The sequence below is a fragment of the Quercus lobata genome, chromosome 1, assembly GCF_001633185.2.
Source record: "Quercus lobata isolate SW786 chromosome 1, ValleyOak3.0 Primary Assembly, whole genome shotgun sequence".
In the NCBI taxonomy this organism is placed as follows: domain Eukaryota; kingdom Viridiplantae; phylum Streptophyta; class Magnoliopsida; order Fagales; family Fagaceae; genus Quercus; species Quercus lobata.
The window spans coordinates 16,689,922-16,762,010 of record NC_044904.1 but is presented as its reverse complement, the minus strand read 5'-3'; the positions used below and the strand labels follow the sequence as shown (position 1 = coordinate 16,762,010).

The window sequence follows — 72,089 nt, the reverse complement described above, 5'->3', positions numbered from 1 at the left end:
TGAAAATATTTTTGAAGTAGTCCACAAAAGTCTCACCGATAAGCTTTGGTTCTTCCACCACCGACCCATCATCCAAAATTAGCTTGGATATAAAATTCCTCTTGTTTCATTGGGTTGCTCGGCCATGGAAATAGCTTGTGTTCAAATCCCCACTCTTCAACCATTCTACCCGTGACCTTTGCTGCCCCAAGCACTCCTCCTTTACCAAGAGCTCGTACACCTCACCATTCAGAACCTGTACATGCTCATGATTGGTCCCTGCCATGGATAGCTGTTCGGCTTTTGCTAGCTCCTTCTTTTTTTGCGTTAACATTCTACGTATATTACCAAAAGACAACCTGCTCCATGACTTTAAACTTAATCTGCAAGCTTCCACCTTACCCATTAATCTACCCACCGAATCATCTGAATTTCCCCCTTGCCATGCACTTCTGATGATGCCCTCACATCTTTCATCTCTCAACCATACAGCCTCAAAGCGGAATGATCTGGATTTGTTGTAGAATCTAACATTTTCATCATCCGAACAAACCCATAATGGACAGTGATCTAATAGCGTACCTTGTACATGGTGCACTTGCATTGTGGGAAACATTTGTATCCAAGAAGGTGTGGCCACCCCTCGGTCTAAACGAATCCAAGTCACCTCTTCATCAAATTGGTTGTTACACCATGTGAAAGGGGTACCCACAAAACCCAAATCTCAAAAACCACAAAAGTTCAAGGCTTCTCTGAACTCCCTCATCTGTCTCTCCCTTCTGATTGCACCACCCTTCTTCTCTTCAGCTTTGATTATTTCATTGAAATCCCCCGTACACAACCAAGGTATATCCATTTTCAGGCAAAAGTATTTTAGTAGCGCCCAAGAATGTTCCCAGTTGGTTGTTATTGGGTTTCCATAGAAACCCGTTAACCGCCAAGCGTCATCCATTCCAGGGTTAACTACTGCGTCGATAAATGTTGGTGAGGAATCTAGTACTTTGGGATCAATCCCGTTCTTCCAATAGAGTACTAATCCACCACCTGTATTCACCCGAGGCTCAATGTGTACATTTTCTAACTTAAGCTTCGAACAAAGTTTCTTCAAATACTGCTCCTTTGATTTTGTCTCATAAGGAAGATGATTGAGGGCAACTTTTTTTTCACCAGCTTGGTGAGTTCTAAAACTGCACGTGGTTGCCCCAAACCACAACAGTTCCAACTTATGCAATTCATTGCGTCTGGTGGGGCTGATCCACAGCCTCCACCACTTCAAGAAAATCATCATTATCACCATGGGAAACTTGTTGGCGTTTGGAAGGTAGATGTGACTATCTGCCCTCTGCCTCGGCTTCTCTTTTCTTCCCTACAATCTATTCACAGTGTGTTACTGTATTGTTTGTTGCCTCTCTTACTTTCCTGGTCCAGGTTGGTAGCACACAACGTTGTGGTGTTGGAGTTGAAACCCTAGGGATGTTTTGGAGGTCACGTGCTTCATTAACTTGGGCACTGTTTGTGGGACTTAAAGAAACACGTGCGCTGGGCTTAATACCGAGTAAGCTGGACTCTTCATGACTTTCCCGACTTGCTACCTCAGCATTTATTTGGTTTAAATGCGTGACTACCTTCTGGTGAATTGTATTCATCGTACCTTTATGGGAATCAAATGCATTTGAAGGCCCATGATTTGCATCATTGACCGTTTGGGGATTTGAAACCGTAATCTTATCATTGGGGCTGTCCTTCATTAACTCTGTCTACACTACCTTAATTTCATTAATTACAGATTTTCCGTTACACCCCTTGTCATTATTGCCCCCTGTTTCATCAACGGTTCCCTGTTTGCTACTCAGACCGCCTTGTTCTGCCGTATCCCGGAGGTTCACCGTCGTTTGGCCAGCAGTCTCTGTTTCCATGGCCACATGAGAGGAGCTTGAAGCTGATTTTTTCCTAGCCTCATAATAGCTTGGCACTGTCAACCCCAACTTCCATGTCATAATGAAAGCTGGAGCTCGCAATCTCGATCCGAATTGCCTGTCCTCAATCTTCAGAGTTCCCTTACTTTCAATCCACATTTTACAGTCCCTATCGTCATAAGTGAGGCGCCCACACCAATAACACATATTCGGCAATCTTTCGTACTTGAAGCCTACCCAAACTTGCTTCCCACTTTATAATGAAATTAACCGTCCACGGCACAATGGGAGAGATAAGTCCAGCTTCACCTTGAGTTGCAAAAAATTGCCTCCATCAATTTCATTAAAATCCTTGGGACGTTCTACTTCTCCAACCACATTAGATATTTTCAAAGCTACTTCCAAAGTCATGTATCGTGGCGGGATTCCATGGAGTTGGACCCAAAAACTTGTCCTATCAAACTTCACTTCGCTAACCAGTGTTTCTTTATCATACTGCTGCATCACCACCAGATGCTTATCAAAACTCCAAGGTTCACTTGAGAGGATTCTGTCAACCTCTCTCTGGTTGTCAAAATTAAAGAGAAGAATATGGTCACCAAGATTTTGAATCTTGAAACCATTGCGCGCCCTCCACAAAGGGTTGAAAGTTCTTGCTATTACCTCCATATTGAGCGCTCTTTTAGTAAGAAACTTTGCTATGATGGCGTAGTCCGAGTTCTGATCCTCGTTGGTAAGATTGCAACCAGGTCCCTCCCTCTCAGATAGTGAGAGATGGCTCCAACTCTGGGTGATATCGTCCATGTATTCTACAAAAAAATGCCTTCCAGCTCTCTTTCCTGTTTCCCTTAACCCTTGAAAAAAAACCCCACTAGCCTAGGAGTAATCTTGTTACCCCAAGGAACACAATTACCACCTTCTGTAAGAAGGGACAAACAAATTTTATTGTGCAATAGATGTTGGAAGTCAACCTCAGATGCAATAGAGAAACCTCATATTCCGGTTTTGAGACTTAAATATATATAATGGAGCACTTTTTCTATTTTATATTATCCAATGCCAATGCTCTTGTGGAAAGAATGAATGTAATGTTATAATTCATGGCAATCTTTGGCTGAAGCTTGTGGCTATTAAATGATTAGTTGTTGTTGTTATTTATTATTAAAAAAATATATATTTCTTATTTAAAATTTATAATACTTTTCCTAAAATAAAATTATTTTAATAATAGTTACATACTCATATTAAGAATAACATTTTATTCACAAATAGAAGGACCACATTGACAATAAACACAAATTTTGAAGATGAAATTAACAAAATTTTTAAAATTTAATCACGAAAATTACAATTAACCCAAATTTAAAAGCAAAATTTAACTTTTCAAAAAGATTTTCATTTTTCATAAAAAAAGAGAGAGAGAAAAAAAGAAAAAAAAGAAAAAAAAAAAAAAAAGAAGCACTTTTAAAATTGCTCTTTGTTTTGAAAGATAAGTAAACCAAACAAGCCCTAGGGTTTAATAACGTTAAACCCTGAATAGCTCAACGAAACTTTGAAGCTCTCAGATATTGTTGCAATGGAATCCTCGTCAGGGTTCGGAGAAGAAGAAGAAGGAGAACCGAGATTCAATGATTTTCATCAAGAGGCACCATCATCACCATCTTCTTCATCTTCATCTTACAGTCACAAATTGGTGCCCTGGTTGAGCTGGGACGAATGGCTCTTCGTCAAGGACTGTCTCTTCTCAAATTCCCCAGACTCCGTAGCCACCGCTTTCCAAAGAGTATGAACCTTCTAATTCCGTCTCTAGTTAATTTGAATTTCCAGCTGAAATCACAGTTTCTCAGGGAAAATATTTACCATGGAAAATAATAGAATTTGAGGAATATATAGGAAAAGTAGGAGTGTATATACCTAATTTAATGGAGAGGATAGTTCTCAATGCTATGATTTTGTTATCATTGTTTTAAAGGGTGTTTCTGAGCTATTTATTTATATGGTAGTGTGTGTGTATTTTAGTATTTAGTTAAACGACAAAAGTTGGAGGTAAGAGATGTTATCAATGGAGTCATTCCCGGTGCCGAGGTTTGTCCTATACTGAAATGATTTTAGAGGTTTTCTACTTTGTTTGTTTCAACTGTCACCAAACAAAGAAACAGTTCGAAATTGTAAATGCACGACTTTGATGTATTAAAAGATGAAATGAACTAGTTTCATGTCTGCTTAGCCCGTCAGGGATGAATTCCTCTGGATTACTTGGTAATTGGTTCTGGTGGGTGGGGATAGTTGCCCGTAGGTTTAACTCGCTAGAGGCGAGTCCAAAGGGATCTTCTGTAGAAAGGTTCCCTATGTTCATTGGAAATACTCATAATAATGACTCTGTTTATCTCTTAATGATAAAGAGATTCATGAAGTCTCTATTCCATAGTAATTTAAGCACAAAGATCTATGAACTAGCTGACATCCCGTTTTGAGAAATAATAACACTTCATAGCATTGGAGCTAAGATTTGAATGATTTAAGCTGGCGGGATTTCCATGTTTTTTTTTTTTTTTTTTTTTTTTAATTTTAATTCTCTTGCAAATCAAAGAAAGGATCTGTGTTTATATGTTTGATTTTTTTTTTTTTTTTTTTGGGAGTTTCAGATATCAGCATGGCGTAGTAGAGGATGTCTTCCAGTGGCAATTGAAGTCACAGCTTCAATTATTGAAATTCAGCAAAAGGACCCTCACTTTAGGTAACCTTTTTACATCACAGTTTTAAAATCTTAGGTCTTGTCCGAATTTTACTTTAATATCTGTTGTGCTTCATTTGGAAGTGTTCCTTTTTTATTTAATTACTTATTTCAAAGGAAACTCAAATGCTCTGGAATCTTGGCTTTTCAACACTTGATGAAAATTTTAATGGGCCAGAAATCTGAAAGAAAAGTTAGAGAAGTTTGTAGATAGAAAATAGGGACACTTCAATGCAGAATAGTTGATAAGTGAGCGAGCAAACCAGTGCTGTTTTGGTTGTACATTAAATATCTTTGTGCTTCTTTTTCACAGTTTTGCTTTTCTAAGATATTATGTTTCATATATGTCAGTATGTAATGGCCACAAATTAGTTAATTTGATATATATTTTCTATGGTTTTGGTTGATTGTAGAGAGAACCAATCAAATGGTACTTTTGATAACTTTAGAGCAGACCAAACTAGTTATGTGCCACTTTCAGAGGACATGTTGGCCATGTTGTATTGCATGGCAATCATAAGGTAACATTCCTTTTATTATTTCATGTATTCTTTCTTTCCTTTTCTGGGTGATGGGGTAGAAGATGGTTATTTGTGGGGGTGACAATCGATGATAGCCACTGGCATCTATCTTTAATTTAATGTTATTTGTGCTATTCTTTGCACCCCTTTGGAACATTTTAACAAATTTTTATTACTTGGTAAATTTTTTTTTATATTCTATATACGTTGTAGCCAGTATGATATACCTTTTGCATTGAATTTAATTGTCCTCGGAAAAGAACATACTATTTGTGTTTTAATGGTCAATGCAACTAGGTGTTTGAATACAATTGTGGAACCTAATGTACTGTACCTAAGTTTTACTTGTTTTAAAACATTACAAATAGAACTTGTACCAGTCCAAAAGCACATACCTTGGGTGAAACAAGTGAAATCGATCGAAATGATCAGTATAGGCTAAAACATTACAGTATTTAAACTGGTATGTTTCAAAAGGCTAAAGTACACCAGTTTGGTAACCAGTATGAAATTTTCCAGCTGTACCTACCAGTACAGTACAATTTTTATAACTTTGTTCACAAGTCACTGCCTCAATCCATTTGGCTACATCTGCCCTATACACTATGCAGCACAACTTAAGATTTCAGTTTCTACTTTTCATTGATTGATTGAATTATTGTTTGAGTGGAAGCTTACATGCTTGTTTTGTGTGGGGACAATCTGAACAATATGTTCACATTTTAGTCTTGTTTTTGAAGGCTTGTGAATGGTGTTGTGGAGAAGACACGAAAGAAAACAGAGGTCTCTCTTGCTGTGGCTGCTGATGCAATTGGTATTCCACGTATGCTGATTGATATTCGTCATGGTAAGCAACTTCAACTATTTAAAAATTTTCTTTTTTATTTTATTTTTTGTGATGGTTAAGCCCTCAGATTAGTCCACTGTGTATGCTACCCACCCATCCCCACCCTAATTATATGGGACAGAACACTCAAAGCTAGGGACACAATGTGATGCACCAGACTGTGAGGCCTATGAGGCTATAAATTTCCATGTCAATTTTTTTTTTTCTAATAATTCTTGGTTTGACTTGTATTGAGATTTTTTTTTTTTTTTTAATTGCTATAATTGTAGAGGGATCTCACCGTGAACTTCCTGCTCTTCAGATAGTACGTAGTGCCTCACTTAAGGTGTGTTTCATTCTTGATGTTTCTGTTCATTTGTTTGAGCCATCTCTTTCTTCTGAATCTTCTTATTATTTCTCTAGTAATTAGCATTTGTACTTGAGAGAGCTACCGTCTTCCCAGGATTTGCTTGGTTTTTTGACAAGGCTATAACTTTAAATGTAGGTAACACAATGATTGATTGGATTTTGTGCAGGAAAAGGTATTTTAGTTTAGATGTCTGCAATCCAATAAAATTTTAAAAGTGGCTTCTTTTTGCATTATTAGGAAGGCTTGTTCTAAAAAATGGAAGTGAGGCAAAGCATTACTCAATTTCTGTTGTGCAAGTTTCCCATTATGTAACTTTCTACTGATACTAATATCATGAAAGTTTTCATCACTAACAAGTAATAACATGAAAATATTCCTGGTTCTATCTCCTATTGTAACAAGGTTAGTGAAAACTTATACTGGTTTTGGAAGCTGCCAGTTTTACATAACATTTTGAGACTTGCGACTAGAACTTCATTTACTTTATGCCAGATTAAAGTCTGAAACTGGTTAGAATAGAAAATCATGCTATATGGTTTTTTTAATTTAAAATTTGTAAAAGAAAGATTTTATCAATAAAGAAAATGCTGAAATGGGCAAGTCCCAAATACACAGGAAGTATACTATGGGACACTCTAATGGTGTGTTTGGATGGCTGGATTTGGGCACATGGATTTGGATTTGGGTGATTAAAATCCAAATACCTTGTTTGGATAGTTTACAATGGGTCAAGGATTTGGATTTGACAAATCTGCCAAGGATTTTAAACCTTTAAATCCTTGAATTTGAAATAACTTTTAAACCCATAGAATTTTAGAAATCCTTATGACATACTTAAATATTTATGAATTTGGGATTAAAGCATTTCAAATCCATCACTTTGAAATTCAAATACAAATTCAAATTCAAGTATCCAAACGCAACCTAAAGGAAAAATAAAGAAAAAAGAATCCAGGAAATTCAACCAAGATACAAGCTGTCCAAAAAAGACAGAAGATCCAAATTAAAGGCAAAAAAAGTTGAAGTAGCTTGTTCCCACTTGGGTAAAGTTCTCACCATCTCCGACTTAAGATGGACTGCTGAACTTTCTTTGTCTTTGACATCAAACAAGAGGGAATAGTTCCTCAGATTTTCAACTGCCCAGCTGGATAGTAGATCTAACACTCTCCTACGCATCACCCAACTCATTCCTACGAGGCACAATATAAAATCTCACAACTCTATAGCTACACTACAATGTTGGAATAGGTGGTCTATATTTTCCAATCAGACTTGCACGTGCAACTTCAATCTGGAATAATAATATATCTTTTTCTCAAATTGTCTGTTGTTAAGATTTTTCCCTTCACTGTAGTCCACATTAAAAAAATGACATGAGGATCTTTGATGCGCCAAACAGTTCTTCAAGGAAAATGCTGATCCCCCATTCTAAAAAAAAATCTCAAAGCTTTATAATAGGTACTGACTTTGAAGCCCTGAACCTTGCAAAGAGTCCAAATCATCATGTCCTCCTGAAATTGATGTACCTTAAAAGCATACAAATCCTTCAAGAAAGTGTCCACGGATTCTAATTTCTAACCCTCAATCACCTAAATGAATTGGGGCTTCCAATTCCAGTGAATACACCCAATTGACACATCCAAATAATCAGCCACCTTTACCTCTCTATTCCTTTAGTTCCTTGCAATCAGTAAAAGTTCCACGTTTCAATTCTTGAAAGCCTTGTCTCCCCACCAATGGTCATACCAATATATGATGCAGAACAGATAGGAAATAGGAAATAAAAGAGGAACAAAAGGAACAACAGAACAAATCCTAGGCTTCACCACCTAGAACTTGCCTGCAAACCCTAGGCATCACCACCTAAGGGTGTTTGGCATCACCACCAAACAAAGGGGACAAAGGAGGAGACATTTCTCAACTCATAATAATCATATTCTTATTCAAATTCCTCTCTCTTTCACCATTACAGGAGTACTAGTTAAGTAGGGTTTAGGAGATTACACCAATATGGAAAACATCTAATTTAACTCCCTAAAAAGCCTCAACATTAATAACCAAATTCAAAATTCAAATTCAAAAACAATATTAATTGCAAATTAAAACATAAAATCTTGGTTCCCTGCATCAGTAAAGATTCCCAAAGATATTTGCAATCTGATTAAATGAAATCATTGAGGCTGTTCTGCAACAGAGATAATATTCCCCCAAAGAAACTGAATAAGGAAAAGAAACAGAGGCCTTCTCCATTTACAAGGTCAGGCACAATAAAGAAATGGAAGCCTCTGTTTGTTACACCTGCTTGCTAATTCACCCATACACAAATATATACATGTATCTACTAAGTTTTCATTTGAGATTGATCATCTTTAAAATTCTTGTTGTTGTCCACTTAGAAGCTGAAGTATGGGATATCAGTGAAATCTCAACCCAGCCTTGTTGTGGACTTTATGCCAATAACAAAAAGAAAGACAGAAATGAAGATAATGAAAAAGAAGATTATGAAGGTTCCGTTGATTAATTGTAGAAAAATATTTGATTTTGCCTTTATATAACTTGTTTTAAACAGTGTATGACCTAGATCCTGATCTTATGTGTCAGTTTTGTTATATTTAGAAATTATAGTTTTCTGCTGCAAGCCATATGCTAAAAACAATGACAAAGATTCATTTTACGTCATGGGAATCTAAACAATATTATGTTGGTGATTTTAGGCACTTGACTGGTTGATATCCTATTATTGGGAGCCTCAGAAGAAGGCGATTCCATTTCAAGGTGGCAGTACTGCTAGCATCAGAAAAGAAATTAAATTTAAAATCCGTGAATTGGCTTCCTGTCTGCAAGTTGATCCCCTACCAGATCCTTCAGTAGTCAAGGGAAAACGTGAGTGTTGAACTCCCTTTTCTTCTTTTCCTTTTGTTATGCTGTGATTAGAAGCCTGTCACTAAACCTTTTTGATATATGTTTGATATATTAGTAGATGTTACCCCAAGGATTTTGCATAAAGGATTGTAATATGCTGATGCATCTATGGCATTTGGAACTTTGCATGGCTTGTGTGATCTCACATTCTTATGAATTTATTTTTTTGGTAGTCAAATAACTTTTTTTTTTGTGTCTTTGTCAAATAACTAAAATATGATGGTTGAAAAACTCTGGTTCCATTTAAAAGATAATGCCTGCACACGCACACACACACACATATGTGTACATATTTATTTATTTATTTATAAGCAAGTGATGCCTTATCCATGCCCCATATATAAATAGCCTTAGCACTCTGTCTGTAGACAAATATGTTCTTGCATAACCAAATCCCTTTGAAAATTTCGTGTGATGTCGTTGCTTATTGAGTGTTTGAGCTCATCAACTCCCTTCACCTTTTTAGATTACCATTTTGGACTTTTTTAAGGGATTTAGTTGGTGATTATGAGTTATACAAGTGGAGACTAAATTATGTTAGAGAAACTAAAATTGAATGTTCTATTATGATTTTGGGATTGTAAACTTGATAATTTTGAGATTATTTCACAATGTAGTTGTGAGGTTTATTTCATTATATATATTTTTAAGTTTGATGAAATGTTGATGCATTTGGATGCAACTTATATTTTTAAGTTAGATGAAATGTTGATGCGTTTGGATGCAACTTTTTTTTTTTAATAAGTTTTTAAGCTTATTTGTTTATGTACAACTTTTTTAAAGCCTCATTTTCGGTATAACTATACTTAACCAACTTTTAACAAATAAGCAAATCAACTAAAGGTCATCCAAATGCATGCTTAATGTTGAAATATTGGAATGAAAATTTTGGTTATTTATGATTTGGAAATTTAGTTATGCTCTATTCCATAAGCACTGGTTACAATTTGTTGTCATATTAACATTCCAATAATTGATCAGAGTGTGACTAAATGCCCAAAATATAAGTAACCCAAACTGTCATTACAATATAAGTAACCTCACAAAAGTGGGAGTTTCCCATAAGCAATGTTTACAATTTGTTGTCATATTAACATTCCAATATTGATCAAAGAGTAACTAAATGCCCAAAATGTAAGTAACCCTAACTATCATTACAGTATAAGTAACCTCACAAAAGTGGGAGTTTTGTGCATTGGATACAACATTTTTATAGTGTTTTATAATTGCATGGGAAAGTGAGTATCTCTGAGCATTAAATTAAGGAGGAAACCATGGATTCAGTGCTTTTTTGGGGGTGCTAAAATATCACTTATGTATTGCTAAGCCATTGCTAAAGAGGCCATGGCCTTGTGGATTGATATTACATGTGTATTGAACACATTTTGCTTATATAACTTACAACACTTTCTATTGCTCCAGAATAAGTTGATTCCATTGGCTTTCACTCTTTCATAGGTAGCAGACATTCTGAATTGCCCTGTGGGCGTAATAAGTTTTTCCTGCTTGTGGCTGGCAAGCACCAATCATCAAAATCTGGAGGTAATGTCAATTAGATGATAGTTTTTATTTCCGAGAACGTTGAATATGGTGGAAATTTTCATTGTACCCTGTTTGCAATGCATCGTCTAAAATTTAGTTTTGGCGGTGAGTTCTTGTCCTTATTAGATAGGTATGGAACATGTGATGTTAGAGAGAATGGTGATTTAGGAAATTTGTATGTGGGAGCCAATGAGGGCTAGGCACATGAGAGATTAGCAATGGCACAGAGAAGAGGAGAGTAAATGGGAAATCAGATGAGTGCTTGAGTAGGTGATAATGAGGGTTGGCTGGTTGGTTTTGGGAGAGAATTGAAAAGAGAGAAAAATGAGAGACAAAGAGACTGAGAGTGTTTTCAAGGGATTTGCCAATTAGTTGGTTTTGGGTGTGTTCATGTAAAACCCACCATGACAACCACCACTAAGAGTAAGCCATCTGATATTATCCTTCTGATCAGGTAATGTTGGTGTTACTTATTATAACTGGACACCAAAAACCTATACTGTTGGGTTATTAGATCTTAAGTCTGATTCCAACCAATTTAATTACAAGAGCTACCAGAAACCTCAGTTCAGATGTATTGGTTTTTTTTTTTGTTATTCAGTGGGCACAAATGGTTCCACAAAGGGAAACATATACAAATCTAAATATGATCATTTCAAACTGTACAATTTACAAATATAATAAGTAGAGTTGCAAGCTGTCCATATGAGCGTGGATGCAATGACATTTAAAGAATAAGGATGTGCCATTTGGCAATCAAACTTTGCAAATATGCATTGCTAACCGTTTCAAACGACAGATACTCCCTGTGTCCCTAATTGTTAGTCCTCTATTCCATTTTGGACATAGTCATCTTTGAAAAGTTAATAAATACAATTCCTAACTTGCCCTTTGCTTTATTTAAAAAGCCAATACACTCTTTCTCTAGACTTTGGAGTTAAATTAATGAGGGTAGTTTTGGAAATTTATACCTTATCATGTAAAATACAAAGCACTAAATGATTTCCCTTAAAAAGTTGGATTTTTTTTAATAGGACTAACATTCAGAATCGAGGGAGTATTACGATTTGAAAGAAGTTTAAATTCTGTAAGAGTTTTTATATGTATGATAATAATGCATTAGTTTTAACTTGATATAGATCTAAGTTAAAAATCCTTTTTTTTCCTTTGGCCCAAGGGGAGGGAGAAAGGGAGATTTGAACCAGAACTCCACTTTATGAGGCATGGCCTCCAGTTGATTGTGCTACCCCTTGAGGTTAGATGATCTAAGTTGAATGATAGAGTGAAGCTATTGCTTTAATCCTAAATTGTGGTTATTGATTTATTTAGGGGATCAGGAACAAGTTGGTTGTATTAAGTTATACATATAAAAAGTTGATTCTATTGAGTTGAACTTGAATATTTTAAAGCCCTCTAAGTATTTGGAAATTCAACTATTCAAGCCTTGTTGAAATGAGGTTAATTCATGGATTTGACCATATTCTATAATATATATATATATATATATATATTCGAATTGAATTACATATATACATCCTCTGTGGAAATTGGCTTCATAGCTTAGGCATGGTTTTCTTGTTGATCTAGGGTATTGTTATTGTTCATGCAACATCAAGTTTAGATGTGCCACTTTGGGAACTTTTAGAATACTAAATGTTCTGTTCAAAACTTTTGATTTTGCAGTCCCTTTTTACTTCTGGTGCTTTAACTTGGTATTGAATTGGGTCCTGAATTCTTAATGAAATATTTGAAGTGCTTTCTCATGGCTAGTGGCTCGTGCCACTTCTTGCATATATAAAATTGAACATATATTCATATTTGCTAATGGATATACTTTTTGGTTCAGGTTCTAAGAAACAGGTTTCCAAGAACTTGAAAGTTCTCGTTCGGCTATATTCTTCTTTCTCCTCAGAATTTGCATCTATGTTACTGGATTTCTTGCTGAAAGCTAAAATCTCCTCAGACATGGTGGAGCTTCCAGAAGATTCTCAACTTGGCCCTAGTATACACACTATGTTGGATGATTGGAAGCTTGTAATAACGAAACTCTCAAACAAGGAACCAGAATTACTACTGACCCTTCTTAAAGCAGTTCTTGATAGGATTGAAACTCAGGAAGCCACGAAATATGAAACAGGTAACCACCAATTTTGCTTTTATGTTACATCTTTTCCTTGTATTTATTCTTGTGGGCCATATTAAGATATCTGCTGGTAAATTTGTGATGAGGTTTTGTGCGTTATATTACTACATTTAATTGCTTACAGTTAAGAGGAAGTATTTTGTACTGGATTCAAGTCATAAAATATACAGTGTAATCATGAGCAACTTATTCCATCGTTTATTATGTTATTTTTAACAGAAATTACTGTACTCATAGATTAATTAAAGTCACTACATCAGATCTTAAAACAATTTCTAAAAACTTATGAGCTCCTTTCCACATACCATACTGATTTGAGCTACTTGTCATCAGCCTGATGTGGGCATAGGTGCATACCTACTTTCTATTTACTTTTTTTTATATTACTCATCGTTATATATATAGCCAAATGAAAAGAAAAACAGATTCATATATTTAACTTTTCTTTTGGAACGTGTGGTCCATCTTCCTGCTTTAGATCAGAATTTTTATTTTTAATTTCACAAGCGTCATGGAACATGGTCAACCATAAAATTTACTAGTAGATCCATACAATAAATGCACAAACCATGTGTTCTAGCTCTAAACATGGAACTTACCTTCTTCTATTGAAAAATGGCTCCTCACATGTAATAATCTCCAAAGCTCAGATAGCTATAGATATTTATTTATCCTAGTTGTCTTTTCTCTTTGGCTCATCCTTTGTCTACACCCCGTAAACTTGGGTTGCACCTCTTTTTGCGCTTTAATGAATTTATTACTTATCAAACAGTATTATTTCAAGGTATATTTGTTGACCCTTTTGTGAATCTTCAAGTAGGTGGAAAGAATCTCACATCATCAGACTATAGGTCAGTGATCTGCCAAATTGAACACCTTTCTTCTTTGTTTGAATGGCTTGTTGAAAGGCTTAAGGAACTAAAGCCTCGTCTCCACAAAGATTCAACAGCTGAAATAAAAACTTATTCGAGAGAAGCAAAAATATCAAAAACAATTCTGTTAGAACTCCTGCATAAATGCCTTTTGGTATCAGCTTCTGGCAACAAGCATCTCATGGATTCAGCCGTGTTTCTTGCCCAGTTGATGGGAGACCGCTCTCTGATGGAGAAACTCAACAAACTCTCACTTAATTTATCAAATATGGATTTTACTGAAGAAGAAATCCCTTCTATGACAAACCTTCTTACCCGGCAAGAGCAATCCATCAGTCAAGCAGCTAAGAAGCTAGAATTGGTCAAACTCCGCCGAATGAAGAGCAAAGTTGTGGAGGCAACTGGTGGTGATATGGGAAATTCAAAGAGATGGGTTGTGTCAAGGTCATGGAACCCTTGTCCAATTGGTATGTTGCCCCATACTCTTGGTACGTCTGGTCTTCTTCCTGTTCTTGAACGCAAAGATGACCATGTAAAGGTTCCAGAGGTATCAGAACAGAAAGAAGAGAACTGGGAATTGAACCGGTGTAGTGGCAAGAGAGAAGCTAGTAGTGACATTCAGCAAATAGACAACTCAAGTGTTAAGAAGAGGAGGGAGAAAATGGAGGTTTGTGAGTCAGAGACAGTAGATGCACTTCCATTTGAAGGTGTCAAAGGCCATCTGATGATTGGTGGGATTTGGAAGGAAGTTAGAGAAGATGAGCTACTTGCCATAATGTCTGATGTAAAGATTTTAGTTTGATCACTATTTTATTTAATCCTTGCAGTTAAATATGGACATCAAATCTGATTTTTGCTATTGGTAAAATTGCTTAGCAAGAATTTTTGTTACTGAGTTGCTATGAATTAATTGCTTTCTAATCGATGTTCAAAAATGTTTTGTCAATTGACATTGGTGACAGCGAACCAAACGATTAATCAGTTTGAGGGTGTTTATCAGTTGGTTGGGGTGGGTTAAGCATTTTCTTAATATCTAAAAGGGGTAAAAAGAGAAAATTTAGGAGTGAAAATTTACTCAAGACTAAATCAGTAAGTCTAGGAATACACCATTTTTCTATAACTTCTTGTGATTAGTACATGATAAAAATGGTGTTAGCAATGAATGATGGATCTTGGTGAAATATGATGCTTTTATCCTAACATGCCATGTTATATATATAGCCTAGCAGCACACTTTAAAATTCCAGTACTTCGCTACAATGTACAACACCTCAGTACTTGCAATAGATTTTTGATAGTATTTAACAGTTCGTACAACTTTGTACTCCCATTTATGCAAACTCTAGTACTCACTGCGTAGTTAACATTGTTGTTATTTTTTTTCTTTTCTCTTTTCAATATGTATTTTCTTTTAAGAACTAAAATCCAGCCAGACTCTATACACCTCTCCTAGCCAGATTGAGTCTTTCTCATGGAAGTCCTCTGCATTTTTGGTCGAGCAAGCCACGCTTTATACGTGCCCTCCAAACCTTTCCTGAGAAGACGATAGCCAACAGCAGGCACAGTAATGCTCCCATCACAACTTTCAACTCCAGCTATTATTTTGCTCTTTCTTATCTCAAAGCTGTTACCCTCAGACTTTGAAAATGTGTACCTTTGCACCAAAAAAAAAAAAAAAACTCATTCACACAGTTCAATATAATATCAACTTTTAAGAACTAATGAACTTACTATGCCATTGCCCATATCAATGGCAAGAGTGACACCAGTAGTGCTCCCTAGAACAAAGATGTGCTCCATCACAAATTCATCCATTCCAGTGATCAACTTGCAAAGCATCTCTGGACGGATGAACATCACGGATATGTCGCCACTCACAAGATGAAGTTCGTTGATTCGAGCAGTTAAGTTTTTGTACACCAAATGGTACTACAGATCTGTAAAGTACACAATACGCTCTACCTCGAGGTGAATACATTGGTGCACACCTAAACAAACAAACAAAAAAAAAAAAAACACGCATAATTTGTAAAAAGAATTTACAAAAAATTTACATGGAAATTACTCAAGAAAGAGTTATTGCATGCATGTAATAAATGAGTATCCTTTATTAGTAAATTATCTCACACACACATTCTCTTCCAAAGACTCCCAAATTCCAAAAGTGACACAAAGATCCACAAAGGGAAATTACATAGAAGCAACTTCCAATATCTCATTCAAATTTTTACTCATTCATCATGAATAGACTCATATGTGGATGGTTTTATCAACAATAAAGACCAAGAAAGAATGAGTGCCATCAGATGGTCAACTACAAGCAAGCAGTGGTTAGTTTTAGCTTTTAGCCTTTTCACATATGAAGTCATAAAATAGAATTTCTTTGTGGAATGGACTTGCATCGCTAATAACATAGTATTCAAATGAAGATATTTATTAATCTTTTTACAGCTATATATACAAAAGAATTCACACAAAATAACAATAATAATAATAATAGCATTTTGATTCTAATAAAAAAACAAATAATTACATAATATTATTATATAGTAATTACTTCAAATGGACATCTTTAAATGGTAATAATTATCAATCTATCCAGACTAAGGTGCATTTTTATCAATCTATTATTATTTATTATATGTAATTACCATATAATTATACTATATACTAATTACATTATATATATGTTTATAATTACATATTATATTATATAGTAATTATACTAGGAATATATATTAACCTAATTAACTTCTTCTTCTTCTTTTTTTTTTTTTTTTTTTTTTTGAGAAAGTACAAACCTAATTAATCTAATATATTTTCCTCAAAAAAAAAAAAAAAAAAAAAAAAAAAAAAAAAAAAAAAAAAACCTAATATATACTAATATATACATTGTTGACGTTGAGAACCCAAACACTTTGAGGCTCAAAAATAAATAGTGGGCCGAGCCCAAAATAAAAATAACTTGTCTTTTTACCCAATATTTGAGACAACGAAATTGTATCCACATGGACACACACACACACACACACACACACACACACACACAAAAAACCCTAATTTATATCAAAATTAACCTAATTTTAGACTAATAATTAGATTAATAAAAAAAATTACTTAATGAAATTCGGATAATAATTCAGATTTCAGAGTATATATTATAAAAATTACCAATTGAATCCTTATCAAAAATAATAATAATAACAACAACAACAACAACAACAACAACAACAACAACAACATATTATTATATAATAATTATACTAGGAATATATACTAACCTAATTTATATCAAAATTAACCTAATTTTAGAATAAGATTTTTAGACTAATAATTAGATTCATAAAAAAAAAAAAAATACTTAATGAAATTCAGATAATGTGATTCAGATTTTAGAGCATATATCATAAAAATTACTAATTGAATCCTTAATAATAATAATCTTCGTCAAAAAAAAAAATTACATAATATTATATAGTAATTATACTATATATTAATTACGTACTATATTTTTTATAATTACATATTATTATATAGTAATTATACTAGGAATATATTCTAACCTAATTTATATCAAAATTAACTTAATTTTAGAATAAGATTATTACACTAATAATTAGATTCAAAAAAAACAAAAACAAAATTAATTAATGAAATTTAGAAAATGATTCAGATTTCAGAGTTTATATTATAAAAATTACCAATTGAATCCTTATAAAAAAAATGACATATTATTATATAGTAATTATACTAGGAATATATATAACTAACCTAATTTATATAAAAATTAATCTAATATTAACAAAAGATTAGACTATCACCAATTCAATCCCCAAAAAAAAAAAAAAAACAATAATAATTATTACAAAAAAAACAAAAAATTGTACCTGTTCATTTATTTCTTAGTCTCTCTTCAGTCTCTTCAATCTTTGCTTGCTCTGTTTCTCTTTCTCTCGCTCTCGCTCTCGCAATTGCATGCTCTCTCTCTTTCTGCTCTCTCTCTAAAATTTCCTTTCTAACATGCATTAGAAGTGGGAACATTTGAATGTATTTATAATCTGGCGGGCCAATAGAATAGTGTGAAGTTGTGAAGATTTGATGACTAGGATTATTTAGTTTATGTTTATTTAGTTTTTCAATTGACAGTACGTAGTTCATTTTATGATTAATTAGGGGGGAAATGTTTGGAGAGTTTGTTATATAATGTTTTAGTGGGGAGAAATGTTAGAGATTGTCATATGATATATTGTTTGCAAAGTTTGCTATTCTAGTTAGGTAAAGTAATCAACCTGCAAAGCATTCTTGGATGGATGAACATCACAGATCTGTCATTCACAGGGTGAGATTTCTTGATTTCAAGAGTCATGTTCTTATACACCATATGGTAATGCAGAAGTCAGATCCATAAAGTATACACTATGGTCTATATCGATTCTTTTGGTGACTACATTGTTGCACATCTAAACAAACAAACAAACAAAACACGCATAGTTTGTAAAAAGAATTTACAGAAAATTTACATGGAAATTAATTAAGAAAGAGTATAGTATGCGTGCACACCTATACTTTTTTTTTATAATTACATACTATAATTACACCTATACTTTTGTACCTGTTCATTGATTTCTCAGTCTCTTCAATCTTTGCTTGCTCTGTTTCTTTTTCTCTCACTCTCGCAATCGCGCGCTCTCTCTCTCTCTCTAAAATTTTCTTTCTAACATGTATGAGAAGCGGGAACATTTGAATGTATTTATAGACTGGCAAGCCAATAGGGTAGCGTGGAGTTGTGAAGGTTTGATGACTAAGATTATTTAGTTTATGTTTATTTAGTCTTTCAATTGATAGTACGTAGTTCATTTTATGATTAATTAGGGGGAAAATGTTTGGAGAGTTTGTTATATAATGTTTTAGTGGGGGGAAATGTTAGAGATTGTTATATGATATATTATTTGCAAAGTTCGTTATTCTACTTAGGTAAAGTAATCAACCTGCAAAGCATTCTTGGATGGATGAACATCACAGATCAACCATTCACAGGGTGAGATTCCTTGATTCGAAGAGTCATGTTTTTGTACACCATATGGTACTGCAGAAGTGCAGATACATAAAGTATACACTATGGTCTATATCAATTCTTTTGGTAAATACATTGGTGCACACCTAAACAAGCAAACAAAACACGCATAGTTTGTAAAAAGAATTTACAGAAAATTTACATGGAAATTAATCAAGAAAGAGTATAATATGTGTGCACACCTATACTTTTTTTATAATTACATACTATACTTTTTTTTTATATAATTACATATTATTATATAATAATTATACTAGGAATATATCCTGAAAAGACGATAGCCCATAGCAAGCACAATAATGCTCCCATCACAGTATTGAACTCTAGCTATCACTACACCAAAATAAGTTTATTACATCAAGTGTTAATACAACAAAATTATTATAATGGTATTAGACATAATATCACATCTAATACTTAAAAGTCGTTGCAATTGTAACTAGTAAATTATTACATTAATCATAATTATTTGCAATAATTTATAATTTTCAATTACAATAGAGGCTTTAATACTAAATTGAAAAGAGAAATTTTTTTGCAATAACTTAAATTGAAGAAATCAAAAATTTTTATTCAATAACTTAGATTGAAGAAACCGTTGTAATAACTTAATACCAATTATTTTGCGATATATTACAATAGAAATTTCAAGGAGACAACTTATTGTAACAAATATAACTTTGCAATAACAAAATATCAATTATTTTATAATCTATAGCAATGACAAACGTGAAGCTGCAATAAATATATTATTATAATGATCTAATTTCAATTATTTTACAATCTATTGTAATAAAAAGTGTAGGGACACGATTTTTAGCCTAGGCCCAAAATGTATGGGATATTGGCCGAGTGAACCCAGTACAATAAATTTGTAGAGAGTGGGTAGAAGAACTAGGTTTTAGTGAATGTGATAACAGTTATAATGAGTTTCCAAGACAATCAAACAGAAACGAACTAAGTTTGTACAAGAAAGTTTGTCCTCGGCACAATCTGAGGAGCTCTGTTCTAGTATATATTAGATGATAATGGTTACAAGAGTTGTTGAGATTGCTACAGTGCTTTCTCTTCTCTCTTCCCCCCACCCCCCCCCCCTGAATCTCTGGGGTCTTTACCCTTATTTATACCATGTATCTTCCTTCATCTCCACCCTACACGTGAATAGTTTATGGTTTATGCTGATACTTGTCCCATCAGCCCCCTCTAGAAGTCTTCTGGGGTAGGTGTAAGGCTGCAATAATACTGTGCAGAGGTCACTTCCTCATTAATGCGGCCAGGAAGTTAGTTAGAGTGCATTCAATGCGGTGATAACAGCTTTTCCCAAGATATTTTGGGATTCTTCTTTGTCTTTTGTTCCTGCAATGCTTATCCATATTTCCAGAACTTCATGGATCGCACCTCTAGATGGCAGGCATCCTTTATGGACCTCGGCCTTGGCTAGCCCACGACAAATTCATCCTCGGCACAAACTCCTAGGCCATTATGTTCAATATTGTCTTCCTTATCCACTAGCATGGGTTTTCTTGGCTATACTTACCCATCCTCGGACGGCCCCTTATCCTCGGCTTAGGCCTTAAGCACAAAACCCAATTGTATGATCTGAGCCTATGACCCCACAAAAAGTATGAAACAATTATCTATTACAATAAAGATACCATTGCAATAATTTGATCCAAATTATTTTTGTTAATTCTTTGCAATCTATTGCAATAAAATTCGTGAAATAATAGCTTATTACTACAAAATATTCAAAGTAATAAATTGTTTATTGCAACAACAAATATATTATTACATCAAAATTGTCATTAAAATATTTAAGGTTTATTGCAACAAAATTTTTTTTAGCACAAACCTATTACCTCAAATTTATTGAAACACTTCGTATAAACTATTGCAATAACTCTGATGTTATTGCAACATTTTTTTTTTTTTTTTGGTAAATTGCAAAATACACCCCTAACATTTGGGGGTGATTGGATTTTACATCCCAACATTTGGTTCTATTAACAAATCACCTTTCGGTTAGTTTCTGTTATTAACTGCCATGTCATCTTGCTGATGTGTGTGTGTGTGTGTGTGTGTGTGTGTTTTTTTTTTTGGCCAAATAAGTCCCAAAACGACATAGTTTCAATGGAAATGATGTGCTGACCTTGCACATACTAAACGGCACTGTTCTGCCCAAAGAGAAAACAATTTTTTTTTTTTGTTACGACACCGTTTCCCCACCAAACAAAAAATCTCAAAACCTAGTCCTTAGCTCCCTAACCCACGAACCCAACCCTTGCAACCACCACATCGGCTTTGCAACCAGCTCTTGCTTTGTGAACCCAGACGTGAGTAAGATCCAAGGCGGCAGTAGTGACGGCGACAGGTATGACTATGGCTCTCTCTCCCTCTCTTTTTGGATTTTTCTTGCCATTGCTAGATTGGAATTTTGGGTTTTTCATTGGGTTTGCTGGGGCTTTTGTTGTTTGGGTTTGTTGAGATTTTTGTTCAATTATTTTTGTTTGAGATTTTGTTGTTGGATGCACAAAATGTTTGGGATTTTTGTTCAATTATTTTTTGGGTGATGGATTTGTTGTTAGAACTCTCTATGTGTTTGTGATTTAAACTCATTTACTTTGCAACCACCACATCGGCTCTGCAACCAGCTCTTGCTTCGTGAACCCAGACGTGAGTAAGCTCCAAGGCGGTAGCAGCGACGGCGACGAGTATGGCTATGGCTCTCTCTCCCTCTCTTTTTGGATTTTTCTTGCCATTGCTAGATTGGAATTTCGAGTTTTTCATTGGGTTTGCTGGGGCTTTTGTTGTTTGGGTTTGTTGAGGTTTTTGTTCAATTATTTTTGTTTGGGATTTTGTTGTTGGATGCACAAAATGTTTGGGATTTTTGTTCAATTATTTTTTGGGTGATGGATTTGTTGCTAGAACTCTCTATGTGTTTTGATTTAAACTCATTTACTTTGCTATTGGAACTTTGAGTGTGTTTATGGTGGAGTTTGTTTATCTTTATTGTAATTTTTTGAGGGTTTTGTAGCACTTTGATATTGCTTTTTCTATGTATTGGGACCCCATTATGTTTGACGGTTCACTGAGAGAATAGGGGCTGAATTATACGATCTTATATATCTGTATTTGCAGTCAACTTAGAAGTCTATTTTTTATTACATATGTAGCTGCATGACATCATTTGATTGTCTTTGTATTGATTGTGACATTCGTATTGATCAGGGGCTATTTTTTCATGTTGATGCTAGTTGGGAAAGCAAAATAATGAGAATTTTTTTGTTCAAATGGACAGCAATTTCAAATGGGCAACAATTTCTAATACAAAAGCAAAAGCCAGTGCCTATCAAATTGCTGAATCTGAAATTTGAGGAGAAGTAATTTTCTTTCCCTTGCTCTTAACCACATGTTAAAACTTTGTTGCAATAGATAATGTTACTTACAATAATTGGTTGGAACTGAGAATTTGTCATGTCGTCTTGCAACTTTGTTAAGGATAGAGATTATGATCCAGATTGTGAACGGGTTGAGAAGAGAAAGTTGCAGAAACAAGTAAAACATGAAGCTAAGGGGGCAGCTCATGAGTTGCGGAAAGACGCATTTTTCTTACTTGAGGTTAAGGAAAAAAAAGAGCACTATGGGAAAAAGAAAGAGCAGAGTAGTATGAGAAGGCATTAGCTTTCCTTCAAGAACAAGAACATGGTATAAAATCTAGACAACTAGGAAAAGGCAAGAAGAGGGGAAGATGAAGCTGACTTCTGAATCTTGTATTACATGCTATCATTATTTAGGTGGTGTTTACGTATACATAATATTCTTGGAATTGAAGTGAATTGAAGCCTTGGAATTGGAATCAGAGGCGCAATTTTGATTTCGTTGTATTATTATTGTTAACTTAAGAAATTATAAGCAAGTTTTTCCCTTCTCGTATTTATTTCATTATATTATTATTGCTGACTTAAGAAATTATAAGCAAGTTTTTCCTTTCTCATATTGAGTCATGCTAAGTCTAATCTAAGCGCATTCTAAGACCCTTGATCAGATTTCTTGAGATACATACTCCAACAGAGTCGACTAGTGTCTTTTGAGATAGAAATATCAATCTTTTGTGTACCCTTGCCTGGATAAACTAGGATAAATTAAACTGAAATATGAAGTTATGAGGTAAATTAAGGGCATAGAGAAGGATCCATTATTCAATATTCTACTCAAAGTCCAACCAGCAATCTAATTTGTAATTACTAATTTTGTATTGTGTCCGTTTGAGACTTTTGCAATACTACAAAAGAAGCCATACCATAGTTGGTTTGTAGAAAAAGTTGTACTGCAGAAGAAGCTATACCATTGTAAAAGTGGGTGTTTGCAATTTGTTTAAAAGAGAAAATAGATCAAATACAAAATATGTAATGGTCTGTTGATAAGGGATTCAAAATCATTTTCTTGTTTATTTGATTTAGTTGCTCAATGTAGCCGCTCTGTCATTACCTGACATAGCTAACAACATAGCCTTTTTGTCATTACCTGGCACATTGCCAAAACTTGATATATGCGATACATGACCAAAATGTTAATCATTCTTCCATAACAACTAACAATACAATCACTGTCATTACTTGGCACATTGCCAAAACCTGATATATTCAATATATGACCAAAATACTAATAATTCTTCCATAACAGCCAACAGTTGTTCTCATAAAGTTTCTATAAATTATTGACCAACGCAAAATAGGATACTTATGTCCAGTATCACCATCATATAAGCTTATGAAAAGCTTTACAAAACAGTGACCACAAAAAGGTTCTAACAATTAACGGTCCTACCAACTACTATTGTTGTTGCTCCTCAACCTTTTCCAGCTCCACTTCTAGCTCTTCCTTTTCCAGCACTAGCTCTAGCACCTTTTTTAGATCTACCAACTCCATTGCTTCCAGCAACACTTGTTTGGGTTGAGACCTATAATAATAGAAACATGGTAAGTATGCATGCACAACAAACTAAATGACCAAATATTGGCAATTTGCAAATAATAACCACAATGTATATAATATAATATGGAAAATACTATAGTTGATTGGCTTCCAGCAACACTTGATGGATGACAATCCTCTTCCACTCTTAAGCCCATAAACACATGATTGCCTCATGTTCTCCTAATCTACAACAAGCTCAAAAAAATTGCAGTTAGCAACTATAATAAATAGCATATACCAAAACTTAGTTAGCAATAAGCATGTATTAATACATGATTTTGTCTCCCTATAGTAGATGTTGCTCCTTGTCTCTACTCAGTCTGGCCCTCACTAGTATCATTAGATTTAGGGGGTACTTTGCATCCTCTTTTGTTGTGACCTAATTGTCCACAATTGGTACATTTTTGTGCGGCAGATGACTTCTTCAACTTATGTGAAATCCTTCGTGCATCATTAGCAGCTTTCTTCCTCTTGTTCTCCTTTGGTCTTCCAGGCTATACTAGCATCTTTGGAGGTAGAATCTTATCACTTGCTTCCTTTGGCCAAAACTCCTCACCATTGGTAGGCTGGATAAGATGTAAGTTCTAAGGTAAGTCTTAACCTTGTAGTAGTGATGCACATAATTTACTACCTTTTCTTTCTTGTAATCAATTGCTGAAACCGCATGCTTACAAGGGATGTCTGTTAAATCCCATCTATAGCAAGCACATGTATGCTTGTCCAGATCAACTACAAACTGATTTCCCTTACAATGCACTTCAAACTTTGACCCACCAGACCATGTAGATATGCAATCCCTAGTTGCTTCCTTGTTAACTTCTAATTTATCTTGAATCCTAGGACAAATTGGGCCAAACTTCTTCAACACTGTATCCATATTTCTTGGGATCCTTTTCATAAGATACCTCCTAATCATCTCACACATAGTCAATATGGACTTATCCCTAACATCAATTATCTTGGAATTAAATGACTCACAAAGGTTGTTTAACAACATGTCACACTTAGTCCAAGTACTAAAAGCATGTCTACTTCAATGTGCACAGTCAATACCCATTAAATGCCCATAAGCATTGACATCTACATTTCTCATCATCTCCATCTTTCCCTCAAACCCAGATCTGGTTGTCTCTCTTGCTGCTGCCCACATTAAATCCTTCAATAGTTTAACCTTGTGCTCCTTGAAGTTGGCATATAAATGCCTAACACAGAACCTTGTATATGCTTTAGGAGCAATTGTTGCAAGAGCAGGAAGTAAGCCCTACATTAAAAAAAAAAAAAAAAAAAAAAAAAAAAAAAAGAGGTTATTATGTAGATATTAAATAATTTGAACACTAAATTTAAATTTAAATATATACAATGAATACAACATTAAACTTGCACAAAAAAAAAAAAAAAATACATACCTTCTGTTGGTCAGAAGTAAAGGTCCAGCCACATTCTCTCACAGGACTAATATCAGCTAACAACAACTCCAAAAACCACATCCCGTCATTCCCATCAATCCCAACAGCTGCCAATAGTTGCCCCTTCAAAAACCCTCTTAAATGACAAGCGTCAAGAATAATAATTGGCTTACACTCCTCTAGAAATTCGGTTCTACAAGTAACTAGGCACACATACATTCTCTTGAAGTGCAGTGTGGGTGTATGCAAATTAATTTTGGATGTAGTGCTCGGATTAGAAACTCTCAACTCTTCACAATAATCTCTAGTTCTTTCAAATTGATAGGCAAACCTTCCTTTAAGTATTTCCAATGCAATCTGCCTAGCCCTAAAGGCTTTGTCCAGGGAAATGTCTACTTGAAACTGATTTTTTATACCTTCCTTTATCTCAGCACTTTTTATGTTGGGTTTTTCTCTAAAAACTTCTAGCTATGCAACTGCAATCCACCTTGCAGAAACCATCATACTATGAAAAGCTCTAGAACATGTATGTTTTTCCCGATAAGTTTTCACAAGCAAAGAGTTTTCTTCATGGTCCCATGAAGCATAAATATCCCACTTACAATTCTCACATTTGTAACTCACCTTGTAAGACTCATTCTTAACAATTAACAATGGATATCTGTGCTTGATTCTATAAGACTGCACAACCCTCTTAAACTCCTTGTAGTCACTAAACAACATCCCTTTCTCAAAAACGGAGTTAGGCATATCCACCTCAGCTCTAAATTCAATGTACTTGGGGTGCTCTTCATCATCCTCAAAATTGACATGTGTGCACAAAACGTCAGAGTGCCCATAATCGCTTTCCCCACTTTTTATATTATGCTCCCCATCACTAAAGCAAGTGGGTACCCAATTTGATGTGTTCTGCTCATAAGGGTGTATGTTCGATTGGTCATAAGCAATAGTTTGGACAATGTGAATGGATGAAGTAAGTGGATGGGTCAATGAGGGAGGATGGTCTCTCATATCTATCAAATTCACTATCATTGACCAAATCAGCATAGTCCTCATCAAAAAAATTGTCATCTACTCCAACTCCTTCATCAACTTCTTTATGAAACTCATGCTCATCATCACCTTCATTACCTTGATCCTCATCAACTTTTTCCCTAATAGCTTGTTCAACATGCTCCACATATATGTGTATTAACCTTTCAGGTGCAAATTCTAACCAGTCACGTACAACCCTAACATCATCATCTTTTTTCAATGGAAATAAGCCATTATGAAGTTCCATATGAGGAATTCGGTAAAAAAATTCTACTACATTCGTAATACCAAGATCTTTGGCATACTTAGGCATATAAAAAATAGCAAAGGTGTCAAGATCAACATCTGAGACCCTTGATTTAGTCCTTCTAGCATATTCAACATGTGTATCACTATGTGTAATGAATACCCCTCCATGATGTATAGACATATCAAATGGTTGATCCATATTCAAAGCCTTGCACACACATATAAATGCATTACTAAAATATTACATTTAATTAATAAATCAATAAAATATAATTCACATACATGTATACAGGAGGCATTACTATAATATAACATTTAATTAACACATTACTAACATCACCATCTTCTTTCAATGGACATAAGCCATTATTAAAATAAATATAATACTATATGCAGACAAGAGCTATAAAGTAGAACACATGGACCACTCTGTTGGACCACAACCATTCCACTTAGTCAATTTACCAAGTAAAGATGTGCATTATTTTACACCATTCAATACACATAGCTCATCATCACAGGCTGACCCACCAAAATTAAATATCAATAAAGTAACCAGTTCTAGACAAAACACAACCAAATATATCATAAACCATTGAACAAAAACCCAAAATCCTTTAAAAAATTCGTCCCAATCAACAGTATCAAAGTGCTACAAAAACCCAAAAAATAATTGAACAAAAACCCAACATTCTGTGCATCTAGCAACAAAATCCCAAACAAAAATAATTGAACAAAAACCTCAACAAACCCAAACAACAAAAGCCCCTACAAACCCAATGAAAAACCCAAAAACTCAATCCAGCAATGGCAAGAAAAATCCAAAAAGAGAGGGAGAGAGAGCCATAGCCATTCCCATCACCGTCGTTGCTGCCGCCTTGGAGCTTACTCATGTTTGGGTTCACAAAGCAAGAGTTGGTTGCAAAGCTGATGTGGTGGTTGCAAGGTTTGGGTTTGTGGGTTAGGGAGCTAAGGGCTGGGTTTTGAGATTTTTTGTTTGGTGGGGAAACGATGTCGTAACAAAAAAAAATTTGTTTTCTCTTTGGGCAAAACAGTGCCGTTTAGCACGTGCAAGGTCAGCACATCATTTCCATTGAAACTGTGTCATTTTAGGGTTTATTTGGCACCAAAAAAAAAAAAAAAAAAAAAAAAAAAACACATCAGCAAGATGACATGGCAGTTAACAACAAAAACTAACGGGGGGGTGATTTGCTAACAGAACCAAACGTTGGGGTGTAAAATCCAATCATCCCCAAACGTTAGGGGTGTACTTTGCAATTTAGCCTTTTTTTTTTTTTTTTTGTAATAAACATTTTTTTGTAGTGTATTATCTTACTCATTCTTATCTCAAAGTTGTTACCCCCAAAGCTTGAAAATGTCTACTTCTAGCCAAAAAAAAAAAAAAAAAAAAAGGTATAAATGCACTTTTGATCCCTACATTTTTTACCGTTTCTCAATTTGGTCCCTAAACTGGTTTTGCTCCTAGGTGAGTCCCTTCTTTTTCATAGTCGTTTTTAAAATGGTCCCTACCTTCAACCTAGTTATGAAAAATGCTGAAGTGGCAGATAGAGCGCATTGTTGGTATGTTAATCGCTGACATAGCTAATAAAATAATAATAAAATATTTTATTTGAGATTTTTTAAATGCCATGTCAGCATTTTTTGAATTAAAAAAAACCATATCAGTTTAATTAAAAAAAAAATAATTTATATTTTTCAATTTCAATTTAATTCAAATTAAATTTAAAAAAAAAACTTTTAAATCTAAATTTATTATTATTATTATTGCTTTCATTATTTTTTAGGTAAAAACACAAGAACTTGTTCTTCATGTTCTTTTCGAATCCAAGAACAATCAAACCTAGAATAAAAGCACAATCAAACCCAGAACAATGCAAAATTTCATACAAAATCTCTATCTTCCATCGAAACCTCCAGAACATGAAAAAATCATCAAACCCAAACCCACATGAGAAAACCAACCCAAAAAAATCATCAAACCTCCAACTCAGAAAAATGTCAAACCTAGAAACCTCCAACCCAGAACATGAACTTCATTCTTCATGTTCTTCTCCAAATCAAGACAAACCCAATTGACTAACCCAATCCACCATCAACTCGCCATCAATAGCACTGAATCCACCATTAACAACACAAAAGCACCAATGTTCTCTACCTTCCTTCTCCGGTGGAAAACTCCTCATGCAAAGCGACCTCAACCACTTCGATCCAAGGCTCCAACGCCATCGTTCTCTCTCACCCAGGTCAAGTTCATTTTTCCAACGAAATCCATTGTTCCCATCATTTTCTCCGCATCAAGAGAGAAGCTTGATCTGCTCGCACTGATCTTCTCCCTGTTGGTCTGCTTGTGAGTTTGTGAGCTTCGGCGCCTAATGGAGAAGAAGGCTGAGCTTGTGAGTTTAGTGGTAGAGAGTGTAGAAGTTTTTTTTAAGCTGATGAGGTTAACCAAAAACAAAAACAAAAAGAATTAAAACGATTATGAATTTTTATTTTTTAAGAAATGATTTTAGTTTAAATTAGATTTAAGGTTTTTAAAAAAAAATTTAATTTACTTTTTTTTTTTAATTTTCTTAGCTGGCTTTTTTTATTAATTTAAACACTGACATGGCATTTAAAAAAGATAAATATATTTTTTACTATTATTTTATTAGCCATGTCAGCAAACAGTGCATTCCATCTGCCACTTCAGCATTTTCTGTAACTAGGTTGACGGCAGGGACCTTTTTAAAAATGACTATGAAAAAGAAGGGACTCACCTAGGAGCAAAATTAGTTTAGGGATCAAATCGAGAAACGGCTTAAAATGTAGGGACCAAAAATGCATATACACCAAAAAAAAAAAAAAAAAAAAAAAAAAACCTAATAGTAAAAACTCATTCACACAATTCAATATGATATCAACATATAAGAAATAATGAATTTATTGTTCCATTGCCCATATCAATGGGTTGGCTAAGAGTGGCAATGCTCCTTGGTATAAATATGTGCATTACAAAGTCGTCCATTGCAGTAATCAACCTGCAAAGCATCCTTGGATGGATGAACATCACAAATCTGCCATTCACAGGGTGAGATTCCTTGATTCGAAGAGTCGTGTTCTTGTACACCATATGGTACTGCAGAAGTGCAGATCTATAAAGTATACACTATGGTCTATATCGATTCTTTTTGTGAATAAATTGGTGCACACCTAAATAAACAAACAAAACGTGCATAGTTTGTAAAAAGAATTTACTGAAAATTTACATGAAAATTAATCAAGAAAGAGTATAGTATGCGTGCACACCTATACTTTTTTTATAATTACATGCTATACTTTTTTTATAATTACATATTATTATATAGTAATTATACTAGGAAGGGATTTGGAAGGAAATTATGGAAGTTGAGTTGCTTGCCATATAATGTCTGATGTAAGGATTTTAGTTTGATCACTATTTTATTTAATCCCTGCAATTAAATATGGACATCAAATCTAAGTTTTGCCATTGGTAAAATAGCCTAGCAAGAATTTTGGTTCCTAAGTTGTGTTATGAATTAGATGCTTTCTAATTGATGTTCAAAATTGTTTTACTAATTGCATTGGTGATAGCGAACCAAAAGATTTATCAGTTTGAGGGTGCTTATTAGTTGGTTAGGAGTGAAAATTTGCTTAAGACCAAATCAGTAAGTCTAGGAATACCACATTTTTCTATAACCAGTTATGATTAGTACATAATAAAAATGGTGTTTTTTTTTTTTTTTTTTTTTTGAGAATCTAATAAAAATGGTGTTAACAGTGAATAATGGATTCAGGTGAAATATAATGCTTTTATCCTGGCATGCCATGTTAACAATGTGAAATAAGTGTTTAGCCCTAGCATTTAAATTGCAATTTTTTTATTTTTCGTTTTTTCATTTTTATATAAGGTTATGAATCTTTATTAATGCAATTTTTTTATTTTTCGTTTTTTCATTTTTATATAAGGTTATGAATCTTTATTAATATATATATATATAGAGAGAGAGAGAGAGAGTTATGTTTTTTTTTTGGTAGAAAAAAGTGGTCTTATTTAATTGACAAGAAACTATTACATCATTGTATGTCCAAAAGCCATCTTTGAGGATGGCTAGTTACAAAAGGTCCCATACATTAGCAACTAAAGTTGGAATAAAACAAGGAAGTAAATCCTCCAATCAAACTGATTCCACAGCCTTATCTGCTGACTGATAAGCCACATTAATTAAAAGATTTACAAAAGGAAAACAATAAAATCACTAAATTGCATCCCTTGCAACTGCCTGTGAATGGCCTCCAAAATATGACCACAAGTAGCTGTAGAATTCTGATCAGTTTGAAGCACAAACTATATCATCCCATTCAAAGAGCCCAATATCGACACAAAATCTAACAACATTGTCAATGGCCAATGACCTGATGGTAGGAAGCTCTCATGGCTTATTACCTTGTGAGTCTGTGGTTGTGGGTTCAACTAGCGGTATGTCTTATCTAGTGCTTGTATGGTCCCACACCCTACATGATAAAGTTTAAGTAAACCACGATCATCTGCGGTGTTAAGTAATAATAATAAAATATGACTATAAACAGTAGAATTTTTTCTTATTACCTTGACCACATAACTTTTATCCAAACGGTTGAGCCACAATCATTTGTGGTGCTAAGCATGTCAGCCTGTGTCTACACCATCTAAGTTAAAATTGATCAAACATTGATGGCAAGATGAACACACAGTGAAAGGAAATCCAACAGGGGCGACCTGAGAACACATCTAACACACAAGAACACAAGCACAATGAGTGTCCATATGAATGCCCACATGTGATCTCAGTTTGCCCCTGTAGGACTCCTTCACCTTTGTTGGATTCCTTATATTTTTTCCTTTGATTTTGATGATGTCAGTGGAGATAATCCCATTGTTATATATATAGCCTAGCACACTTTAAAATTCATGTACTTTGCTAAAATGTACTACACCTCAGTACTTGCAAATAGATTGTTGATAGTATTTAACAGTCAGTACAACTTTGTACTCCCTTTTATGCAAACTCCATTGTACTATTAAAATGTTGAAGTCGTATTACACAAAATGCAAGCAGTACATTTAATATTGTTGTGTACATTCAATGATTGTAACTCCAATTTCGTTGTAGTATCATATGGAAGTACAATTGTTGTGTACTATATTGGTAACGTTCACAATTTCTGAATATGTTTAAGAAAATGTGTCCAGATTGCTGGGATGATGTTCAATCGTTGAATTTTTGATTTCACTCAGTCTATAGTCTATAGCTAGAAAGGTTGAATCTTCTTCTTCTTTAAAAAAAAAAAAAAAAAAAAAAACTATTAAATTCCTTCTAGAACATTTCAACAACTACCTTTAATTTCTCAACCAAAAAAAAAAAAAAACCCCTTTAAATTTCTTCTAGGACATTTATCATAAAATGTGGTAAACGGTCAACCATTCTTGCTTGACTTAAAAATATAAGGGCACTAATATACTGAATGAAAATTAGTAGATTACTGTAGGAATAGTAATAAAATTTATTATTGATTAAAAAAAAAAAACATTGTATATATAAGAGTAACACTACAGTTACAAACTATTTTACAAAATTTTTACAAAATGTTAATGTGACCAGCCTCTTATTGGTTTTTATCTAGACCCACTATTAATATCACTTTTTCATTTACCAATAATCACTCACTATATCGGTAATTTGTAAATTTTTTTGTAAAATAGTTGAATAATGCTAGAAATACAAACTATTTTACAAATTTTTTTTACAAATTGCTAATGTGTTGAGTGATTACTGGTAAATGAAAAAGTGATATTAATAGTAGACCTATATGAAAATTAATAAAAAAATTAGCCACATCAGCAGTTTGTAAAAATATTGTAAAATAGTTTGTGGCTATAGTATTACTCAAAATAGTTTGTATCTTTAGCATTATTATATGTATAATACCTATTACTATTCATATGTTAGGTAAAATTAGAATAATTAATTGTTATATGCATATAAAAAGTTTGCATTTATTAGAAATATATTAATTGTAAAAATTATTACAACTATTAAGGAATAATTATAATAGTCCATTTTAAGAGAAATAACTATTTCTAAATTTTAAGAATAGCAATCACTAGGGAATAACTCTTTTCTATAATAAAAATGTAATCAAATAACTAAATAGTTTGTTTCTCAAATAAAAAATAAAAACTAAATAGTTATTCCTTATTATAAATAACCATTCTATTACAAAATCTATTACATTATGTCAAATATATCCTAAATGCATCAATTCTTAAATTTTTATGTGCAAATTATGATGTATTTCTAAAAGCTTATCTCAAATGAAATATATGTGCATTTTACCTTAACATTTTGATATACAATGTATTTTTTTTATTTTTTATTTTTTATTTTTAGAATCGATGTACAGTGTACTTACAAAAGTGTTCATGACTAATTTTGTTTTATCATATTTTCAATGGACCTCCAAACCCAAAAAGTTTAAAAGGTCGAGATTACACTGCATGGCCCACTAAGGCCACAAATGCTTAAGTACTCATTGGGCCCTTACAAAATTTGATCATTCAAGCAAACAAAAGGCCGTATTCATGTAGTCAAAAGCCCACTGTTCTTAAACTCTAGTAACAGGCCGGGTAGTGGTCCAGTAGGTAGGTAGGGAGGACAAATTACTGTTTCACAGACCTAAGGTACACTTCACACAGTGTCAACATTTTTCAAACCCAGGTATCCACAATTGTCAAAAATGCCCACACTTTACACATGATGTAAAAAAAATGTAGTTATTGTTGAATGTAAAACAGTCAAAAGTCCTTTTAAGAAGGGACAAAAATGATTAATGTGACACTCATACATCTTGATACTTGTATGTATTCTCTCTCTTTGGCATGATTTGTTGTTTTATCATGCTCAGATACCATTTTTTTTTTTTTTTTTTTAAGGTGTCAAATGATAAATTAACCATAACCATAAAACACAACAATTAACGTAGTTCATCAAACTTGATACCCATCAATGATTTAATATTAATTCGGGTTGAACTATTGATTTATGTAATTGGTGAATTACAACCACAATTCACAAATCTTTCAAATCTAATCACAGATATAAACTAATCCAAATCTTCAATACATCCAAAGGAGGCTTAACCATTTCCCTTTCCAGATCAATTTTGAAGAAGCCTGCATGAGAGGCACAAGAAACAGCAAAGAGAGCAGCTATACGTGCATGCTTAATTTCCACAAGATTACATGATTCTGATCTATACTTTTCAATGTACAGCTGCTCATTGAAGTGGAAAATAAATAAATAATTTTGAAAAATGTGTACCATTCCCATATTTTGTGGTGTAAATTTAAATTTGTATATGTCTAAAATTTATTTTTTATGTAAAATAAACCTGGAACAGTATAGAAGTACGTACCCATTCTAATATAAAAAACAGGAATGTTTGGATAGAGTATTGGAAACATAAATAGTTATGTCTTCAAAGCACTAGAAGACTAAAATCCAATTCAATATTTTCATTAAGAAGAGAGATTCCTTTTATCACTCTAACTAAGATGGGAGGAGATACCTTTTATCTTATCTTTAGGCTATGCTTTTCCACGTAGAAGCAGAAAAAATTGCTAGCTAGCACATGTTTGAGCACTCATGGACACAGGAAACATAACATTATATAATAAATATTCCAACCTTTGTATACATAGAAGTGGGGATGAGACTTGAGAGAGAGTGTGGAAAAGTATATGAAATTGTTCTTTCCATCTTCTTTTAAGTACATAGCAATCAATGAATTTTCTAATGCTTTGCAGAGCTTGACCCATATATTGTTGTCTTTTGGAGAAAAGAAGGTGATGTTCCTTTCTAAAGCATATTTTGTCTTTCAAGTCACTCATCACCAAGAGTATCTTTCCACCTTTTTTTTTCAATGAAATTTGAAAAAATAAAAAAGCTTCATGAATATGACATTATTGCTTCTTCTCAGGCATCCCTAAACTCACTTTCACAAAGGGGAAAAAAAATTTACTAAAAAAAGGGGGAAAAAATTACTAGATATGCATGAATATACCAACTATTTGGTTGGAACCCACTTCTCCAGAAAGTGAGAGAAAGAGAAGAGTATGGCTCTTTATCATTGGAATTTCAATCATATTATTCTAGTATGATCCTTCTTTAGAATACTGTACAGAGACAAATGCATGAGAGGTAATGATGCAAAAATCCAAGATGCAAACCCATTTCTCTTAAGGAACATAAATCCATTATGAGTTAAAGTTGTCCTTAGATCCTTTGCATGTGAAATTTAATGATTTGGCTGAGATATGGTGGTGCAGGTTTTTTTTTATAATAATTTTTTTAAAATATTGTATTAATCTAAACCCTGAACTTTTCAAATTTGGTTTAGGGGGTTGGATTTTCCAATTTGATTGGGAGTTTAAATTTATACAATTTGAAATTTTCAGATTTTATTTGAAACTTAACAAAATTATATGGTTCAACTTGTAACAATTTCAAAAAGTATCTTTAAAGTATGAGCAAGATATAGGTACAATACTTAGATGCTGCTCTTAAGGTTTCACTCTTAAGATTTTGTCATGTGAATTTTTTCTCATGGGATGAAAGTGTATTTTTTAGTTAAGTAGCCACATAGCAGAATCTTAAGAGGAGAACTTAAAGAGCAGTATCTAAGATACTGTATTTAAGTTTTGTCCTTAAAGTATAATTAATTAGCACCTCCAATTATTTCAAACAAAGAAGTTTATGGGTCAAATCTCTCTCTCTCTCTCTATAGAATTATGAAAAAAAAAAAAAAGTGAGTTATAGTTTGCATTATTAAGAGGCAGCAACATTATGAAGGGAATAGGATCGCTATAAAGGGAATAGTCACCATGATAATTGATAAGTACACCATACCAATTAGGCATATAGTATGTGGTATGTTCTGTTGTCAGATACTTTGAGAAAGTTGATGTTTTATATGCAAAACCATGAGCATGATGTGTGTGTGTCTGCAATGATAAGTGAAGGCCTTGAAGATACTAAAACCGAGGACTTTTAAGACCAAGTCTCTGGTATATCATTTCCCCATAACCAATTTTGATCTATCAATTATTTGACAAGACATTGAAGATTAAAATGCAGATGCTTACTCTTCAAAGCAGACAAAGATCTAACATGAAAACAACGAGGTATATGACAATGATACTCTAGCGTGACTATCTGTTGTCTGCAATCTGCATGTGAAAAATATACGTACTTTCTTTTAGCCTGTGTTACTGTGTTAGGATTAAAAATTTGGGTCTTATTCAGCCCCTTATTCAATCTGTTTTGTACTTAACACACAAAAGGAAAGGAGGAGTTGGTGTTTGGTGTCACCGTTATGCTTGCAAGCAGGAGAAGAAGGGAGAGCTTATTATAACACTATTAGGTTTTCATATGAGGGTCAATTTAGTTCCTGTTTTTAATCAGCTTTGAGCAATTAATCCCTAAACTTTATTTGTGATAAATTAAATCTTCCAATTAATATGTTCAATTAAAGATTAACGAATTTAATCGTGCGATGTACACATGGTTCTACCACGACATTTATAATTTTAAAAATCACATGATTACTATATCATGTGCTTATATATGTTATTTTTAATGAAAAAAATTGAACATATTTGATTTGTCACAAATCTAAAGATTAGAGAGTTAATTATTCAAATCAAAAGTATAATAACTATGTTGACACTCACTTGAGTCCAACTGACACTAATATGCTTAAATCTGTTAGTTTTAATGACAAATTATTAACATATTTGATTTGTCACAAATCTAAAGATTAGAGAGTTAATTATTCAAATAAAAAGTCTAATAACTAAATTGACACTTGCATCAAAGTTAAAAAGGTGGTGTTTGTAAAACTTTCAAAGTTTAAAAGCAGCACTTTCTCCCTACTTATTTTGAATTCACATAATAACAAGAACTAAATCTATTTTGTAATTTTCAGCAATATATTGATATATAATTCAATCAGACATATATGTTTTTGTCCTCTATATATGTACTAAAATATTCTTCACCTGCAACCATACTTTATTGCACCAATAACGTGGAACACTTGAAGCTAAAAATTGAGTGAATGTAGCTCTGCTCGATATGCAACTTTATCATTTTTAAAATTTTAAAGCAAGGAACTTTCATGTAGCTTCAGTCAGCAAACCATTTGAATAAACTTTATTAAGCTGAAGACAATTTTTATTTCCTTTCTGCAAGAATCTGATCAAAATCTCTACTTGATGTAACATATGATATTCTTGTTTATTGATGGTTCCTCTCGCTCATAACCCACATGCAATACATTTAGATTTGTGCCAATATAAGACAAAGGGTCTCTATTTCTTCACTTGTTGATGCAAAAGTGCAAGCAGTGGGTCACATGGAAATTTGAGATATATCATGTGATGTAATGCATAACACGTCCACTGCAAATTCTGAACTCTGAGGAAGTCGGTCATATTAATTTGGAATAGAATCTTCCTCATTATTTTAATCTCTTCCTTTGGACCTTAGGATTCTAAGCATTGTATTCTGAAACAAAGGTCTCCTATAGGGAGGACCAGTCAATCATTGTGTAACACATGCAAAAGGCAAAGGGTGTGTTTGGATCCACCATGGTAATCAAAGAAATGAAATCAGATGTGGCTTTCATATGATTTTGGTGCACTTTCCCTAAAATGTAAGAGAAAAAAGGGGGAAAAGAGCCCATATTATCTTATTAAAAGTTAAGTCTGTCTTACCATCCGAGTGATTTGAGTCTTTGAAGATATATCGAATGGAAGTTATAATTTTCAATCTATGTAATGATACTTACTGATTGGGAATAGAAAATGGTTACAAAATTTTGGATAATAAATTTCCTTTCCAAGCCAAAATCCAATTACAATGTTATAAGAAATGTTTAAATTTTTATTTTGCCTTATGGTTTCATAGTGATCCTATTATAATCGACTTTTTCATAACTTTTAAAAGTATTGATAGTTTATATTCAATTGTACCCTGTACAATGTAATGATATGAAAACTTCTTAAAATTTTCAATTGACCAAACAAATATATATATATATATGCAAAAAGTAATACAACATAAAGTGGTGTTGCAAGCTTTTGGCATAAGAAGACTAGCATTTGGTTTTTCAAAAGCCTAAATAGAGTCCCGAAGCACCAAATCACCCTTAAATGTCCCTCACCCTTAAATGCAATGTTGCGCTGGTTGATTGGTTCTGTGGTTTCAAGCTTTGAACCCCAACTTTCCCCTCCTCCCCCCAACAAAACTATCTACTTATCTATAAAAAAAAAAAAGTTTTGATCACACCAATTGATAAAGAATTTAGCCTTTTGAATTTACGAGCATATTGTAATGGAGATTTATTTTGCTCTTTGTTTAGCATAGGGCTTCAACCTCTCTTCACCTCTGAAAGTAATGTTTATGAGGCTTTCTTTTTAAGTGTTATAAGTAGGGTTTCAATAAAACACCAAAATCTAGGTAATGTTTGGATACCGCTTATTTTGTTGAAACTGAAAAGTTATTATTAAAAGTACTGTAGATAAAGGTAAAAGTTAGTTGAAATAGTACAATGGGGCCATAAATAGTGCCAAAAAGTGCGTAAGACCCATGAATAATAGCAAAAACAAGCTGAATAGTGCAATAATTTTAATTTTTCCACCTAACCCAAACGTACACCTAATAAAAAAACAAGTTTACGTAAAACAAGGTCTACAAATCTCAATCGATTGATAATCAATCAAGTTTTAGTTGAAATTTAGTGCTTCTTGGATTCAACATTCTTGTGTCAACTCCAAATAGTTATTTCTAACTTATTTAAAAAAAATTCAAACTAGGTCAAAGTTGTCTATGTTTTGAAGGCCCGAATATCTACCTTCTAATGAAACGAGTTTCACTCATTTTGATACAAAAGAAGTGGGCAAAAGAAAATCTATTCTCATTTTTAAGTAATTTTTTACCAAGACTTAACCCACTTTTACAATGAAAATATTACACCAATAAATTAAAATTTTCCCTCATAAATTCATTTTGGTGCAAAAATATGGGTAAAAGAGTATCAACTCCCCATCTTGAACATATTGAAACTTTATCTTCTTTAAAAAATTTAGAACCCAAACTCAACCAACTTATACAACGAATAAATTACACCGATAAACGTTAACTTTTATAAGCAAATGTCATTGAATGAGTTAAATACTAAAGAAATTAACATATATTTTCAAACAACTTGCAATCACATCTTCCAAATTTTGGTTTTGTTTGATTTTTATGTTTAAAAATACAATTAAACTTAAGGTGCCATACAAACAAACACATGGTGTTACAGGTCACCAATTCTATGCAAGGTATTGATACAAGATTCTATCTGCCTTAGCAATTCTGCTATGCTAACCAAATGAAAACCTCGTCATTAGTGTCATGTCAGCAACACAAGATCTTGCCACGTCAGTCAGCATAGGTGCCACACCAAACTATACATTCAAGACATTTCAAACTCAAACTTTCTCCTTTAGTATGAGGGGTGTGCATAACCGATTATGGCCCAGGTAGCCCAAATCAATTGTAAGTATACTTTCACATATATAAAGAAGAGATATCAAGAGAAGGGACTCAGCTGACATCTCCTAATATTTTTAATGAAATCATTCGTGAATCACATTCAACCACCTAAGTATCCGAGAGAGAGAGAGAGAGCCTCATATTAAATTATTAATTAAGACTAATGTGATGGGGTCATTTGCGACATTCCCACAACAACGGAATCTAATGGGGTCGTGCATGAGACCAGTTTTTTTTCCTCTCATAGAGGGAGGCAGCTTTGAGAATTGAAATCCGCACTCCTTTGGCCATGAGTGACAGAAATGAGAATTAGAAAATGATTTTTCATTTTAAAAGTAGTCTTTTACCAGAGGATAAATATACTATTTTTTTTGCTCTGTTACAGGAAGGAAAAACTTTCCTAGACCCTTTAAGTCACGGGTGTGCCTTGGAATGTGTACAATGCTATGAAATAAATGAATAAAGAGGTCAGAGCTCAGAAATGAGGGAAGGCTAGGAATGTTCCAACTAACATACATAAAATACATCCATATTCTTTTCTCTTTTTGAGTAAAATATATCTATATGACTATATGCAGACATAAGGGAAAGGTTATAAAGAGGGGATCCTCATGTGCTTGCCTTTGTGTCTCACTGTTAACCAACCTTATAGATCAATTGGTGAGGGCAATATACTGTGGTATAAGTAATGAAGATTTAGATTATAATACTGTTTACATCCTTTAATGTGAATTGCAAATTTTGAAAGTTGAAGGACGAATTTAAAACCAACCCTAAACTTAGAGGGTATAAATTACATTTTAACTATGATTTATCATTGTTTAGAAGTTCCTAGTTACATTAACTAGAGGGTATTTGCCTTGATTGAAATACAATTGAAATGACACCTAATATTCAATCCCTGGTTTGGGAAGCACATCTATATTGACAAACACATTTACTATGTCCAAAATTAAACTCTATAAGTTAACTTGAATAGATGAGAATCACAAATTTTTTAATAAGATGATTGAACAGTGTTAATTATAACAAACAACCCAAGCTCATTGGATTATCTTAGTCAATTTCAAGTACATTATATAATCTTAGTTTGGGTTCTTTGTCACACAATTCAATCTATTCGCAAATCAAGTTACATGACTCTATGAGTCCCTACTTGAAAAGGCCACACATTGTGTCTTGCATTTCTTATTCTTCCTTCCCTGTTATCACTCACTATCACTAACATATGTCTTGCATGCTCTATGAATTATAACCCTACCTGTAGTGCAAGTAATTTGATTATATAACACATGCTGTAACCATAGGACTAGTCTACTATATGCATACCATTTAATGGATTTGTTGTAATATGCAAAGTTTAATACTAAATATTTAGTAATTTAGTAATTTCTATTGTACATGTAAGGTCAATCCATGTTGATCTTTTGTTCTCTCTCTCAAATAGAAAGAAACCTTTCTAAATTGCATGCACCAAACATATACATATTGTTCATGTGATTTCTCAAAATTAATAAGTGCATTCATTGTAAAGTATCCCAAAGTTGCAAGAATTAAAGGTTCATGGTAAGCATGTGATGGCTTTCAATAAGAATTTTTAGAATAATAAGTGCATTCATCGTAAGATATCCCAATGTTGACTCAATCTTGTTAGAGAAATAATGTTTAGGATTCCTTTTCTGATTATTTAATTAGGTAAATGTTCAAAATATGATTTCTGTTGAGGTAGCTTCTAAGAATTAAGCTTTCCTTACCATATGCAAAATATAGGCATGTGAATGTCCTATATAGTTTGTTTAATTGGATCTTTTATCTAAAATTGTCATGGAACTTAAGCTCTTGTACAACCATTCTATTCCTACATTGATTCTAATCAATTACAAACTATAGTATGTTGTACTTGCAATAAATCAGAGACAAATAAACTTTTCCCTTACAATTAATTAATGTACTAATTAAATAAATAAATAAGAGGCAGGAAAGTCAGTGCGTCCAACATATTGAAATGGACGGTGTAATTGGTGAAATCGCGGGCCTATATGCATCAAGTGTTAAAATCTATGGATCACATTAATTAATTTATGTCATCATGAGCTTTCAAGTTCCATTTCTAGATAAGAATGATGTCCCTCCTAGAAAGAAATAAAAATCTAACAATGTCTTCACATTATTATCCTAGGAAATTGCAAGACTTGGCTTCTTTATGTTTGGAACAAAAATATAAGCATTTAAAAAAAAAAATATATATATATATATATATATATATAAATCTTTGATTTGAGTTTCTACCTTTTATTTTAATCCTTTTCCCCTTGAACATAGGGAAGAGCCTTCTTGATTTTTGGTCAAGGATAGTGGCAAAAATATAAGACATCAAGATTATTGTATGGGATTTGAAAGTAATATTTAGTGTATAAAACTCTTATTTGTATTAGATTTGAAAGAAGTTGTTGGTAAACCATTTTAATTTTTTCAGAAAGACTGAATTCTTAACAGTAATTTTATTTTATTATATAATTTAAAGAAGAGGAAAACGACAGTGATAAGCATATCTATTTTCTACTCAAGCATCAAGGATTCATGGTAGTTTAATTGGGGTGAAATTGTCAATACACTAAAGGGCACTAAATAGTCAGAAAAGTGGAGTGCCCATATAAATTCAACTATTAGAAAGAAGAAAAAAAAAGAGGGGGGGGGAATAAACAAATGTAAAAGCTTAAGAGACATCCACATACATCTCTACTGTCAAATGCAGTCAAGGGAACAATCAATAGCTAATTAATAGCTCATAGGATCTTATTACATAATAGTAATTCTAGAAATAAAAAAAATGAAATAGTTTACTGACATGCCCATCTGCTTTTTAAAGGTAAAAAACCAGAGAGCACAGGGATTAACTTTTATTTTAGTGACATGGTCGTATGTTTTTTTTGCTAAAGTTAGAAAATTCTTTATGTGAGAGAGAGAGAGAGAGAGAGAGAGAGAGAGCTTTAAACATGTTGCGGGGTTGGAGTGAATGAATAGAGAGTCATTGTAAAGACATATGTGGTAGAAGAAGAAGCATAGTAGTCTGGTGGTAATGGCTTTCACAATGGAGAGGTGTGAAGAGATGGTGTTCTCAGTGGAGTCTCAAAAGACAGTGCCAGCGCCATTTCTGACAAAGACATACCAACTGGTTGATGACCCTCGCACTGATCACATTGTGTCTTGGGGTGAAGATGAAACCACCTTTGTTGTGTGGAGGCCTCCTGAGTTTGCTAGAGATCTCCTACCAAACTACTTCAAGCACAACAACTTTTCAAGCTTTGTTAGGCAGCTTAATACCTATGTGAGAATACAACACTAATCGCTCTCTCTCCCTCTCTCTCTCTCTCTCTCACGCACACACACACACACAAGTCTCTGGTTAACCTGGTCACTCTATTTTGACACCATGAAAAAGTCTTTTTCAATGGGTGATTTTCAAATCACGTCAATTGAGATAAGTAAGCTGGATAGTGCTTTTTTCCCTGTCTTTTTCTTTTCAGTTCAATACCTATACACCAAACACACACATACAGCTTTATTTATCGATTATATTTTTCTCTATAAACTATACCTCTAATCAGTTTCTGTAAACTGTTTGTGTTTGATGAGTTGGTTTATATCAGTTTGGATACATTCTAGTGTGTTTCTCACTTGCTCTAGCCTTTGATGACAAGTGAACGTCTGATGTACACATTTACAATATATATTCCTTTGGATAGTTTAAAGACTAGTAGTATCAATTAAAAGAGTGAGAGAGTCAAATCATTGATGGCTTTGCTTTATAAACTGTAGTCCTAAGACCATTGTTCTACCCTTTAGAAACCTTAGAGAAAAATTGTAGTTTGTTTTTCTTTTGGAAAAGACATGAGATCACCCAAATGGAGATCTTAGTGTGCAAAATGCAAAAAATCTCTCAAAATAAAAATTTTGTATCCCCGTCTTTAGTGTTATACTTTATATTCCATTAGTGATAGTACATCACATCATAAAAAAACCAAAGTTTAAAATTGAATAAATGAATAAAGAATTAGACACATGATATGTTATGATTGGTGAAACATAAAATGAAACATCAAGAATGTAATAGAAGATTATTCATTCCATTTCCATCTCAATAAATATTCCATCATAATTTTTCAATGGGTGTCTACATGCTTCTAATATATATATATATATAGACAAAACTTTCCCTCTCTTCTCATTCTTGTTAATGGCTATATTTTCAGGGTTTTAAAAAGATTGTTTCAGACCGATGGGAATTTGCAAACGAGTACTTCAGAAAAGGTGCAAAGCACTTATTATCCGAGATCCACAGAAGGAAAACCCCTCAGCACCATCACCAACAGTACTACCATGACCAACCACACCAATTTTTCCAACCAGATGATAATGCAGCTTGGTTTGACTCTCCATTGCCATCTCCAAAACCCAATACCGATATCCTTACGGCTCTCACAGAAGATAATCAGCGACTGAGGAGAAAAAACTTCATGCTATTGTCAGAACTAGCTCACATGAAGAATCTCTACAATGACATTATCTACTTCATTCAAAACCATGTAAAACCTGTATCTTTTGACCAAAGAAACAGTCATGCTATTCCCAAGCTCATAGAGTTGGATTCTTTATGTGAGGCTCAAAATGTTGTGGGTGTTCATGGGGTGAAAGGCTGCAACTTGGGTAATAAGTCTTTGGTGACTTCAACTGAGGATACAAACAGTACTGTCAAACTGTTTGGAGTCCCTCTTAGTGGCAAGAAGAGATTGCATTCTGAAGAATTGAAATTTGGGGTCTCTAATGTTTAAACTGTTGGTAGGCTCCAGTTGTTTTGGCTGAGATTTATTAGCAAAAATGTTATGTACAGTTGAGAGCTCAAGTTCAGCTGAGCTAATTAAGCTACTTCATGATTCAGTAGCAATTCTTGGAATGAGCAAGTTTGGCTTTTCCTCTACAGTTTTTCCTAGGAAAAAATTAATTAAATTAAAGACTATGAAACCTTACCAAAAATTACTAATATGCAAAGCCATCTTTCATTTTTTTTTTCTTTACCCTGAGCATAAGCTGGTATCTATAGATTCTATATTGTTAGCAGATTAGGTACTATTGTAAAGAAGTAATCCTGAAAATAAAGAGAGATAGAGAAGCTAAAAAAAGAAACACGTAACTGATAGTAGTCTGCTATATGATATATTTATTAGATCATTCACAGTAAAATAGGTCCATCTTTACTTATTGAATTGTACATTATAATGAATTCATTGAGGGTTATATAAAGAGATCAACTCTAAGCTTAACCAGAGAGACTAAACCGTGTAACACAATTTAATGTATAGTACAAATACCGCAATACAATAATTCAAATTCAAGTGATATAGACAAGACAAGTACATTGGACTTTCACGAAAATCTACACTTTTATTTCATCTTGCTTAAAACAATGTCAGCTCTAAACCCAGGATTAAGGCTCCACCTATCCGAAAATTTTATAAAAGGTCACAAAGCCCTCCATAACTTAAACAAAGGGCCGCCAAAATTGTACAAAGTAGTCCTAAAAGTTTATGTAGATAATTGATTTTTTTTTAAAAAAAAAATCATATATATACATATATATATATATATATATATAAATATAGGTTTTGCATTTTTTCTCCCATCTCCAAAAGTGCCCCAAAGTATTGAGTTATAGAGATCCAACCCAATTGAAATTCTTAAAAAAAAAAAAAAAAAAAAAAAATGCTTTGCCTTTATCGAATAATATATCAATGATATATAGTCAATTTTACTAACTTGTAAAAGATATATTAACAAAATCTAAATACAAAAACTTAATTAACACAAAGAACGATTTCGTCTTAGGCTTCAAAATTTATTAAGGCAGCCCTAGCTTAATTTAAGGACAAATTTTATGATTTTTTTTTTAAATTGTAGTCTTATTTATGTTTGAGATATAGTGAGGCATTAAGAACCTCTTATGTTATTTTTATTTTGAATTAAAATTCTCTTTTTTAATTCTTTTTTTTTATATAATTCAATAATTATAATAAATAAGGAGGGGAGATTCAAACCATGGTTCTCCTCTTATAAAAGACCAAATAATATCTCTAAATTACAAGACTCTTAATAATTTTGATTTATAAAGATGAAAATACATGTAGCCATAAACCTAAAACCAAAGAATAGAGTGCTATGATATATTGTCTATTCAAATAAACAAACCAAAGAGGTGATTGCGATGAAATCTATAACCTTAAAATATGGCATCGTTTTCATAACTGCTTCCAAGTGTTCCTAGGCAAGGTGGAGCCAAGGCCCTCTTTACATAGAATTTCTAATTAATCATTATACCAAATTATCCATAAGGAAAAATTAATAGAGTCGTTAATTTGTAATAGATGGTCAGAAAAGGGAGTCATGATTTTTCTTTAACCAAAATGTTCTACTGTAGGAATCTGAAGCTTTGCATTATTCGTATTTAATAATATAGATTGTGTTTAAAATACCATAGCCATACATAATCTTTGTAAGCTTCTTCTTTCTTTGTTTAATTTTTCCACCCCCTTAATTTGTATTAATATCCCATATAAAAAATTGTGCTGATGAGACCAGATCTTATGAAATACTTTAAATTTCTCATTTTTCACCTATTGGGGCTAATTAAAATTAATTACTTCTCAATGTGCTTTTTTTTTTTGTTTCTGTGTCCCTCACTTTCAATTCCAACAACAATTTAAACACTAACCACTACGGCTAATCATTTTTCTTTACTAACAAACTAACTAATTAGGCACTCAGCAATCTAGGTGATAAAGCAAACATTGTTTTCTTTACTTTTCAGCCAGAATTCTAGGGAAACAAACAGATCATAAGTGGGTAAAAAATAATGAATTCGAGAATATCCAGAGGGTGTAAGTGGAGAGGATATTGAGCAATCATTTCATGCATTGAGTTTGGCGTTTTCATCATGTGGAATCTAATTTTATTTTTACTTTCTGTTTTCTCTGAAAAGAAGAAAAGAGGCCATAGAAAAGGGGGGAAAAGAGTAGCCAATTAAGCAAGCAAAGTGAGAAAAAGAATATTTTTGATGAAAATTGCTTTGGGATTGTAATATAATGCACCTTTTTTTGTGCCTCGAGTTTGTTTCCCATCTTCTTATGTAAGTTATTAAGGTTTTTTTTTTTTTTAATTTTAATATTATTTTTTAATGCTCATAATATAGGTGCACCTTCAACACCAAGAATAGCAGTAAAGTAAATTATCTCTCAAGCATGTTGGGCCATTTTGTGCGGGGCCTAAGTCGGTGCAACCAAAACTATGAATGGATTTATCCAAGGCCCAGAAAATTAGTTGTTCAGAGTTCAGACTTGGGTAAAGAATGCTCTTTTGGGACGGAAACGGTTTGGCTTCAATTGCCAATAGGAAAATAATGTGTCCCATCATTTATAATACACATAACTCACTTAACTTAACTAACCAAATAATATAAGTCATAGGCATTGTACATGACAAGTACTAATGTCATTTTTCTATTGGTGGTTGGAGCCTAATTAAGGCTCCAAACATGTTTAGAGTCAAATTTTGTATGTTAAGAATTAGGTGTCCTATTTTAATTCATGATCTCAAGTGAATTAAAAGTAAACAATATATTGTTCTAGCATGTATAGATCACTTATCTCATGTCATTTATGTATGTGAGAGCCATGCATATGGATCCTACACATGTGTCATGAGTAAGATTTTACCCAGTTGGATCGAGGTTAAAATTCTTAATCAATTTCTTCTTGGTGGTGGTGGGTTAGGAAAATTCCAAACCATCACTGACCCACCAGCCTCTATAGTTGGTTGATCGATTGAAAATATAGGTGGTTTCAATACGCAGATTGGCCGGGTTACCAATATATATTTGATTAAATTAAACCTTCTATAAATGGGTCATAAAATATAACTTTTAGTGTGTCCTTGATATTCTTTCAAATAGTTTTTTGTTTTCTCTCGAATAGCAAATGAAAGAAAAAGAATAACAAAAATACAAAAATAAATAAATAAATAAATAAAATTGAGGCCTAAGCTTTTTTAATAACCATATTTTTTTTTGGATTCCCTATATATATATACACACATATATACACATAAATATAATTCAACCCACAGAACAGCCCAACCTACTATTTTTTGAAGTCAAGTGGGTTTTTCGCATGGCCCAAGTGGGAATAAAGTTCTTGTTTGATGTGGTTGAAAATCTTAGTTAACGAGAAATTTTCTTGAAGTCAACAAAAAATAACCAAAAGAGGATTACTTTAATGATAAGTGCGCAATAGATATACCCAAAAAAAAAAATAGTCCCAGAACAGTATTTCGAGCTCTCATAAATAGTCTCTCAAAAAAAAAAAAAAAGCTCTCATAAATGAAGGGGCTCCATGGTGGGTCCCACCCTCTTTGTGAGAGCTCGAAGCACCACTGCAAGACTACCTAACTTTTGCCCAGATACACAAAAAGATTGGTGAATTTTCAGCCAAGTATCAAAAATCTTTCTATTTTATTCTTGAGTGCCCTATTTATTGTAAGTAGTATAAGATAAACAATTTTGTTTATTGTAAGTGTAAAAAACACCCCCCCCCCCTCAAAAAAAAGTTTCTCTAATAAAATAGCCATTATTTTAACAACTGAAGAGAATTATATTTTCCACAAAAATCTTCTTGGAGTTGGATTTTTCGAGTTGGATTTTTCTTAGTTCTTTGTTAAGAAATAAGAATTTCATTGTATATTGTAATATGTACAACGACAGCTTAATCAATTTCTTATAATGCACTTTTCTATATTTCAAAAAAAAATTTTTTTTTTTTTTTGAGATAGTTTTAAATTATAACATCCGCTTCTGATCATTACTCTTTATAATCAAATCAAGATACTAATTTGTTTTTTGTGTAAGTGGAGATTTAATGACAATGGACTTTACCAATTAAGATAACTAGAACTCACATATTTCAAGATGATCTAAAGTATTCTACCAATCATATATATATATATATATATTTATTTATTTATTTATTTATATTTGTTGAAAATTCTTGTTAACTCTTTACAAATGATATAATAAAAAGTAGAACTAGTGTAACCAAACCAACCCTTTCTGGGTCACCAATTCCAGACAAACCCAAAAGCCTGTATGTTATAACTAAAGCCCCTTGAGGTCCATCATATACAAGATGTTATGGATCAACCCCGCCTGGCCTACACAGTACTCACCGACCCACTATCCTGGTCCATTGCTCTTCCATCCGTTTCTCCTTACAATTTACAAACAAAATTTTATCTTTTTCTCTCTCTTAAAAATTTATAATTAAAAGAAAAATCAAATTCATGGAATAAGATTAAGATTGCAAATGACTTTGTATCTTTGGTAATTCTTCTACGTTTCAAGAAGAAGGTCTAATTATTTTGCGGGCCTTAATTATGGAGGATTTTTCATTTTTATGCAAATGACTTTCATATTTGTATTGTTTGTAATGAAAAAAACTTACAGAAAAAGATATATTGATGTGCTCAAAATTCAAAAATACTTGTATTACATCACTTTTTACAGCTATTTATCAAGACAACACATGTGATGCCCATCAATATTCCATTTTTTTTTACACTCCATAACTTAGCAATAATTTATTGGATTTGTTGCTAAAATATCGGTATTAAACCTGAAACTCCCGGTGGATGACCATAAATACAAGGAAAGGAAAAAATTGGTTATATTTTTCATATAATCTCCTCTTATATATAGATAGACTAATTATCTATTTTTTCCCTATTTTATATTTTATTTAACTATATTTAGAAAATTAAATAGACTTTTTTTTCTCAATGTTATTATATTTTTAAATAGAAAACGCATATTAGTTTTTTGTGTGGGATTTATTTACTATTTTCCTTCATCTAACAGATTTCAAGAAACCAACGTTTTCATTCCTTTTTTTTTCCCTTCGAGCAACAGAATTTGAAAAATATGATAAATAGCAGTCTAATGGTAACCCTCTCTATCAATCCTCCAACGTGGGCAAGGTTGTTTGGAGAATGCCTGCTTGATATAAATTTGTTGTCGCGTAGAAAATTAAAGGACATTTATTCATACACTTTTAACCATAAACCCTTTTTTTTTTCTTTTTTGATTCATTCAAGTGATCATATGTGTCTAATTATGGGTAGCTTAAGTTATTGGAGAGGATGCAACCCATGCCCATTACTACTCATTCATAAATGTCAAGATGAAAATTTTTACTTACAACAATCAAGCAATCAAGCATTAGTCCTAAAACTTTTGAAACTAGCTTTGTATTTTCATAAACTAATTCTAAGAGATATTTCTCCTTTTTATTTTTATTTTTATGAATATATATATATATATATATATATATAAAAGGAAAGAGAGAGAGAGAGAGAGAGAGAAATTTACTATTCTAATAAAAGGAAGAAAAAAAAATAGTATAAAAAGAGAAGCAAAAAGTAAATATCTAAGAAATTTTAGATTTTTAAGTGCATATGCCATGTAGATATCCATGAACTCCAATTATGTATCAAAATTGGTGTTTATTTTCCCGTTTTGTAAAACTTAAAAGTAGGGGGATTGAACCCTAATACACAATCACCAGCTGGAATCGGGATGATGATTGACCGAAAGGCGATTGGAAATGAAAGACTATACAACAATTATTGGCATTATCTTTTTGACAACGAATCCCTCGTCTTAAAAGTTTAATCGATAGACTTCCTTTTAGAATGACTTACTCATGGCCCACATATATTTTAGGCGATACCCCTTCTATTTAAAAATATATAGAGAGGAAGATTTAAATTTACTATTCTAATAAAAGCAAAAATTAAAAGCAAAAAATAAATATCTAAGAAGAAGCTTTAGATTCTTACGTGGATATGTCATTTAGCTATCTATTACCTCCCATTATTTTTGAAAATTATTGTTTCTTTTTATGTCTAGTAAAACTTAAAGGTGGGTGGATTGAACCCTGATACAAGATCACCAGCTGTAATCAAGATGCCAACTAACCAAAAGGCAATTGACAATGAAAAGCTATATGTTGAAAATTATTATTATCATTATTATGATAATATACCACTTGTCTTAAAAGTTATAATTTCTAGATTTCCTTTTAGAATCATTGATTCAAAAAAACATTCAACCTAAAAGGTTTAAACCGTTAAGAATTTGTAATTTTAATCATTTAACTTAGATTGTTACTCCTTAAAATTTTAAGGACTTCATTTGTATCTCCCATTTCATCATGATTCATATGAGTGGAATTGAATATTGATCTCAATCTCTTAAGAATTGAAATTTGAAAAGGGAAAAAATTATCTATTCTTTACAACCTAGCATTACAAGTGTCATAAAAAGAGGCTATTCTAGGACGGGCCGGGAAAACTGGAGTCTTCACGAGCACCATGACTCTAAGTGGGGCTAAGGTGTATTATTGATTAAAATTTTAAGGAGTCCACATCATAGTTTTCTTGATGGAGATTGGTAAGAGAGAAAGAGAGTGATAATTTTGTATTGACAAAATAGGTGGGGCAACTAACTTCAAAGATGATGGGTTTGATAGATCATATGCTTAAACTTTAGGAGACAAAGCATCTAAATCTAAAGTTTGTATGCCTTAGTGGAAATCTCCAAGTAAACAAAAGAATATGTCTAAATGCCATATTACCTCATCCATGATCGAACACCAAGAACTGTTTGTAAAGCTCTTTCAGTGACAATTCATCTATTTGCTCCATACTCTATGGAGAGAGAGAAAGAGACTTAGAAAAACAAAGAAAAAAGCCATTTCCTCAAAAGAGAATGAGAGAGCTTAGTGACTAGTTACTTAGTGATGAGAACCAAAAGGGCTTCTATTTTTTCATTGATTATAGCATATGCAATGAGGTAAGATTCCAAGAATGCATGTCACAAAAGAATAATGGTAGTATGACACACTTTGCCACAACTGTCTTACTTTTATGTAGTAAATTGTGATTGATTGTTTGTTATTATCATCTGAACCTATCATTTTTTATCTACTACTTACGATCTATCAGGTAAGATAGTTGTGACAAAGTGTGTATAAAAGTGTATGACCTTAAAATTATTCTTCACAAATTCACAATGCCACAATTCACATGACGACATACCACATCTATACCTCTCTTTCTACCTATGGTCCTTGACTAATATATAGTTGTTGGTCTAATATATATTCTTTTATTTCACTTGTCCCACCCCACCAAGACCATTATACTAATGACAGTGTTCCTTTAGACCATCATATGAATTATGTGCCAGAATCATATCTTGCATGACTTTGCAAAATTCATTCTTAGTGTGCCAAAGTGGGGGCTTATTGGTGGGGGTCAATTTTGGTTACATTGCTCTTCTCGAGCCACATCACCCACTATACCAAACAATAAAATGTTCATACTTTTTCGAGGTGTCAATTCTGAGGGTTTCTTTGGTCAGGTGGGTCTAACCTTATCCTCATTATGCACTACCCTTTGAAGAACACTCTACTGCTTTAGGGACCAATTGTTGACCACATTTGGGGTCCCTTTGAAATTGATTTTTTTTTTTTTTTTTGGACATTGTTTGAAATAGAGTTTTACAAGTTTTTTCGTCATCACATGTAGATTTTTAACATGGAGTTTTAGTAATAAAAAGATTGTAAAAAATGGAGAGAGTATAAGAAATAAACTTCTTGTATTATTGATTGGTTTAATTACGTAACTAGCTTCCTTTACTAATAAAGCTTTGTTTTTTATAAAAAATAATAATAATAATAATAATAATAAAGCCTAACCAACTAGGTAACAACTACCTAATTAAAAAAGGCACGTGTGGAAAATGTGAAAAATATGTAGAGAGAAAATCTAACCTATGTACAATTTCTAAAGACTACTTTTTGAAACTAATCTAAATTAGAATTATAACATGTTTTGAAACTATTACACTGTCTATTTAGTAGTTAAATTAATAGACTTTTTACATGTGACAAATTATAAAACATTATATTATATAAGTGTTACTATTTTATTATTTATTTATTTTCATACTTTAATCCAAATAACTCAACTAAGGGTTAATGTTTTTCTAAAAAAAAAAAAAAAAAAACTAATTACTATTATTATTATTTGATTATGAGGATTGGATTTTTTATTTTTGAAAAAGAACATGGACAATTCTGTCATTTCACTGTCTTTATGAAAGTACGAAATAAATCTTAAAAGAGCTTTTAGGGCAAAAGTTTCAAATTTAAGCCTTCCAAAATTGACCATAAAAATCCTTAGCAACTTCCTTAAGTTCCTTGATAATTTTATCAAGTGGGGTCTATAAAATTCACTATAAACCTTTTTAGCTTCTTTAAAACTACTTTAGAGATTTCTAGATTTCAGTTAACTCAATTGATAAAATTTCTTATCGTTAAATAAGAGATTTAGGTTAAAACTCTACCTATATTAACAACCAATTGATGTCTTAATTTGATGTTAAGGAGCAATTATCATAAAGCAAACGTTAGAAGTTGAAACACCATCATATCTAAAACAAATATATATATATATATATATATATATATAGACACAAAAAACTATTTTAGAGACTTGCTAGCATGGATGTCAATACCGTACCGTACCGGTTGGAATATACCGTACCGGCCAGCAATCCGGTACACTCGACCCCCCTGTTTCGTACCGGAAAAAATACCGGCCGTACCGGCCAATTTCGGGCAATACCGGCTGATACCGGGCCTACCGGCCGGTACAGAAAAAAAGTTTTTTTTTTTTTTTTTTTAAAGTTTTGTAATTTTTGAATTTTTGTTAGAACAAAATGGTAACTTATTTGTATTAATTTATTAGTATTATTTGTTTTCTTAGTATGCAATGGTAACTTTTAAGCTTTCTATTTTATTTTTTTATTTTTTTCCCTTTTAATTGATACTAAAGTCTAAAACCATGAATAACTAGTTCTAAATTGAGGAAATGTTTTATGGTATTTTATATTTATTATAATATATATATACACAAACACATACATACATACATATATATATATATATATATATATTTATATTTATATTTATAAATATAAAAAATAGCGGTAAACCCGAAACGGTACACCGGTATTAACCGGTATCCAAAATATATCGTACCGGTGGCCAAACCGGTACGGCCTCCGGTACGGTATTGACATCCTTGCTTGCTAGTTCAATGCTAAACTCGATATTACAATCTATAGCTTCAACCAAAAAGATGAATTATAGGTAACTGACCTAATTGGCATCAAATTCTTTAAATCAGAATGTTTTAGTGCCAATCTAGTAGCTATCCATTAATTTGCTGCAGAAAGTTAAATAAAATGTTATCATTTGCCCAAAATATTTGCATATAGTGTTGTCCAAGCATATGACTCGACCAATCAGCAAGAGCATGCTATTGTTGGATAGGAACACAAAGCTTTAGAAGCCACTGGACCTTGTACCAAAAATGGACACACATACATACACAGACAAATTTAAAAAGAAAAAGCAATTCAAAAAGTTTTGATTTGGACTAAAAAGGAACGGTGGTCACTCATTGGTAACCTTTATGTGATTTTCAAGTTACCATAATATGATTGCATGTCATTTGTACTTCATTTCTTTCTTTCTTTTATTCTTCTTTCTTTTTCGTACGAGATAAAAAGTGGTTCTACATATAAATTATTAGCCTAATTGAGTAGAATAATAGTTGTTTAAACTATTAATTCTGCATCCTTATGATTCATGAATGTGATACTTTCTCTTTAGATCAATCTAGAAGATGTATTACAAAGCAAAAAAAAAAAAATCTAGAAGATGTATTATTTGCTAATCTATCAACTTTTTATCGATTCGACCATGTGTTGACCTCCGAGTACCCAGATCTTTTCAAGCTGAAAAATCAATTAAGCTAACTAATGAGCTAATTAAGACAGGTTCCTCTTTTGTACCTAATTGTGAGCTATATAAAATTCTCTCTTATTGCATTCAAATCAAGTGGAACATTTTTATTTTTATTTTTATAGGGATCAAGTGGACGAAGTGGAACATTGAGTAGTTAGTTTGTTTAGCATGCATGTTAATATAGGCGATAATATAAGCAGGGGAACAAGGTAATCCAATAGTAAATTTGGTAATATATATAATTACGCCTCATATAATTTTTTTTTTTCTGGTTAATGTTACACAATTTAATAACTTTTTATAAACATTAAAATTCTAAAAAACTCACTTTTGGATTCTTGACATGTATATCAAATTTTGTACTAATTGAAAGTTATTTACAATCCGGTCTATAAACCCAAGTTTTTTATGTATAATTTTAAAGTATTCAAAACAAACCTTGAACTTTAAACATTTTACCAATGAGATAAACATTCATATTTGATTATCTTGATGTTTTGTAAACATTGAGGAAATAAGGAGACAATGTACCCTTGAGAAATTAAAAAACAAAGCCATAACATAATTTATATATTACATTTCATTAAAACACAAAAGAAAACAACAACAACAACAACACAAGTTTTATATTAGACAAAGTACTCATACTAATTAAATATTATGATCAAGGATTACTTGATCAACCACCATCTACATCGACTTCAAAGATCCCTCTTGAAACATTTTTCAAATACAACAAGAGTTTGATCTCATTGATTTTACCAATTCCTTACATGTTGAGGGGTCGCATGGGCAATTCTTGAATATCAATAAAATGTTGATCAATATTCGGGAAGAGATCGAGGATCATAGCAAGATCCTAGCTATGTGATCTTTTTCAATACATGACTCTGAGCCATCTGCTCAAACAAAAGTGTAATCCTTTGGAATTGAAAATTCCTTTTAGATTTATTATAATCTAAATACACATCTAATATAATTTTTTTTTTTTTTTTTTAAATCTCCCTTCCCGAATGGCATGCAACAAGGCAGCCCACCTACTAGTTCAGATCTTGGTTTGAGGAAGACCCAAGTTTTCTTATTTCTGTTCTAAATGAGGATGGATGTGCTGTATCTTGACTGTTTGTTTGGATTAAATGAAATTTTCCTTATCAAAAAAAAAAAAAAAAAAAAAAAAAAACTCCCTTCCAAACCCCCCCCCCCCTAAAAAAATTCAAATAAAATGACTTTGATTAAGTAATTAATATTATTGCATAAAAAAGTGTTAACCATTATCTTGAGGTTCTCAACGTTACCAGTGGCATCAGTTGAGAAAAGGACTTTTCCATTTTTTTACCCAATTGAAAATAATAGTCTAATTGTGTGATGTGTTTAGATGATGGTATAGCTACGAGTACATGGAAAAAACATGTTACGGAAATCATCTTCTTCTATTTTTTTGGTTTTTTTTAATTTGGTGTCCAACGTAATTAATTCCAATTGCATTTGTTATTGTTTGTGCGTGCTTTTTTTTATTATTGATTTTGTATGAATTACGATTTTTTTTCCCTTTTGAATTAGCAATACTTATTGGGTTTTTTAACTTTAAAAATAGTTTTCACCAAAAAAAAAAAAAAAAAAAACTATAAAAATAGTGTACATATAATGACATAATGAACACGAGTTTCATTTAATTTGTTATTATGGGAAAGTCAACTGCAAAAGTTGAATCTTTTGATTGTGTACATTTAAAAAGGAAAATGTCTTAAGATTTAGTATAATAAGAAACAATTATTTTGTCATGTAGTGTCTTTTCTTTTAATTATATTTTGTTAACATTGCATAGATATTACTTTTAATTTCATATATTAATTTAGTCTAAAATTTTAATATATCTCTTAATTGCAAATTTTGAAAGAAAAAAAAAATCATACTTTGTCTCTTCAAAAAAGGAAAGGAAAATTCTAATTTTGTCCTTTTATCTGTCTCTCTTTCTCGAAATATATATATATATATATATATTTCTCGCTTTGTAACAAAGTGATATTGTTTACTCTCATTTATAAAGCAAAATAAGGTTGAATCTCGATTTTTCCACATAAATAAATAAATATATATATATATATATATATATATATTTCTCATTGAATTTTCTTTGATAAATTCTTTCGCATCTATCTGTTATTCGCTATTTTGGCCACCACTATTATAATTTATAAGTTTATAACAACACCCTTTTACTAGAATTACTTGTATTTTAAACCTCTCTTTTCTCATCTAAATTTGTATTTATTTACCATTGTCAACTTCATTAAGAACTTAGTTTGTTTCACATATATACAAATGGAAAAAAAAAAATTATATATATATATTACTTGGCTGAGTTGACCTCCAAACTAATATGATAAAACCATTTGACTAGAATTACTTGAAACTTGAACAACTCTTTTCTCATATTAAAATTATTTAATTATTTATTATTTTTCCAAAATCATTTAAAACTTATTCAGCAAAAAAAAAATATATATATATATATATATATTAGTTTGTTTATGGATGATTTGATTACCACTAATTAATAATTTAATAGTATGATAAAAGTCATAGATAATACTGATAGAACTGTTAGACTATAAATACTTGAATTTTAAAGATATCTTTTTCTATATAAAATTTTACAATTATTAATGTAGGGACTCAATTCGTGACGATCCCAAGATGATATTGGACTCGTACGTAAAGAGGGCCCAAACAATATCATTTGTAAAGCATGGGTTTGAAGGGCTAGGTCTTGGTCACTGGTCGGTGGGTGATCATGGTGTTCATACAAAAGTAAGCCATGTTCGCTTCGTGGAGTCTTTCTCCTCGAAACGGTCTGGGAGGCTCTGGTTCTTGGCCTTTTTTCCCAGCCCCCTCTCCGGATTGCTTGCTTCTCCTTTTATATTAGCCTATACCCTTTATCCTACGTCCACGTGTAGGATCGACTTTCCAAGACTGATACTTGTCCCATCAACCCATACCCAAAGTGGTTGGGGGTGGTTGTAAAAGCTGAAGAGCATGGCTCTGTCAGGTGCAGAGTATTCAATGGCAGTAATGGCAGCTTTCCCTTTGTCCTTGGTCATTATACTATCCAGCGTCCCCTTCTCTATTGACATAGATATTTTAGATTTTTTCCAAAACTGTTCTTATACCGTTCTTGCCCTTTCTTTCAAGGGGACCTCAGATATGCCGAGGATAGAATTATCCTTGGCTATGTCTCAAGACTACTTGAGCTTTTATTACACGTCCTCGGCTATACCCTTCCTCGGCTCGAGCCTTGGGCCCCAATGTAAAAATGGGCCAGGGCCACAAATTCTTGGGCCCCACAATAACCCCTCAAAATCCTGCTGTCCGACCTCTTAGTCGGAGAGGAGGGTTTTGGCGATGCCAAGCCTTTATTACAGTCCGTTTAGTTCTAACCTTCATTGGTGTTGGTGTCCCTTCATCTATTTAGTAAATGCGCTGGGTTACGAGACATTCGTCTAGATTTTCACACGGGGCATTCCTGTCGTTTCAATGTACGAGGCGCTCCTTTAATAGATTTACACTACGAGGCCGATCAAATCTGACGGTTATAGATGACATTGGGGAGTTGAACAGATGCTACCTCATTTGCAGATCTTTTTGGAAATCTATATGGATTAAATGTCACTGAATTTACCTTCCATATAAGAAGCCAGACGAGAGGGTATTCCCTTCGCGTAAAGACTCTTTGACCTTTCTAAAGCCTTAAACCTCAAGCTGTGCTCAAAGTCTTCCTTATCAACATAGCCAAAGCTTATAGTGCGACACGTTTGAAGTAGAAGCGGGGATGAAAAGATCACATCCTTCTCAGAAGCGTTATGTCCCTCCAAAACTTAAGATGGCTCGGTCAGGGCAGGGTTGACAGAGACTCAAGATGCTTCCAATCCTCCTTCAGCCAAAATCCGAAGCAGGTGCTAGTCGCATCAAGTTTTTGGTGCGATTGAGCTGGGGTTACCCATTATCAGTACCAGCCGCTCTCTTATGAGCATAGCTAATATGGCACCAGCGTGTTAGGAGTCAGGGCTGACGCAGGGACTAAGTATCCCTGCTTCCTCCTCTGTTCCTTCACTAGTGCCTCCTTTTGCTTCCCCTTCTTCTTCTTTCCCATCACTAGATCCATCCTGATGCTTTTACTTCTTCCTCTTCTTCTCCTCTTCTATCAAAAGGGGCCCTCCTCTCAATATGGTAGCTACTAGAGTAGAATTTAGAAAGACTTCTTTTTGTTTTTTTTTTTTTTTTTTTTTTTTTTTTTTTTTTTTTTTTTTTTATTCTTGTTTTTGTAACTTGTTTCCTATATAGGCTTGTTTAAACCCTTCATTGTACGCTGTACTATTTCTTTACATTAATAAAAGTTGCCATTGTTTCATTCTATGCATTCTTTCTTTCCTGCAATGGTTATGCCGTGAATGGACGTACTACCGTATGATTTCTTTTCATTTTTATACTCTGAACGATGCTTAGGGCCGAAATCCCTGTTAATAAAAAGACCTTATTCTACGCTTATTGAAACCATCCAGCACTATAATGCCGACTTGAACAAATGATACTTAGGGCAGAAACCCTTACTAAGAAAAAAGATGTTATTATGAACTTATTAGAGTTGCCCGGCATAATAATGCCGACCTGAGAAAACGATACTTAGGGCCGAAACTCTTATAAAAGATGTTATTATGAACTTATTGAAGCTATCTTGCACAATAAGGCCGACCTGAAAAAGGGTTGTATATCCCAAACTGACCGCGATGATGGCTGAATGCTCGGTGCTGTGCAAGAGGTAGCCATCCGAGGATATGTAACCCAAAATGAACAGCCCATGCGGGTCGCCATGTACTAAGGTGTTTCGCCATCTTCCTAATGACCTTTATATCTTTAGTCTTTTCTGGTATTCGGTCCGAGGATTGAGCGACTTAGAATTCTCCTTAAGTGGTTGATCTTTCCATAGGTTTGAGTCCGAGGACCATGCAATACCTTGGTTCTATCCAAAACTTAGCTTTTTAAGTAGTTGGTTTCCCCATAGGTTTGAGTCCGAGGACCATGCAATACCTTGATTCTGTCCAAAACTTGATTTTTAAGTAATTAGTTTCCCCATAGGTTTGAGTCCGAGGACCATGCAATACATTGGTTTTATCCAAAACTTAGCTTTTTAAGTAGTTGGTTTCCCCATAGGTTTGAGTCCGAGGACCATGCAATACCTTGGTTCTGTCCAAAACTTGATTTTTAAGTAGTTGGTTTCCTCATAGGTTTGAGTCCGAGGACCATGCAATACCTTGGTTCTGTCCAAAACTTGATTTTTAAGTAGTTGGTTTCCCTATAGGTTTGAGTCCGAGGACCATGCAATACCTTGGTTCTGTCCAAAACTTGATTTTTTTAAGTAGTTGGTTTCCCCATAGGTTTGAGTCCGAGGACCATGCAATACCTTGGTTCTGTCCAAAACTTGATTTTTAAGTAGTTGGTTTCCCCATAGGTTTGAGTCCGAGGACTATGGAATACCTTGGTTCTATCCAAAACTTGATTTTTAAGTAGTTGGTTTCTCCATAGGTTTGAGTCCGAGGACCATGCAATACCTTGGTTCTGTCCAAAACTTGATTTTTTTAAGTAGTTGGTTTCCCCATAGGTTTGAGTTCGAGGACCATGCAATACCTTGGTTCTGTCCAAAACTTGATTTTTTTAAGTAGTTGGTTTCCCTATAGGTTTGAGTCCGAGGACCAAGCAATACCTTGGTTCTGTCCAAAACTTAATTTTTAAGTAGTTGGGGGAACTAACCCCTCGGCTATGGCGTGGGACATTGGTTTAAGGGGATTAGCTCCTCGGCCAAGCCCCTAGAACCATCCGCACCACTAACGCTTTGAAACGTAGCCCATATTGAAGAAACGTAGCCCCTAGTGGAATTTTATACTAGAACACTACAACCGGCTGTTGGAAATGATGGAAGGACTGTCTCAACCCACCGTCTGTGCCAAGACACAAGCCCTCCCCACAGACGGCGCCAATTGTAGGGACTCAATTCGTGACGATCCCAAGATGATATTGGATTCGTACGTAAAGAGGGCCCAAACAATATCATTTGTAGAGCGTGGGTTTGAAGGGTTAGGTCTTGGTCACTGGTCGGTGGATGATCATGGTGTTCATACAAAAGTAAGCCATGTTCGCTTCGTGGAGTCTTTCTCCTCGAAACGGTCTGGAAGGCTCTGGTTCTTGGCCTTTTTTCCCAGCCCCCTCTCCGGATTGCTTGCTTCTCCTTTTATATTAGCCTGTACCTTTTATCCTACGTCCACGTGTAGGATCGACTTTTTAGGACTGATACTTGTCCCATCAGCCCATACCCAAAGTGATTGGGGGTGGTTGTAAAAGCTGAAGAGCATGGCTCTGTCAGGTGCAGAGTATTCAATGGTAGTAATGGCAGCTTTCCCTTTGCCCTTGGTCATTATACTATCCAGCGTCCCCTTCTCTATTGACATAGATATTTTAGATTTTTTCCAAAACTGTTCCTATACCGTTCTTGCCCTTTCTTTCAAGGGGACCTCGGATATGCCGAGGATAGAATTATCCTCGGCTATGTCTCAAGACTACTTGAGCTTTTATTACACGTCCTCGGCTATACCCTTCCTCGGCTCGGGCCTTGGGCCCCAATGTAAAAATGGGCCAGGGCCACAAATTCTTGGGCCCCACAATTAATTATTGTGAACTTTTTTAGTTTATTTAGAAAACGTACTCAATATAAGTATTATAAGTTGTATGACATAAAAAAAGAAAGTATTACAGGGATAAGGGCCCAAAATTATATATTAGGCCTTGAGTCTTGGCCGAGGACGTTGGTTGGTCCGAGGGCGAATAAATAATAGTGAGGGTGTTAAGTTTAGAGTCCCATGAGTATGTTGCAAATGGAAAGGTTGGGGGAGGTAGTCCGAGGAAGAGTATCTCCTCGGATAAAGGAAGCACAGACCAAATGTATGCCCTATCGTTCAAGGTGACTTTCCAGGAAATTCCACTAATAAAAACGTCCATTATGAACGTATAGGAGGGATAGAAGTTCAGAAATATCTAAGGAAATGCTACTGCCACCGCATTAAATGCTCTGCAACTAACTTTCTAGTTGCATTAATGTGGAGAAGACCCCTGAATTATGCTACCTTGGCTACCCCAACTCACAGAGGGCCTGAAAGGGTGTCCGATGGGACAAGCACTCCAATAGTGGCTTAGATGATTAACAAGTGTAGGATCAAGATTGTTCAAAGGGAACTATATAATGTAAGAGACCCTCCATAGAGGAGGGATCGAAGAAAGAGAGGAGAAACACTGTAGCAATCAAGAAACAAAACTTGTAATCGAACTTGAGGATTAATACAAAAGAGTTGATCCCCTCGAACTTTGCCGATGACAATTTTCTTAAAGTTTAAACTTGTCCATCTTTATTCTATTGTCACCAAGATCTATCTTATTTGTTGACTAATTCACTAAATCCCAGTTTTCTAACTCACTCTTTATAAATTCATTGTTTTGGGCTTTTTGGGCCGAAGTCCATTCATCTTTTAGGTTGCGGACTCAAATCGAGTCCTTACAAGTATTATAAGTAATTCTATCTATTATTTCCAAAAAAAAAAAGTTGTATGACATAATTATGTCATATGACTCATTATAACTACAATAAATTATTAGTATTGTTTATTACTTTATTTAAGTAAAACTCTATTATCAAAGATTTAAGAACAAAATAAAATCATTTGATTAATACTCAACTATCAAAAGGTTCAATAAATTAATAAAAGTTTAATTATTTGCTTTGAATTATTTTAAGGTCTATTATAATATTTGTATTTTTACTATCTATTTTATTACTTAATTTTATTTAAATTATTGAAATAATTTATTTAATTTACATATGATTCTTGACTAAGCCATGGACTGCATGAGCATAATACAAGTTTTATAAAAATTTGAGTTATATATAAAATGGGAGAAAATTGAAATTTTCTTACAACTGCACCAACTAAAAAAAAATTTGCAGAGTCAATTATATAGCTTATCTTACAAATATTTGAGCTTATCTATGGGCAGAGTTTACAGAGAACCCATTATGAGAGATTTGGGGCTCCTTGCAGTTTCAAAAATACATGGATAGATAAAATAGAAAGATAGTATTTTTTTTTCTTCTAATTGTGGTCCCAAAAAAATCAACTACATCTTTTTAGACTTTTACATTCTAGATTTTCCTCATAGAGGTGGCACTAGTTGTGGTGGTGACAATAATTTATATAAATAATATATTCCCCATGAATATTGGATGCTCCCAAATAAACTTTCACAATAATTTTGAATTACCTTTCTTTTAACCCAAATCAAGGAATTCAATATTTGAATGGATATGTTTCTCAAGAGGAAACCAACAACAAAGTAACATTCACTTATTATTTTCAAAAAAAAAAAAAAAAAAAAAAACTCTCACTTATCTAAGATCACCGCATTGAAAAAAAAAAAATTAGTTCAAAGTAAAATCATATTGAAACTAACTTTAAAATTATTTTTGCAAATGCTAAATTATGGATTAAACTTCAAATTACTATCCAAATAATTGGAACAATTTTTAGAATTTACACCCACTGTGGGAAATTCTAACTCCAGGCTTAAAATTACCCATGCTACTTTTTGTAGATATGAAATAATTTATCATTTTCAGGTGACAGAATTAAATCAAGTTTATAATGAGATGGGACAATTTGGACAAGCAACATTTTCAAGGCCTTAATCCTGTCTGGTCTCAGTTATGGATCCAACTTATTGATGTTGTTTCCCCACACACCCACCCCACCCCCCCACCATCCCCCCCCAAAAAAAAAAAAAAAAAAAAAAAAAAAAAAACCTTATTGATGTTGAGATCTGAATCATCTGATCAATACCCTTGCTACTTGTTGAGGCCAAAAATTTATTAGTTTGTCTAGTAAATTCGGAGCACTTTTTTTAATGATTATTTGAGCCAAACAGTGCAAATATTCTTTGGTCCCTTCTGTTTCAATACTCATATTATGTTGAATTACAAATTTGAACTTTTTTCTTAAAAAAAAAAAAAAAAAAAAAAAAAAAAAAAAAAAAAAATAAAAAAAAAATATATATATATATATATATATAATTTGATTGTAATTTTGTAGAGAATAATTACGCTTAATATCTAGATTCTCATAAACCTAATTTATTTTGGAAATCTAGTTACTTGGAAGAATTTGTTAGTCTTAGATTCTTAACTTCAATTAAGTCCCAACAAAATTATCATAACATGAGATGAATATTGACATTAACAATTAAAGTAAATACTTAAAATCACAGCGTGACAAAAAATGAAATCTCTAATAATACCCCTCTTTTTTCCTTTTTATGTTTTTTTTTTTTTTTGAGAAAAAAACTGATGGATTTTATTAATAAAATTCAACTACATCCAATTGTAAAATCGAACTAATATGAGATGAGACATTTTCCATCTATACTTGAAAATATGGTATGCATAATGCATTTTTAGCCAGACTATAAGCAATCCTATTATCGTTTCTCTTATTGTGAGAATACAACAATCCTTCTCTACGAACATGTGAAAACTTAATACAGTGAAATAAACTTGCAAAACATTTACTCATTATTACTCTATTTTTGTTAGTTATATTATGGAGTATATTAAAGGATACCTTTAATATAATTGTTAATAATGTCCTTAACATATCTCTCTTACGCTGAGAAAGCAAAAGGCAAAAATTAATTAATAAAAAGTTGAACTAGATTATTTTGAAAATTTCACCCATTCGTTTGTTTTAGGACACTCAATAATTAGCTTGCTTCCAAGCCGGCCAACCGTAAAGAATCAAGAGATCTTTTTCGATGCTAACTTAAATCTCGGGTAATGAAAAAAGGCAACTAAAACCGACGAGCCATCACAGTTGAAGCTTAGCTCTAGCCGTGACTTGTCATATATATTGGGTCACATTGAATTTTATCATTATCCCCTTCTCCAATCGAGATATTGAAACGTGAAATACAATTGTTTGCTTTATTGGTGAGCCGACAATTGAAAGCCAAGTCCTTTTCAGCATAAAGCTAGCCATGTTGCACGTGAATGGAGCCTTGAAGGTTGAAATATGTCTGATACAAATTAGAATAAGCAAATTCATATGCAGATTGATGGACGAGGTTAAGCTACATCATTGGAGATGGGCACACATCCCTATGCTTTAAACTATTACAGTATGTCGTAAATCATTCATATGGAGATTTTTAAATTCAATTCACATGGATTATATATATAGAGTTGGTATCAGAAAGAACCCAGAAAAAAAAAAAAAAAAAAAAAAAAAAAGAGCAATTCTAGATATCCAATTATTTCCATAATTTGATTTTCACAATTTATCAGGATAATAAGACATTATAGAGAAATGTCAACTTCATGCATAATCACCAGTACTAATACTTTTAACTCAAATTAATCAATTGTTGAAAAAAAATTGTAAAATATTTTATATCCCTAAATTTATTATTCAAAAATAATCACCAAGCAATGTGAGGAAAATAGAGTTAATCTATAACAAAAGTTTGAGTTTACAAAATCAAAAAACTTTGTGGTTACAAAATTATCTTGAATCCAATAAACCCACTTGAGGTTGAATCTTGATATCAAGAAAGATTTATGATGTATGCCAACACAAAACAGGATAGCCAAGGAAATTAGGAAGAAGAAATCTCCCTCAATTGAGTGCCCTTTGATCCCTACAAATTCAAGGAGATTTCCAATGTGTGTGTCTATATATATATATATATATATATATATATATATCTTTGCATTTTCCAATCACTTCTTGAAAATACATCTTTGTAATTCTTTCTCTATCTTTTTTGAGGGAAAATCTCTATCTTGATATATGGTTCTTGACATTGAGAATTTATCAATTACCTTAACTAGTAAGTCTATTGGACTAAAAGAAGAACTAGCAAGTCTTTTTTTTCTTTTTTATGGGAACTAGTAAGTTTATTGACAACGTATGAGTGAACTTCTTCAAACTTTAGCCCCGCCAATAATGTTAATGATTTATCAAACACCCATAAAGAATAAGTGAGTCAAATCAACTCTTACAGTGTATATATGATCTCTACAAGGCTCCATCTCCAAACTAAAAACAATAAAATATTCAGCAAAGAAAAAAAGCTAATTAAAAGCAATAATAACCGGTTACATTGTTCCTAATTGATCAAGCTCTATGATTTGTCAAACGCCCCCATAAAGAATAGTAGTCAACTCTTAGAGCATAAATATGAACTCTACAAGGCTCCCAAGTGAGAGAGAAAGAGAGAGAAAAACCAAACCCTTCAAATTTGATTGCAATACGCAACAATCTTTATGATTAGTTTTTAAGTGGTCAGTGAGAAAGCAATCTATGAATAAGATTATATTCCTTTACCTAGATTAGAGAGGACACCAAAAGATTGATAAGAAATGTTCAACAACTTCCTTAAGACCATGATAGCCTGAAAAAATTAATCCTTAGTTGGTTTCATGTTGAACGAGTATCAAAGTATGACTTAGACCTTAGCAACCAACCTTAGCTTAACCCATTTATTTTATTGAGTTGAAATCCAAATTCAACCTATTAACTATTGGTTGGCTCAAGTGCCTATATTTTTGGCTAGTTATTAGTGAGCACCACTAAGAAGTTTGGCTACATTGAGCTGCACTTACTAATTAGCTTAGGATTATTAGGAGCTTTAGCTCTCTCAATTTTGATAATCTCTTATTGGGGTCATGTACATCATTGCACACATGACACACGAAAAAAAGTGTTTAATGATTAAAATTGAATTTTGGGATAAATTTGAAGGATATAATTACATACAGCTTTTCTCTATATTTTACTAGTGTTAACTGTTGATCCCTATAAGACAAAAATTGCAGTAAGTTTTAGTTTCAACATGATGTGATAAGGTTAGCACGCTTGGTCGAAATTTTGATTGAGTAAATAGTTAGATGTAACAATATTGCCAATGGGTCTATTTTAAATGAGATCTATTATGTGGTTTTCAATTAGTTCAACCGATAAAGATTTTTGTTGTCAAATAAGCGATATTGGTTTGAATCTTGGTTTCATAAAAAATAAAATAAAAATAAAAATAAAAGTTTTTGTTTGATAATAAAAAGACAAGTATCATGAAGCGAATACCATAAAATCAAATTTTATATGGAGAGAGAGAGAGAGAGAGAGAGATAGAGAGAGAGAGATTATCTTAAAAAATAATATAAGGCCATAGATTTGATTGGATCTTATTGGAGTAGGTGAGGTCCGTCAATTGTAAATTTCGTAATGCTACCATGAAAACCTTGTTTTCAATATGAAAGCAATAACAAGTTTTAATCAACTCAAATAATAATTAAAAAAATAGAAAAGTTTAATGGATGCTTTAATGGCATTGGTTTAGAAAATATTTTTAAAAATTGTTTTATAAATAAAAGAAAAAAATAACTAATTTTTTTTTTTTTCAGTTTTTTATATTTTCCATGAAAATGTTGTCAAAAATTTTCTAAAATATCCTAAGAGCATTCTTTAACAATACCCATAATAAAAATTCATGATTGAATAAAAGAGTTGTATTTAAATTTTATTTCTAGAAAAGATTCTGTTTAACCAGCCAAACAAAATTAAAATATAAATGCACATTAATAAAATGTCCTTACTGGATGCGCCACATGTTGCTAACCTTTTGGTTACAATATACAAACGTTTGATTAATTACTAAATAAAAGTAGTTTGAGTCCACACAATAAGGGTTTGGCTTACTTTCAGTACTTTTTTAACTGGACATGTCCTTTTATTTTAATGAAAGATTGTCGCATCACTCACTAACTAAATAAAATGTGGAGATTAAAACTCACTACCACTTGTCATTGTATATTTAAAATAAAATGACATGTCTAGTTAAAAAAGTATTGGAAGTAAGCCAAACCCACACAGTAAAATATCTCTCGAAGTTGTGTCGATAGTTACCAACCAATAACAAGAATATCTTTAGGACTTTAACCACTTAAGAAGAATCTACCAATGATAACTATTTTTATCCTTAATTATTCTCTCACACTTGTTGATGTACACTCTTTACTAGAAACTTAATTATTCTCTCACGGTTGTTGATGCATTCTTTTTATTAGAAACTTCATAAATTTAAGTGCAATTTACATATATTTTTTAAAGGGAGATGTTAACGAATGTCCTAATGGCATTGGTTTAGGAAATGTTTTTAAAACTTTTTATGAAAAAAAAAAATAAATATTAAATTTTTTTAACGGCTATTTATATTTTCAATAAAAGTGGTGTAAAAAACTTTTATAAAATGGTTTATTAACAATTGCTCTAAGGACACTCGTTAATATAATCATTTTCTAAATAAGATTTATTTTATGGGTTTTAATTAGTTCAACTAATAAAGGTTTTTGTTTTCAAATAAGCAACATTGGATCAAATCTTGCTTTCACAAAAAATAATTTATATATTTGTTTGATAATAAAGAAATAAATATCATAAAGCAAATACCACATAATCAAATTCTCAAATTCTATAGTGTATATATATATATATATATATATATCACCTACCCCAATGAGATCCAATCAAATCTATGGTCTCGTATTATAAATCTTTGGTCTCATATAAAATATGAGACTATAGATTTGACTAGATCTCCTTGGAGTGGGTAAGGTCCATCAATAGTAAATTCTTAATGCTACATGAAAATCTTGTTTTCAATATAAAAGCCATAATAAGTTAAAATTAACTCAAATAATAATAAAAATTTATGATCGAATAGAACTATAAAAGAGTTGGATTTGAATTTTATTTCCACAAAAAGATTCTATTTAACCAGCAAAACAACATTAAAATATGAGAAAAAGTTAACAAATGTTCTAACGACATTAATTTATGATATATATATATATATATATTTTTTTTTTAATTTACAAAAAAAGAAAATAATAATTTTTTTAATAACTTTTTATTTTTCTCATAAAAATCATTTTAAAACTTTCCTAGTTTATTAATAATTGCCTAAGACTCCGTTAACCCAACCCATAAAATATAAATGCATGTAAATAAACTGTCCCAGCTGGATGTGCCACATGTTGCTAATCTGTTGGTTACAATTCACAAAAGATTGATTAATTACTAAACTGAAAGTAGTTTGAGACCACATAGCAAAACATCTCTCAAAGCTGTTGGTTGTTAGTTACCGACCAATAAAACAAGAATATCTTTTAACTGCCCAAGAAGATTCTACCAATGATAACTATTGTTTTATCCTTAAGTGTTCTCTCACACTTCTTAATGTACACTTTTTACTAAAAACTTCAAAAATCCACGCAAAATAATAATAATAATTATTATTATTATCCTTAATCGTTTTCTCACACTAGTTTAAGTCCAATTTACACACACACACATACATATATATATATATATATTTTTTGTAAGGACACGATTCCTGCGCGGCCCAGTGACATCTTCGGGTTCACGCGGGAGAGATCCCTCACAATACGATTTGTAGAGAGTGGGCTTGAAAAGCTTAGGCTTGGTCACGGGGGGATGGTCCGGTCTGGATTTCAGAAAGATCCCTGTGGAAAATGGACTGGGCCTAAACGTTTAAAGGCCCGCCATACTGCCACCTCTGAGAATGGGATCCTCGGACTTGATCCGAGGGCCCTTGTGGTCCTTTCCGGCTGTCCAACGGAGGGCTTTCTCTGTTCTGTGCATGGATCGTTCCGGCGATCTTCCTCATGAAGTCTCCCTTTTGCCTCTCTCCCTCCTCCCCTTGCTAGATTCACTTACTTCTCCTTTTATACTAGTGTGCGTTCGATGTCCTTCGTCCACGTGTAGGGTCAGTCTTTACAAATACTGACATTGGTCCCATCAGTCTAATCCCGGAATTGTTGGGGATGACTTGATAAAGCTGTAGAGTACGGTTCTGCCAGGCATTGGGCCTTATCCAGAAGGGTATTTAGGGTAATCGCCCCAAGGTATTTTGGATTTCCTTACGAATTTATCCCTTTATTCTGGGCGGATTATGGGCCTGCCGAGGACTAGACTGTCCTCGGCTGCCTCCCAGAAATTGGTCCGTGCTCGGCGTCGTGGAGCTTGGGCCACAGTTCTCCTCGGATTGGGCCCTCGGACTTTCTAAGGGCAAATGGGCCTGGTCCACGAATTGCTGGGCCCCACATTTTTTATTACGTTTAAAATCGAAAAATAGTTAGCTGTGTATGAACCAAAATAACTAATATGAGAGGATTTAATGTCTCTGGCTAAACGTTTTTTCCTCCAATTTGTAACCAAAAGAGAGAGAAAGAGAGAGTTCAGCAATTACCATGCATTTTCTATGGAAATCAAAACAGTTTATTTGTTGTTTAACTTGTTTTGTCCACACAAATATACCCTCCAAAAATATTTGTTCAGTTATGGCCGCCCATTCAATCTCATAATTACTACATATAAGACATTAACCATTTGTAACCATCCTCTCATATTTTTCCCTCCCTTGAAATTTTGTACAAAACCTGTTTGCTATTTTGTCTTAAGAGAGAAAAGAAACAGAGATTATTTAGAGGCCTGTGGGTGGAGGGGGATTTGATTGAATTGAAGAATTTATTTGCTGGACTGAGGTGTGAGAGGGACCCCACACTTCACGTCCATCATCATCTTCTTCAATCTTCATAAATCTCTTTTGGCTTCTCTTCCTCCTCCTCCTACTACAAAGCTCCTCTTGTTCTTGTTGTCTTCTGGTGTCTTTTTCATTAGTTTAAAGTTTAAACAGGTCTTGTGGCGTTGGGTGCACCTAATTCTGCTTCAATCCCAACTACCCAGATTTGTTTTCCACCTTATTATTGGCAAAACATCATATTATTTACCAAAGATCTTGTTTTTGTTGTTTCAATAGCAATTCAAAGATTTTGGAGATACGGGTCTTTGTATCTAGACTTATCTTGGTATCATTTTTTTTTTTCTTGGGATTCAACGAGTTCCATGTGTCAGATAAAAAACCCATAACAGATCTGAGTGAGAGTGCCCCACCTTCATTAGGTTCCTGGTTCATTCAATACAACCCAATTTCACTCTTTATCCCCTCTCTTTGTATGACAGCTGTTGAACTTGTCTGTACGGTTGGGTTCTTTACTTGGGGGGCCTTATTTTTCTTTATCCAAAAAAAAAAGGGTGAAGAAGCTCTTAACTTAGCTTCTTTTGCTTTTTAGATAAAGATTGGATTGGCTAAGGTGACTTCCTATGCATCAAAGTTTAGTCCTCTGAAAAAACAAAAAAAAAAAAGAAAAAGTTTAGTCCTCTGAGGTGTTCATGTTAGTTGCCCTCTTTTATTCCTGATTAGACTTTGACAAGGAGGCCCACCTCTGGGTTTGGTGGGCTTTGGTAGAACCAATAAAAACCCAATCTGTTGTTGAAAGCTTTTTGAAGATCCCACTTTGCTTTCTTCTTTTTTTCAAGGTGGTTGAGACTTGAGAGAGAAAATTTGAGTTTTTTTCTTTTGTACTATTACCCTTGTGTTTTTTTTTTTTTTCCCCTCAGTAGGTTCCTCCATTGATAATTGCCATCATATTCATTTATACGCAACCCGTTTTTGACCCTTATTAGTAGTCCCTCTTTCTAAATGGTACTTTGCTTCTTGATCACTTGCTTCTCCTTCATCCTCTTTATAAAGTCCCTACCTCTCAAGCCACTCCCACCATGGGCTAATGAGATGAGACTGTTGTCCTTCTGGTTTTGGAAAGACTTACCATCATCCTTTCCAATATCCCAGTTGATAAACAATAGCCTGTCAAGTTTCTATCTTTCTCTAATCCCACCTTACAAAATGTCTTTGATAAAGAAGAGCCTAAGTTCCAAAGTTGAGAATGTAGAGGAAGAAACTGCAGAGATGTCAGTGTTGGACTTGCCAGAATTGGCCTTGGAACGCATTCTTGAGATGTTACCACCTGCTTCACTATGTACCATGGCTGGCGTTTGTACCTCTTTGAGAGAGAGGTGTAAAAGTGACCACCTATGGGAGAAGCACATGAAGCAGAAATGGGGCAGAGTAGTTGGTGCAGCTGCTTACAGGAATTGGCAATGGCATATTTCTTCTAAAACAGATTCAAACAATCTCAAGCAAGGCAAGCAGAAGGGCCTGATAAGGCTTCTATCTCTCAGCTGGCCTGTTTCATGGTTTAGATCCAAAGTTGATGATTGTAGCAAACAGAGAAGCTCTTTGCCGGTTGATTCAATCATGTCTTGGTATCTTGCTCTGGAAACTGGCAAGTTCTGGTTTCCTGCTCAGGTCTATAACCGTGAGGTATTGACTATAGTTATATGTATTCAGCTATGTAAAAAGCTTTATTCAGCTTCAATTTTATATTTTGGTTGTTCTCTTTTGAACTAGTTGTGCTGTATTGCAGAATGGCCATGTTGGGTTTATGTTGTCATGCTATGATGCTGAACTTAGCTATGATCCCCGCACTGACACCTTCCAAGCCAGGTAAATGAACAAATAGCCCTTCTTTAGAACATGGATTTTTTAGTGGTTCTTAGTATTCAATTTTTTTCATATATAATTTTGGACAATTGATGATAATAAGTGGTTATTTGATCTAGGTTGCTTAACTTTAGATGATCTTGTCTATTGCAGGTATCCACCTCATGGAAGGAGAGCAATTGCCATTGAGAATGCCGTGCCATGGGAAAGGCTAAGAGCACCACCTGTTGAAACTACTCCTCATGATCTTCATAGCTCTGACTGTTTGAATGAGTTGTGCCCGGGTGATCACATTGAGATTCAGTGGAGAAGAAA

The 72,089-nt window shown here is 33.1% G+C and overlaps 3 protein-coding genes and 1 long non-coding RNA gene across 11 annotated transcripts in view; 3 read left to right on the top strand and 1 right to left on the bottom strand.

Annotated features, from left to right (window-relative positions):
- Positions 1-3,395: 3,395 nt before the first annotated feature.
- On the top strand, positions 3,396-14,750 carry LOC115981245. 8 transcript variants are annotated; one of them, XM_031103416.1, is made up of 10 exons: positions 3,410-3,678; positions 4,541-4,632; positions 5,043-5,150; positions 5,891-5,997; positions 6,267-6,322; positions 8,746-8,853; positions 9,061-9,229; positions 10,727-10,810; positions 12,657-12,947; positions 13,771-14,750. In XM_031103416.1, exons 1-10 carry the CDS (start codon positions 3,472-3,474, stop codon positions 14,625-14,627), a joined length of 2,079 nt encoding a protein of 692 aa, XP_030959276.1. In that variant the 5' UTR covers positions 3,410-3,471; the 3' UTR covers positions 14,628-14,750. The 8 variants fall into 8 exon arrangements, with proteins under 8 accessions (XP_030959293.1, XP_030959276.1, XP_030959273.1 ...); XM_031103413.1 differs by having other exon boundaries at positions 8,743-8,853; positions 13,774-14,750; XM_031103409.1 differs by having other exon boundaries at positions 8,743-8,853.
- A 15,895-nt stretch (positions 14,751-30,645) lies between these two features.
- Positions 30,646-31,473, bottom strand: LOC115982717. Its single transcript, XR_004089720.1, has 2 exons — positions 31,194-31,473; positions 30,646-31,099 (listed from the first exon to the last, which is right to left on the bottom strand). It is a non-coding gene; the product is annotated as an uncharacterized LOC115982717 (long non-coding RNA).
- Positions 31,474-42,152: 10,679 nt separating this feature from the next.
- LOC115982640 (heat stress transcription factor B-4b-like) lies at positions 42,153-44,319 on the top strand. The gene is made up of 2 exons (XM_031105329.1): positions 42,153-42,553; positions 43,479-44,319. The coding sequence occupies exons 1-2, from the start codon at positions 42,305-42,307 to the stop codon at positions 44,055-44,057; spliced, it is 828 nt and encodes a 275-aa protein (XP_030961189.1). The 5' UTR covers positions 42,153-42,304; the 3' UTR covers positions 44,058-44,319.
- Positions 44,320-69,790: 25,471 nt separating this feature from the next.
- Positions 69,791-72,089, top strand: part of LOC115981239 (F-box protein At2g32560-like) — a 4,984-nt gene continuing 2,685 nt past the window's right edge. Inside the window, exons 1-3 of the mRNA XM_031103404.1 lie at positions 69,791-71,594; positions 71,698-71,777; positions 71,928-72,089. The exon at positions 71,928-72,089 is cut by the window's right edge and continues 17 nt beyond it. Of these exons, the coding sequence (XP_030959264.1) occupies positions 70,914-71,594; positions 71,698-71,777; positions 71,928-72,089 (923 nt within the window). The 5' untranslated portion in view covers positions 69,791-70,913. The remainder of the gene's footprint in view (positions 71,595-71,697; positions 71,778-71,927) is intronic.

What these genes read in the sequence shown, in the direction of transcription:
- LOC115981245 (XM_031103409.1), top strand. Translation starts at nt 3,472, where the DNA reads ATGGAATCCTCGTCAGGGTTCGGAGAAGAAGAAGAAGGAGAACCGAGA. An exon ending in TTCAGTAGTCAAGGGAAAAC is followed by an intron (nt 9,230 to 10,726) that starts GTGAGTGTTGAA and finishes ACTCTTTCATAG; the next exon opens with GTAGCAGACATTCTGAATTG. An exon ending in AGCCACGAAATATGAAACAG is followed by an intron (nt 12,948 to 13,770) that starts GTAACCACCAAT and finishes TGAATCTTCAAG; the next exon opens with TAGGTGGAAAGAATCTCACA.
- LOC115982640 (XM_031105329.1), top strand. Translation starts at nt 42,305, where the DNA reads ATGGCTTTCACAATGGAGAGGTGTGAAGAGATGGTGTTCTCAGTGGAG. An exon ending in TTAGGCAGCTTAATACCTAT is followed by an intron (nt 42,554 to 43,478) that starts GTGAGAATACAA and finishes CTATATTTTCAG; the next exon opens with GGTTTTAAAAAGATTGTTTC.